General features: G+C 41.1%; 1 protein-coding gene and 1 long non-coding RNA gene across 19 annotated transcripts; both read right to left on the bottom strand.

The window, feature by feature from the left end:
- Positions 1-25,341: 25,341 nt before the first annotated feature.
- Positions 25,342-47,144, bottom strand: LOC144998027 (uncharacterized). Of its 18 annotated transcripts, none has more exons than XR_013660076.1 (14): positions 46,503-47,144; positions 45,939-46,436; positions 45,740-45,774; positions 45,591-45,650; positions 44,681-45,119; positions 44,541-44,597; positions 43,965-44,037; positions 43,733-43,804; positions 43,280-43,665; positions 43,098-43,188; positions 42,931-42,975; positions 42,377-42,789; positions 42,129-42,280; positions 25,342-25,524 (listed from the first exon to the last, which is right to left on the bottom strand). It is a non-coding gene; the product is annotated as an uncharacterized LOC144998027 (long non-coding RNA). The 18 variants fall into 18 exon arrangements; XR_013660077.1 differs by having other exon boundaries at positions 43,965-43,999; XR_013660063.1 differs by adding an exon at positions 26,150-26,207 and having other exon boundaries at positions 43,733-44,597.
- An 855-nt stretch (positions 47,145-47,999) lies between these two features.
- On the bottom strand, positions 48,000-53,436 carry LOC144998026 (G-type lectin S-receptor-like serine/threonine-protein kinase At4g27290). Its single transcript, XM_078957866.1, has 8 exons — positions 53,060-53,436; positions 50,142-51,671; positions 49,907-50,050; positions 49,624-49,784; positions 49,321-49,531; positions 48,989-49,226; positions 48,763-48,913; positions 48,000-48,433 (listed from the first exon to the last, which is right to left on the bottom strand). Exons 2-8 carry the CDS (start codon positions 51,424-51,426, stop codon positions 48,128-48,130), a joined length of 2,496 nt encoding a protein of 831 aa, XP_078813992.1. The 5' UTR covers positions 51,427-51,671; positions 53,060-53,436; the 3' UTR covers positions 48,000-48,127.
- Between the last annotated feature and the right edge of the window lie 18,653 nt (positions 53,437-72,089).

Genomic DNA, 72,089 nt, shown 5'->3' with positions numbered 1-72,089 from the left:
TCTTCCCATGAACTCGGCGAGTTTCCTCCATGATTATGCTCATTCGACCTTCTGAGGTCAAATATGCTTCTCTAACTAGTAGATTTAACCTTCTAGCACTCAAAAGTCATGTAAAGGTTCAAACTTTACGTTCATGCAACATACATATAGCCATAAATGGAGAAATAACCCATAAAATGATAGCCTAAGCCCCAAACTCATAAAGGACTGCATAAAGCTGGAGAATAGGGACTCTCTGGACTTCTCAAGGTCCAGATATGAAGATATTGACACAATGGGACATCACATACTCTAGATCTCTTACCAAAAGAAGAGAAGAAACCCTAGATTCATGAAATCTATTACACAAACGAAGATGGACATGAATCCTTACCTCTCACAGCAACTCTGAACAAAATGATGGAAGATTTGAGTCCCAAAAGACAGCCTAACTCGAAATCCATCCTTCCCTTTGCTAAAACACACCAAAGGATGATGAATTAGCCCTCCTCTTGCACTATAAGCTTCCTCTCTGCTCTCTAGGGTTTCTCAGGGTGTAATGGCCGCAAATGAAGGCCATAAGGACCTTTAAATAGGTCTCAAACCCGAACAATTAGGGTTTTCCTTAACAGCGCTGACTCGACGAGTCCAGATACCCGACTCATCGAGTCCCTTCATGAAACAGGTCACCAAGTCACGATCCTACTTGACGAGTTGAGGCGTCAACTCATCGAGTTTCTTCATATCCCAAAATAGAATACTCAAATTTCCATGCCTGGATATTCGGATGTTACAATTCTCCCCCACTTGAATTAGATTTCACCCTTGAAATCACTCCTTAGCCACTTATAGATTGAAATTATCAACCCGAAGGGCACTACCGAAATGATCTTCATACTACACCGATATCTTTCTCTATGGACACCCGAAACCACATAGAACTTCCAAAACCAGAGTTTAAACCAACTCTTTCACCGCTAAAATACTCCTTCCCAATACCCGGAAACTCTAGTGGCCTGACCCGCCGTCAGACCGCCTACTCGAGCGATCACCATGATATTCGCTCCTCGAATATCAACCCTGATTACTCATTGGCTCTCTGATTCTTATAAGACCACATCCAACAACCGGCTATCACTCCTCCAAACCGATCATGATAAATCATCTGAATCATGCCCCACGAAATAAAAGGGTTCACACTCCACCAGGGCACATCTACTAAACTGCTATCAGAAACCACCCGAACAAAGAATCCTCAACACTCCGCCCTCGGACACAAAAGAAATAACCATGCTCGCTCGGGAGTGTCCTCAGACATCACCATAACATGATCCAACATGTCACACTAACTTCCTTCTCGTCCCAACTATCTTGGACCAGTGACACACAAGTTACGAAATCCTCTTTACTTCAAACGAACACTACAATCCAACCGAAGATCGACTCCACCCCGACTTTTGATGTCTACTGCGCATAACTTCGCGCATCTCGCAATATCTCTTGCACACGAGTGCTGACCTAAACAGGTTTAAGACATCCAATGATAACAATACCCCTCATCCCAGAATTTACCTCAAAATTCCAGAATTTCATCTTGCTTACCCCCATACCATCAATGCCAAACTCAACTCGAGTGTTTGGTCCGACCCAAAGTCGAAACCTTGCATCCCAATGAAACACTCATCTTATGGCTCAACCTGCGCCCCACACGAATACAACTTTTCCAATTTCCTCATGTTGCGACAAATCACAACTCAAATAAAAAATAATGATTCCTGACAGAGACGGAGACCCCAGTCTCGCCCCTGGTTCTACCACCATGCTCCAAAAACTCAATACTAGGGCTACTCAAGCCTAAATTTTTTCTACATCCCACTCTGATCGGAGAGCACTTCATCATCACACTCTCTTGCCGTCTAGTGAGTACTATGGTTCCCCGTAGCATCACGATGACCTCTCAATGAATAGTGAGTACTACGGCTCCCCGTAACATCACAACACCCTCTGACTAGTGAGTACTACGGCTCCCCGTAGCATCACAACACCCTATCTCATCACCCCATAATTTCATTCTCACTACAACACCACACTACGTCCACTAACTCATGCTACACACACTTGTCCCAAAATGCATCACAGATTCTGGTGGCAACCGCCATAACAAAATACATTTCCCTGCTGAATCCACATTCTTAAATAATCCCTCCTGACGACAATACCCGAAGGCTCCCACTGGAACTGTAGATACTTGATACACCACTTGCCGTCTCAAACTCAAGATTCTAAAACAATTACGAAATCAGGACATTATACCCGGATACCTCGGAACACCATCACAGAACATCCCGATGTCCTGTCTCAACCACTGATCCCTCACTCATGGCATCATACACAAATACCTCAATTCATTCCCTCAGAAACTCATAGCTATCCTTAATTTCACCGAATGCGCAACTTCGAAGTATCCCGACACCCAATTGGAACACGGGGAAAGCACTAATGCTTTAGAACACGCTGATGATCTTCCGAAATTCTTTCCTTTACTGCTCAAAACCCTTGCAAGAATACACATACCGACCCGGGAGTTGGCTTCTTGATCATCTTCTATCTACCCCAAAGGGGCATACCCAATCCATACTTTGACTCAAAAGTTCTCAACTGCCAATGCCATCCTTACGAGCCTTCCACTTGGAACGACCCTGACCACCACCAGGTTCCTGACCATTGGCCACCTGCCTTGGAGACACTCATTCGTTCTCAGACACGTACCACATGCATTATCTCGCTCTATACCTCTCCTCAATCACCAATAACCCTGGTCTCATGAATCCGCACCGCAGGTCTCTAAATCCCACTTCCTAACCACTCTTTTAACAAATCTATGCTCCCTTCAATAAGATACCCGGTTCTTCCCTACTTGGGGTCCGAACCATCATCAATTGGCGCATAAACCATCTATCACACAGACTGTTTCCACTAGCAACAACGCACCTGCTCATGGAAGGTGCCACACAATGCCCGATGATCTCCATTAAAGAGATCAAGCAACCTCAAAATACTCTAAATCTCCGATGAACTCCTCAGGAACTTCTCATCACGACTGCCTCTAGTCGTTCAAGTCTCTTACCATCCAAATACCAAACATCTCAACTGTCCAGTAATATCAGTGACTCTTAGATTGGAACAATAAATCATCATACTACTCAACCTCTACTTCCCAACCAACGTTCCAACACATGATTCATCACAAGAACAGGGACTCCATTCTTATACTCCATACCCATCATAGACAAAAGAACCACCGTCCTGATATACTCGTCTGGATTACCCGCTAATACCGATACCATACGCCTTACTATACTAAAATAGGGTGCAACATGGTCATTGGCCATCTCAGTCCCATCCAACTACATGCTCATGATATATCCTTACCTCGTGGCCGACATGCTACCAAATACTCTGGCGGAAGGTTGTCATCAATGTCAACCCACAGGGTTTACTCCTAAACCCAAAACTGAAATCTCACGCCTCTCATGTTTCCCACAAGAAACATAAATAGCACTACTCAGGTCTCAAAAGGTGACATCTCCTGTATCGGCTGATTGCTCAACTTAGACCACAATCCCCCCATAAGCCATCTCTACTTATCCTCGAGTCTTACGACTACATCTGACATCTCACAAAAAATACTTTGAAATTCTCTCGACCTCCCACACAAGGGATGCCTCTTCGGAGTCAATCATGGCCCTCAGGCCTAAAACCCCATCGTATCCAATCTCCACCTAATCAATCATGACCGGATAATCAGAGAACCACGAGCATCATTTGCTACGAACCATGGTACTCAGCCCATGACGTCACTTCTCAATCCGCCACGATGCATGGTATTCGAACCATGACTTCAATCCTCAATCTGCTACGATGTATTGTACCCGAACCATGACATCACTCCTCAATCTGCTACGATGTATGGTACCTGAACCATGACATCACTCCTCAATCTGCTACGATGTATGGTACTCGAACCATAACATCACTCCTCAATCTGCCACGATGCATGGTACTCGAACCATAACATCACTCCTCAATCTGCTACGATGCATGGTACTCGAACCATAACATTACTCCTCAATCTGCTACGATGTATGGTACTCAGACCATAACATCACTCCTCAATCTGCTACGATGTATGGTACTCGAACCATAATATCACTCCTCAATCTGCTACGATGTATGGTACTCGAACCATAACATCACTCCTCAATCTACTACTTAGAACCTTCAGAATACTCCCTATATCGAGTATGGGTCCTCTTCTTTCGGTAGTACAGGCCCATACTACCTGCCACATCTACCCATACTTTCCACACAGACCATCCCAAAGCTCCTAAGTAGCTGCTTAACCTTCTCGTTCACCAATCCCGCCACGCGTGCTCGCTCCTCGGCGAAATGCTCTACTCTGCCAGCGTACTCATCTGACTAAGGTTACTCCCTAGGCTCTTCCTAGGTTCTCACACTTCTCCGCCATCAGTTGCTGAAGAACTCCTAATGATGCCAACCATCAACCTCCTGAATATCGTCATACTCACTTAGTAGCTGATTCCCATCGCCGGGAGTTCCACAAAGCACAAAGCAATCAACATTCGGGCATCGAAGCATCTCCTTCAGCACGTAAAACCTCCTTAGGTTATTATCCACTCACCTTCCATATACTCGAATGATATCACCGACTCTAACAACTCCACCCCACGTGGGCATCTGGCTACCCTCTCGGCAGGCTCCTCATATGCTCATATAGATACCTCTTCTAGATTACTCCTCTACTCGAATCCCTTAAAAGGATTCCTGCTGAACACTCTTACTCAGCACATACTCGAAAGCACATCAAATATAACAGCAACCCTAGGCTAAGGAATCACAAATCAGGCCACTCTAGTCCTAAAATATGAAATACCTAGTCTGTCTCTAGCATGCATAATATCTCATACAATGTCTCATAAATATCTCATAACAAAAAAAGTAAGGTATTTTGGGAAATCATCATTCGGGCTCTAGCTGATTGTACACATTGCTCTTTCTCACTTTCTCTTTGAAACTCTTATTCGCGTTAGAAAAATAATTTCTTTTAAAAATTTTCTCAAATCCTCAGTTTGAGTCCAGATTTACCCGAATGTGCATTTGAATCCCTCAAACCAAGGCTCTGATACCAACTTGTAACACCGAAATTTTCAAACTAAAATTTACATTTAAAATCGCTTAATTCTTAAAACACTTTTCGTAAAAATCTCATTTTGTTTAAATTCCAAAACATAACTCCATATTCAACTAAATAATAATCCAGGATCCTCAAAAACATAACTCTTCCTCTAGTATGTACAATCCTGAGAAAACCTGAAACACATAACACAGAGCACGGTAAGCACGAAACTTAGTGAGTTCCCACAAATAAAACATATAACACATATTAGCCACTTGAGGCTATAACTCTGTGGGCCCTAACTCTGTGGACCCTCTGGTCCTAACTCTATGGACCTTCCGGTCCTAGCTCTGTAAACTCTGATATACACACATCATAAATCAAATAGAAATAATGAAGTGCACCACATCACATACATAGCATACAAGATACTCTGTCACATAACACTAGTTACCACACAGTAAAGTATAGTGAGAAGACTCACCTGGCAAGCAGAAAGCAATGATCCTTACACTTGAATCTCGAACTCGCCACCGCCTAACACATAAGGCAAATATATCTAATTAACACTCGAAATCTCAACTCTAATTAAACTGGCAATTACTCTTTCCCTCTCTAATCGGGTAGTAGGTAAAAGACCATTTTACCTCTCCATGGTCTTTACTACTTATGTTGACCAATACCCCAAAGTCAACAGAAGTCAACTCAAGCCAACGATCAACTCTGACCAGACTCGTCGAGTGCTCAAGAGTGACTCGGCGAGTCCATGCGTGTCTTCTGACTCCTCCAAGGCCTCACTCGACAGGTTTCCACTGGATTCGAATCGTGGGGCAACCCGAATCGACTCGTCAAGTCTTCCCACGGACTCGGCGAGTTTCCTTCATGATTATGCTCATTCGACCTTCTGAGGTCAGATCTGCTTCTCTAACTAGTAGATCTAACCTTCTAGCACTCAAAAGTCACGCAAAGGTTCAAACTTTACGTTCATGCAACACATATATAGCCATAAATGGAGAAATAAACCATAAAATGATAGCCTAAGCCCCAAACTCATAAAGGACTGCATAACACTGGAGAATAGGGACTCTCTGGACCTCTCAAGGTCCTGATCTGAAAATATTGACACAAATCTCTTACCAAAAGAAGAGAAGAAACCCTAGATTCATGAAATCTATTACACAAGCGAAGATGGACCTGATTCCTTACCTCTCACAGCAGCTCTGAACGAAATGATGGAAGATTTGAGTCCCAAAAGACAGCCTAACTCGAAATCCATCCTTCCCTTTGCTAAATGTAACAACGTAAAATTTAAAACATTTTTCATTTAATTTTTAATAAAACATTTCATTATTTAACCATCTAAAAGTCAAGTATCCAATGTTTCCACAAAATACATAACATAATCCATAACCCAAGATCTCCAAAAAACATGACATCCGCAAGTGTGTACTGATCAAGTTGGCGCCTTCCCGCGATCCTGGCTAGTACCTGAAACACATAACACATAACACTGTAAGCACGAATGCTTAGTGAGTTCCCCAAAATACTAGATACTGCACATACGCCTTTCCAGGCCCTAGGATCTTCCAATCTAAGTGTCTCAGGGGATTTCCATCCCAGAACTCTGTTGACCTTCCGGTCCATATCATCTTGACCTTCCGGTCCACATCATCTTGACCTTCCGGTCCACATCATCATACTTATATCAAAACATATCACATATAGCATACATCACATATACATTTTACAGATAAGACCCTCCGGTCACACATAATTAGCCAATCGGGTAAGGCATAGTGAGAAGACTCACCTTGCTGATGTCGGATAATCACTCATGCCCAATATCCCAACCTATCGTCCTCCTATATCATAAGTACAACTCTTATTAATACTTTCCTGACTTTGTGTGACTAACACTATCAAGTCAACACTAGTCAACCCTGGTCAACGGTCAACCTTTGACCCGACTCGTCGAGTGCCTTCGGGCAACTCGGTGAGTTCACCCGTGTCCACCTGTACCCGTCTAGTCCCGCTTACACGTCGAGTCTTTCCCTTGCTCGACGTGTGACACCTGGCTTGAATCGCGGGGCCACCTCGACTCAACTCGCCGAGTCCAATTATGAACTCGACGAGTTCCATCGCGTACTCACGTCCTCTAGATCACTTCTGACTCATTGAGTCATTCCCCAACCCGGCGAGTTACCAACTATGATTTACAGGGAAAACCTAACCCTACTCGTCGAGTCTGTTCTTAGACTCGGCGAGTCCATGCCATGCACAAACCCAAACGACCTCCTAAGGTCAAATATATTCCATTAATCCATAGATCCGACCTTCCCAAGCATGATAATCACGTAAAGTCTATATCTTGATGCACAAGCAACTTCTATTTGATCCTATATGATGTTTTAGCCCCAATCATCATAACCCATGCTCAAAACCCCCATTGATCTTCATAAAGCTTGATGAGTAAGGCTCTCTGGACCTCTATGGATCCACATTTAAAGCCTCAACACAAATAGGGACTAATTGGACATCAAATCTAACCAATAAAGGGTCCAAGAAACCCTAAATCCATATGATTATCATAACAACAGAAGGGGAGCCGAATTACTACCTCAAATGTGATGTTGTGAGCTCCAAATCCACAGAATGGTATCCTCCTTTGCTTCCTCTTGGCTAGAACCTCCTTCTTCTTGTTAAACAATACTTAAAGGTCAACAATGGCTTCCTCTCTCTCTCTCTCTCAAAATGCTCAAGCACTCTAGGGTTTCTCTCAAGGGACTGATAGCCGGAAATGACAGCCCTAAGGGACTTTAAATAGGTCCCAAACCCGAGAGATAAGGGTTTCATTAAACAGCTCGGACTCTCCGAGTCCACCCATGAACTCATCGAGTGCGGTCATTAGTCCGGATAAGAATTCGCGACCCTACTCGGCGAGTCTAAGCACCAACTCGCCGAGTCCCTCCACAACCTCCAAAATAAATGAATAAAATAATATACCTAGGAATCCGAATGTTATAATTCTCCCCCACTAGAATCAGACTTCATCCTCGAAGTCTTACTCTGCAAACAACTCTGGATGATGCTCACGCATCTCACACTCCGGCTCCCAAGTCAACTCTGACCCCTTCCGATGCTGCCACTGGACCTGCACCAGAGGCACTTCCTTGTTCCTTAGAACCTTGATCTTCTGATCCCTAATAGCCACCGGTCTCTCAACATAGTTCAGGCTCGCATCCACCTGAATATCCTCTAATGGTACCTGATGTGTGTAAAACTCACTTAGTTTTAATCCTACTTTAATTATCAAATAACACACAAAAGGCAGTGAACCTATCAATTGTGGTATAGCTAAATAAGCAGGGTATCGAACACAGGGAACGGCAAATTAAATTAAAAACTAATTCTATCTAAATTACTTTAGCAAATAAGGGTTTTTCTCTAGTTTTATAAGACTAGAAACTTATTAAACAAAACTAATGCAAGGCTAGAAAAGAACAAATTAACTAGATTCAATAATGGGAAAGAAACTTCTGTTTAGTTCAACTCGGTTAACTTTATGGTTGCTTTTAAGGTAATAGTGCAATGGATTAATTCTTTCGTTGGTTACCGATTCAAGTGATTAAGTTGTGTTCACTACCCTAATCCTTAGCAAATAAACTAATTCAAACAGTGGCCAATTGCTTAACTTAATTATATTTACTAGATTAATTATTCGGGTTAAGTTAGACTTGCAATAGCTAATTAAATTGTTATTTTTAATTAACCTCTTGTTCAATAGTCATCTTACAAGCTTGCACATGAATTTACTCAATTTACTTATTAATCCTAGTTTCATATTCATTAATCCTAGACATATGATTTAGTGGTCACTTATCATATGAGGTTGATAATTAATAGATGTTCATGCTAATTAACTATCTTCCTATTAACAGGAAATAAATTATCATTCATACACAAGGTTCTTTAGCAAGCTAAAATAACAATTAATCACCAACTTAGAATTAATCCTACCAATCAATCAAACCATATTGTCAACTTTGTGTCCCCAAACAGAAGTATAAAGAAATTAGTTCATAACTAAGGTGAATAACAGCAAACAAATAAGTTCAAGTTGCTTAATCATATTGACAAAACAAAAGAATTAAGTAGAATGATGAAATTACGCCTTAATTACTCCCGGAATTGGATTCTAGCTTCTTTGGTCGACTTCTAGGGTTCTTCTGGCTTCTTATTCGCAGCTTAACACCTCTGAAACTTCCCAGAATTTTTTTTTTCGCATTAAAGAGTTATCTTTATATATGCATACCGACTCGTCGAGTCATATGGCGACTCGTCGAGTCCCTCTCACATTAGTCGTAACCTGATAACTGTCTTGACTTCCGAATGCTTATCTTTCTGAATCCGCGACCGGACTCGTCGAGTCAAGAGATAACTCGACGAGTAGAAGCCTTATTTTGGTTGTTTTCTTTCTTCTTTCCACTCTTGAGCTCTTAACCGCTTCTCTTGCTTCCTTTCGCTTCCGAGCTTCATCTTTGGACTGAAAAACACAATTTAACACTTTTAAGTACCTTTTGTCCATAATATGCAACAATTTAGCTAATATATGAATAAATACTACACTTAATACACACTAAATATGCACATATCAAAATACCCCACACTTGTCTTTTGCTTGCCCTCAAGCAAAACTGAATTTTAACACATTAGAATCACATATAATAACTCCAATCCAACCCAGCCATTATGCCAAGACCGCAACGCATGCATTTGTGTCTAAAATTCCTAAAAACCCCCCATACTTCAAATACTCACAATCCTCATAAACATTCGCCCACTCACCCCGAACTATGCTCATTTTATGCAACCCTCCGAATCCATCCTCAGAAAACCTCTTTAACCTCAAGGTATTTTTGGTTGAGCAACCCAAGCATACATAATCTAGAATTACAACTTTTCGATACCACTTTGAAGCTCTTTGGAATTCTTCACTTGCTTGATAATTTGATCTTGGATATCTTTGAATTCACCACCTTTGTTTGATTTCCTTGGTATCTTCAACTTTTTGGATTTCTTCAGAATTTTCAATCTTCAAATCTTTACTTTAACTTTGATGCTCCAAAAATTCTTCAAACTTTTTTTTTGTAATTCTCTCTTTCTTTTTTAACATGTAACTTACTTTTTTTTTTCACTCAAAACCCTACATGCTTAAGCAGGGGCGCTCAACTTCAACCTTTATTGGCTAATGATAAAAATCTTCCTGGATACATTTCAGGTTTAGGCTGCTAAACATATTGCATCCCTCAGGCTGAGCAAGGTCGTGTTTTTGTCTCATGATTTCACTGAAATAAGGAAGCCACAAATGCACTAGAACGTATATAGGCTCAACTAAACATTTGGGTTTTCATGCAATTATTAACACAATTCTAACATGAAATCCTATTCTTTTACCAAAATTTCCTAAATTAGAACCTAAATAATCCTTTTGGTATGCAAATTTTTTTTGAAAATTGACTATTATGTAACCAACCCCCTACCCCACACTTATGTGATGCAATGCCCTCATTGCATACTATGCATAGAAACATAAAAATAAAGAGGGAATCGGAACAAACTCCCCTGGGATAGCAGTGGATAGGTTGATCACTCTCATTTAAGCTCCATCTTCAATAAACTTCATACATGGGAACAATCTCATCCATGTATCGTGTGGGTCGCTCTAAACATGCGAAAATCGGCATAAGATCTTCAAGAATGGATATGGAAGTGGAAGGATGCAAGTGGTATAAGTAGTAGCACCAAATCAGCAGTCATTCGGCTAAAAAAAAATGATCGACTCGTCGAGTCTGTGGATGGACTCGCCGAGTAGCAGCGCGCATTCTGAAAATATCTGGAAATACAAAGCGACTCGTCGAGTCAGCTTAGTGCACTCGACGAGTTGGCACCTGAATGAAAAATCTAGGTATGTGGCAACTGTTTGAGTCCATAACAACTTCATTAACGCTTCCTCACATGCAGACTCAATCGCTCACACTCCTAAGACCGGACTTGACACTTTGACGTTAAAAACTCGCTTCCTTGACTCGCTCTCACACGTAAAAACAACCATGCTTTACCTCATCCTAAGCAATCAAAATGCAATCCTGAAAATACTTAAAGCAAACAACTATTAAGCAAAATAATATCTTAAAGCATACACACCAAAAATAAAACAAAATAAAAATGCAAATTTTTTAAACACAAAAACACAAAAAAAATTAATCCTCATCCTCCTCATCATCGTCGTTGGCTCCACTTCCTCCCGCTCCGCTATGGCGTGCACTAATCCTCTCGTCCCACGATGGAATATATGGATAATTCCCACCATCAATATGTGGAATATTGAAGTGGTCAAAAAGTCGTATGTGGGATTGATTGCTAAAATTTAGCCCCCGCGCCATTTGATCTTGCATCCGCCTCATCTCTATGTTGTACCAATCCATTGGTACATCTTCATTCTCTACCGGAATCACCGGCGGCTCATCCTCCATATCCCTTTCCCTTCGCGATCGCACCCTCCTTCCCGGTGCTTCAGGACCTACAACCGGGTCATCATTTGGGATGGCATAATGGCCACCACCATAGTCTTCAATAATTCGGGCCCTGCGGAAAAGAATAGGATTAAATGGGGGTGTCGGGATCAAAGTCATGAGGTTCCAGGCACCACGGTTCATCAACCCGAATGAATTAGCCAAACGGGTGACAAACATGCCTCCATTGATGCGCGACGTTTTGCGATCTTTGACCGCACCCGCTGAGAGGTATGAAGCAATGCACCACGGGATGTTGCAAAAGACGCCTGGTGTGATAATGCTCCAAAGGTAGAAAACATCAAGGTTGGAAACCTTGTCATCGTCCTTCCTCTGGTTGATGGTGGAGGAAATAAGGCGGTGAATGAGGCGGTGGGTCGGGGATCGGATGCTCCCTTCTTGCGCGGACTTCGGGATATAAACTTTATTTCCAATAGTGTGCCACCAACCCGTGCTAGTAACCCCATCGGGAAACACCATGTGAGTGGTTGCCAAAAAGGCCCGAAAGAGGTTCGTAGAAACCAACGGTTGATCATAGATCCCTAGCCGGCAAGCAAGATCCACCACCGAGCATTGATGATACTCGCCCCCCAAGACAAAATGTAAAACTTGTCGGATGATACAAATCCACCCCACCGGTAAAAGATACCGTGGAAAAGAACTCCAAGCAAAGCTCCAAATACACCGGCTCTTGCATGTGGAAGACCCGGCTCCATCCATCACATATCATTGACTCTCCGCCATGTTGAAACTCCCTTAAAAGGTATGGAGCTAATTCCTCTTCATATCGCACCGTTTGCAACCATTCCCAATCTATTCTGTTCGGGACATAAACCTCCTTCTTTTTAATATCGGCAAGCTTCTTTTTCCACTTCCGCATTGTTGAGGCGGACTCGATTTGCGGGAAGTTTAACCATGGAAATTCCTCTTGGCTACCCCTTGAAGATTGTCCTCTTCTAAACATGATTCCTGCAAAACATATAAACCATACCCAGAAAACACAGAATGTTAACAAGCCAAACTGTTTCTGCATCTCGACTGGACTCGTCGAGTCCATGCCCTACTCGGCGAGTCGCGGGACCTGTACGAGTCAGTCGACGGGTTTCACCAAATTGAACCATGTAATCCCTAAATTCTTGCAAGGGTTTTGTTCAGGGACTTCCTACTAAGTACCAAGGCCATAATAAACATTCAAAACAACAAGATCCATGATAAAATCAAAAACCTAGAATTGAGTCACTATTTCAAAAACGAGTTTTTTTTCATGAAATTGCAAGTGTAGATGGCCTTAATATCACTTTCTATCTAAAAAACAAGAAGAAAGTTGTTACCTTTTTAGTTTAATTCTTGAAGATTTGGAAGAGAGGTTGGAGAAGTCTTGAATGCTTGAGAGAGAAGTGTACCCGGCGAGTGTAATGTGAAAATTGAACTTTTAGGGTTAAAACCCTATTAGATGTAAAAGTAATTTCGAAAATGTTTATTTTTTTTTTCTGTAAATAAGCTCGACTCGTCGAGTCAGGGTCAGACTCGGCGAGTCCCAGCGAGCAGTTAAAACTTTTTCTGAGATCAGTATGTACTCGTCGAGTCAGGGTCAGACTCGGCGAGTCGTTTATAAAACATTTCTAATTTTTGAAATTTTGTTATTTATTGAAAATATTCTCACCCCACTCTTAAGCTAGGTGCTCCCTTAAGCAGACAAGTTCGATGATTTGGAAGATTAACATTAAAACACAAAACAAAAACAATAAATGAAAAAAACTAAAGAGTAAAAGAAAGCAAACTCTAACGACGGGTTGCCTCCCGCCAAGCGCTTCTTTTTGAGGAGTCATTAGCTAGACTCCTTCCCATTTACGTTTTGTCGCCTTCAAGCATCGGGAATGTGCGCCGTACTTTTTGCGGTTTATACTTAGTCTTGTAGGCGTGAATCTTTTTCTTATAAGCCCTTTTCAATTCGTCTCTTCTCTTTTTCGCTGTATCATCCTCAGCTGGTTGGGCCTCTCTTTTCCTCTTCTTCTTTTTCAACCCATGCTTTTTCACCAATTTTTGAACCTCCTTTTCTTTAAATTTGATAACTTCATACTTCATATTGGTCCGTGCTCTAGGTTTAGTGGTGAATTGGGGATCAGCTTCCGCTCCGCTTCCATTTATGGCTTCATTCTCTTTTGTGCTCGACTCTTTTCCAAATGGGATCGTATCAAGGCATGCCACGTTGGCGTGTTGGACCTCCATTCCTTTTACTTTTTCTGCAGATCGTTCTTCCAAAGAATCACTAACAGTAACTGAATCCAGGGTATGTGAAGAACTGTCAACAAATAAATCAACATGAGTTAACTTTTTCTCCAAATCGACTGGACTCGTCGAGTCCATTATGTCGACTCGGCGAGTCGGGTCGGGTTTCATCAATTCTGGATCGTTGTCTGAGTTGGCTCCTTCCAGCAGCTTCTCTAGCTCCTCCAAGTCTTTGTCAGCATCTGTAACTTCTTCTGAGTGTAGCGTGAACTTACTTAGGTCTTCTTTTAATAAAATATCAAGCTCTTTTTGCAATACCTCATCATCTAATTGGATAAATGAGATTTCTTCACGCTTTTCTTCTTCTTGCTTGATCTCTGGATTAGCTTTAAACATCACCGACTCATCACCCACTCTTAATGTCAAAGTAGACTCGGATATGTCAATTAGGGCACATGCGGTGTTTAAGAATGTTCTGCCCAAAATAATTGGTATTTCGGGGTCTTCTTTCATCTCCACCACCACGAAGTCTACTGGGAAGATAAACTTGTCTACTTTGATAAGGAGATTTTCACATATGCCTTGTGGATGAATAATTGTTTTATTTGCCAAATGGATTCTCATATTTACCGGCTTTGGTGCTGGTAAATTTAGCTTCTTAAAGAATGAATAGGGCATCAAATTAATGCTTGCCCCCGAATCAGCCAAAGCTCGTGTAGAAACATTATTGCCAAATTGGCACGGAATTACTATATTACCCGGGTCACCCTTCTTCTCAGGTAGCTCAATCATTAATATCTCCGCGACTTCAGCAAGATCTTTCCTGGCAGCAAACAAACCCTTAAGCAAGTTAAAGTATTTGGGAGTTTGGAGCATTGTGTCCACGAATGGCATATTGACTTGTAAGGCTTTAACATGCTCCATGAAGGTTCTATAGGCTTGAACTTTTTCTGAAGGAATGGCTCTGGATGGGTATGGCAAAGGAGGGTTGTATGTCTTCAGAAAACTTGCTTTTTTATCCTTCCCGACTGGACTCGTCGAGTCCATTTTGGTGACTCGGCGAGTCGGATCGAGTTCTTCTCGTTCTGGTTCTTCTTCCTTTTCTGCCTTCCCTTTGGAAACCCTTAGTGTTTCTGCCAATTCTTCTTCACCGCTGGCGGTTATAACGCTCACGTTCTCGTTCCTTGGATTGGGTTGGGTGTCGCTCGGAAGTTGGCCCGGTTTTCTTTCGTTTACTTGATGTGCAAGTTGGCCCAGCTGTTTCTCTATGTTGAGAATAGAAGCTTGCTGATTCTTCAACATGTTTCTGGTTTCCTGCATTGCCACATCATGATCATTATGCCTTTTCTCGGACGCGCTTATGAATTTTGTAAGTATGTCTTCTAAGTTCGTCTTCTTGTCCGTCACCGGTTCTTCCTTTTGATAATAACCCCTCTCCCTCTGCTTATATTTTTCTTCCTTCGCCTTCCTGTACTCTTCGTATGGGAGCCACTCCTTCTTCGGTTTCCTCCAGTCTTCATCATATCTATCGCCGCTGGAGTAGCATACTTGAGCCTTTTTATTACCATTCTCGTCTCGATCACATTCCTTAGTAAGGTGAGGACCGCCACAATGTTCACATCCAACTCTAATAGCATGGATCGTTTGATCCATTTTCGTCATTCTTCGGTCTAGGCTATCGAGTTTCGCTATCACCGCCGCCATACCATCGTTTACCGAATTTACTGCTCCGCGACTCACTTCATTCCTCGGGTTGTGGTATTCTCTAGAGTGCCTAGAGAATTCTTCAATTAACTCCTTTATTTCTCGAGGTGTCTTTCGAGTGAGTGGGCCTTGTGAATCGAGTAGTTGCCTCGTGGTGACATTCACTCCATCATAAAAGATAGAGACCTCTTGTTGGCTATTGAGATCGTGGTGGGGGCAATTTCGAAGTAGGCTCTTGTATCTTTCCCAAGCTTCATATAGGGATTCGCCGGGTTGTTGCTCGAAGTTAGCAATGGCTTTCTTTAGCTTGGCTATCTTGGAAGGTGGGCAGAAGTGGTCTATGAACTCTTCTTTCATTTTGGCCCATGTAGTAACTGATCCGGGAGGGAGTGACTTCAACCAATCCTTTGCAGCTCCTTTGAACGTGACAGGAAGCATGCGTAGTAGCTGGACCTCGCGGGGCACATTAGGTACATTGAAGTAATCTGCCACGTCATTTACTTCATCTAAGTGCTTATAGGCGTCTTCATGATCTCTCCCGTGAAATGGTATCTCCTTGAGTTGAGCGAGAATATGGCCCTTTAGTTCGAACGTAGCGGTAGCGGGGATTGCGGGTTGCACAAGTCCCGGGCCGGTGTCATCACGCATCCTTTTCTTCCACTCCCCCATGGGGATCTCGTCAATATTAGCCATTGCGGTGGCTAAGTCCTCTTCAATATCGGATGTGTGCTCGCTTTCTTCTTCGGTCTCGTATTCGGTGTCTTTCGGGATCGGATCTTCGGTTGACAACGACGCACTGGATGCTCCTGCTTTGCTGCTCCTCTTCTTGCCAAACACGGATTTGAAGTTTTTGAGTGGTGAGTTCTTTGAAGAGGTGGTTTCTCCAACTGTTTTGCCCTTGTTTCTTCTTAATGCGGTTTCCGGATCTTCAAGAGGAGGAATTAGAGGTGTAGAAGATCCTCGGGTCATGAACTAACTGCAACTAAACACAAAACAGAACGCGTAAAAAGAACAAAAATTTGATCTGATTCAGCGTCAGACTCGCCGAGTCGGGGCGAATGCACTCGGCGAGTTCACGTGAAAATCAATTTTTTTTTTTTTTTTTTTTTTTTTTTTTTTTTTTTTTTTTTTTACTTAAACAAAAATTGAACAGAAATTAACTTTGCGTAAGATGAATCTTACACAAAGGGTCGATTGAATTAGAATTTAATGCTAATTTTAGAACCGTTCCCCGGCAATGGCGCCAAAAACTTGATGTGTGTAAAACTCACTTAGTTTTAATCCTACTTTAATTATCAAATAACACACAAAAGGCAGTGAACCTATCAATTGTGGTATAGCTAAATAAGCAGGGTATCGAACACAGGGAACGGCAAATTAAATTAAAAACTAATTCTATCTAAATTACTTTAGCAAATAAGGGTTTTTCTCTAGTTTTATAAGACTAGAAACTTATTAAACAAAACTAATGCAAGGCTAGAAAAGAACAAATTAACTAGATTCAATAATGGGAAAGAAACTTCTGTTTAGTTCAACTCGGTTAACTTTATGGTTGCTTTTAAGGTAATAGTGCAATGGATTAATTCTTTCGTTGGTTACCGATTCAAGTGATTAAGTTGTGTTCACTACCCTAATCCTTAGCAAATAAACTAATTCAAACAGTGGCCAATTGCTTAACTTAATTATATTTACTAGATTAATTATTCGGGTTAAGTTAGACTTGCAATAGCTAATTAAATTGTTATTTTTAATTAACCTCTTGTTCAATAGTCATCTTACAAGCTTGCACATGAATTTACTCAATTTACTTATTAATCCTAGTTTCATATTCATTAATCCTAGACATATGATTTAGTGGTCACTTATCATATGAGGTTGATAATTAATAGATGTTCATGCTAATTAACTATCTTCCTATTAACAGGAAATAAATTATCATTCATACACAAGGTTCTTTAGCAAGCTAAAATAACAATTAATCACCAACTTAGAATTAATCCTACCAATCAATCAAACCATATTGTCAACTTTGTGTCCCCAAACAGAAGTATAAAGAAATTAGTTCATAACTAAGGTGAATAACAGCAAACAAATAAGTTCAAGTTGCTTAATCATATTGACAAAACAAAAGAATTAAGTAGAATGATGAAATTACGCCTTAATTACTCCCGGAATTGGATTCTAGCTTCTTTGGTCGACTTCTAGGGTTCTTCTGGCTTCTTATTCGCAGCTTAACACCTCTGAAACTTCCCAGAATTTTTTTTTTCGCATTAAAGAGTTATCTTTATATATGCATACCGACTCGTCGAGTCATATGGCGACTCGTCGAGTCCCTCTCACATTAGTCGTAACCTGATAACTGTCTTGACTTCCGAATGCTTATCTTTCTGAATCCGCGACCGGACTCGTCGAGTCAAGAGATAACTCGACGAGTAGAAGCCTTATTTTGGTTGTTTTCTTTCTTCTTTCCACTCTTGAGCTCTTAACCGCTTCTCTTGCTTCCTTTCGCTTCCGAGCTTCATCTTTGGACTGAAAAACACAATTTAACACTTTTAAGTACCTTTTGTCCATAATATGCAACAATTTAGCTAATATATGAATAAATACTACACTTAATACACACTAAATATGCACATATCAGTACCACTGCCGACTTGTCGGCTATACACTTTCTCAGCTGAGAGACGTGGAAGGTGTCATGAATCTGGCCTAACTCTGCAGGTAGTTCCAACCGGTAGGCTACCCTGCCTACCCTCGCGATCACCTTGAAAGGACCAATATATCGGGGCCCCAACTTTCCCATCTTCCCGAATCGGATCACTCCTTTACAAGGAAAGACCTTCAGGAGTACAAAGTCGCCGACCTGAAATTCAAGCTCGGACCGACGCCTGTCCGCATAACTCTTCTGGCGACTCTAAGCGGTCAGCAACCTCTGTCTGACCTACTGTATCTGCTCCGTCGTCTGAAGCACAATCTCTATACTACCCATCACACGTTTCCCTACCTCTCCCCAGCAGATGGGGGTCCGACACCTCCTCCCATACGACAGCTCAAAGGGTGGCATACCAATGCTCAAATGATGGCTGTTGTTGTAGGAAAACTCTGCCAAGGGCAAATACGTGTCCCAACTCCTTCTGAAATCCAACACACATGCTCGGAGCATGTCCTCAAGCTTCTGAATCGTCCGCTCACTCTGCCCGTCAGTCTGTGGGTGGTATGCGGTACTAAAATGAAGCCTCGTACCCAATTCCTCATGAAATTTCTTCCAGAATCTGGAAGTGAAACGCACATCTCGATCTGTGACAATCGAGATCGGCACTCCATGCCGCGATACCACCTCCCTCACGTACATATCTGCCAACCTCTCAGCAGAAGAGCTCTCAATGATAGCAAGGAAATGAGTGCTCTTCGTCAACCTATCTACAATCACCCAAATTGCATCGATGCCCCTCGCAGTCTTCGACAATTTGGTGATAAAATCCATAGTAATCTATTCCCACTTCCACTCGGGAACCTCTAATGGCTGCAACTAACCATGCGGTCTCTGGTGCTTGGCCTTAACCCTACGACAGGTTAGGCACCTCTCAACGAACCACGCGATGTACCTCTTCATACAGGGCCACCAATACTCCCTCTTCAGGTCTAAATACATCTTATTGACCCCGGGATGGATCGAGAACCTCGATCTATGCGCCTCCTCCATCAAGATGGTACGCGTTCCGCCCACAAACGACACCCAATTCCGACCCTGAAAAGTCATAAGCCCTCGGCTATCGTTAACGAACTCTGACACCTACCCGATAACCCTCTCTCTCTTACGGTTCTCCAGTCTCACTGCCTTAGCCTGGGCCCCTCGAATGGTGTCCAACATCGGAGTCATCACAGTCAATCTCATACAAATGTCTCGTATCGGGGCACTCTCTGCCCTACGACTCAGGGTGTCGGCTACCACATTAGCCTTGCCCGGGTGGTACAGGATCTCACAATCATAATCCTTTACCACATCCAACCACCTCCTCTGCCACATGTTCAAGTTGGGCTGATCCATCAAGTACTTCAAACTCTTGTAGTCCATGTATATGGTACACCGAACCCCATACAGATAGTGACGCCAAATCTTGAGGGCGAACACTATTTCCCCCAACTCCAGATCGTGAGTGGAATACCTCACCTCATGAGGCTTCAGATGCCTCGATGCATACGCTATCACATGCCCCCTCTGCATGAGCACTGAACCTAACCTGGATATAGATGCGTCACAGTAAACCACGAAATCATCAACTCCCTCTGGGAGGGATATCACCGGGGCTTCACACAACTTCTGGCGAAGAGTCTCAAACGAGGTCTGCTGCTCTGGACCCCATGAGAAAGCAACACCCTTCTGGGTCAAACTAGTGAGTGGCACTGCAATCTTGGAGAAATCCTGAATGAATCTCCGATAATAACCGGCCAACCCCAGAAAACTCCTGATCTCGGCGGCAGACTTCAGTACCTCCCAGCTCATCACCGCCTCAATCTTGGCCGGATCGACCAAAATTCCATTCTGGTTTACGAGATGTCCCAGGAACTGGAACTCCCGTAACCAGAAATCACACTTGGAGAATTTGGCATAGAGCCTCTCCGATCTCAAAACCCCGAGGATCTCCCTCAAATGCTCCTCATGCTGTTCTCCAGACCTCGAATACACCAATATATCGTCGATGAACACGATCACCGAGCGATCCAACGTTGGCCTGCACACTCTGTTCATGAGACCCATGAACACTGCTGGTGCATTGGTGAGCTTGAAAGGCATCACCACGAACTCATAGTGCCCGTATCGTGTCCTGAACGTTGTCTTCTGAATATCCTCATCACGCACCGTCATCTGGTGATATCCAGACCTCAAATCAATCTTGGAGAACCAAGATGCCCCTGAATCTGATCAAATAAGTCATCAATCCTCGGCAACGGATAACGGTTCTTAACCGTTAACTTGTTTAACTCCCTGTAATCTATACACATCCGGTGTGAACCATCCTTCTTCTTGACGAAGAGAATCGGCGCTCCCCAAGGTGAGCTGCTCGGACGAATGAACCCCTTCCTCAACAGCTCCTACAACTGTGAGGATAACTCCTGCATCTATGGCGGTGCTAGGTGATATGGCGCCTTAGCGATAGGCGCAGCCTCGGGAATCAAATCGATGCAAAACTCCACCTGCCTCTCGAGAGGCACACCCGACAACTCCTCGGGAAATACGTCCGAGAACTCACCCACTATCGGAATATCACCAACTGAACTCGGCCTCCCAGCGGCCTCATGCGTATCCATCACATAGGCTACGAACCCCTTGCAGCCCTACTGCAAACTCTACCTCGCTCTGGCAGCCGAATAGAATGCTGAATCACTACGAGTCCCCTCACCATAAACTGTCAGCACTCCCCCATTAGGATCTCGGATCGTCACCAGCTTTTGCTCGCAGTCTGTTACCGCCCCAACATGGCTCAACCAATCCATGCCCACGATAACACATACGCCCCCCATCGCAATCGGGACCAGATCTATCGGAAACCCAACACCGAAGATCTCAAGTACACATCCCCGAATCACATCTGTGGCATACATTGCCCGCTCGTCAGCTATGAAAACACGCAAAGGTCGACTCATCACCTCTCGCTGAATACCGATGTGCCTACTGAAAGCTAATGATACAAAGGACCGACTCGCACCCGAGTCAAATAACACCAAAGCAGGTACAGAATTCACAAGGAAAATACGTACACATATCATGATATAAGCACAATATCTTAACATAAAAATAAATACATGAAAGAATACATACCAGCCACGACGTCAGGTGCTGCACGGACCTCCTACGATGTCAGTTGGAATGCCCTCCCTCGCGCCTTCGGCGCCTCGGTCTTCACCGAACGAACTCACTAGCTCTCGCAATAGCAGGGGCAGATCCCTAAGATGCTCCCTGTGTCATCCCTCGCAACTGTGGACACTCCGCCTTCCGGTGCCCGATCTGGTTGCAATGAAAGCAGACCATGAATCCCTTGGGGCAATCCTTGGCGATATGCCCCTCCGTTCCACACTTGTAGCAACCACCAGACCTATAAACACCATCATGACCCTTGCCTCACTTTCCGCAAGTGCGACCCTTCTGACCCCAAGACCTCGAATCGGTGGGCTTGGCCTGCTTGGCTGCCGGTTGAGACCGTGCCGGCCGCCGATCCATCCTCTAAGACTCGGCCTCCTCCCTGGCATGCGTCTCCAACTCAATCTCCCTCTTTCGGGCATTTGCCTGAAGCTCAGCAAATGTTTGGTCTGATGAGTTTGCCACAAACTCACGAATGTATCTCCTCAGAATGCTCAGATATCGGCTCATACGTGCCTGCTCGTCGACATGTGCTCACGGTAGAACATCGCCCTCTCGTGAAACATCCGGGTAATCACAGTAACTGACTCAGTACCCTGCTTGAGGGTCAAGAACTCCAGATCCAAACGCTCCCGTTCCACCGGGGGAACATACTCATCACGAAACATAGCGGTGAACCTCTCCCAGGTCATCGCAGCAAGCTCTGCTGAAGAATAGTGCATTGTCACAAACTTCCACCAGTCCTTCGCCCCCAATCAAAGTTGGTTCAACGCGAACCGAACACTCAGATGCTCCGGACATGAAGATGTGTAGAAGCACCCCTCTATGTCAGAGATCCACCTCATCGCGACCATTGGATCCTGAGTCCCGTCAAACTATGGTGGCTTCGTGTTGCTAAACTCCCGGTACAACAACGAATCACCCCCTGCGGTCTGGTAGTAGCAATGGCCGCAGTGGCTGCTGCAACAACAGCATCAGAAAGAGCGACATACCGCTCTTCAAAAGTCTCAATCAAGGTGGTCTTAATAGACCCGAACATCTCTGGAATCTCAGCCCTGATGGCCGCAACCACCTCCTCGTGGATGATCCTACGGATCTACTCATCACTCGTCCCACTGATCTCTGGTGTGTGGCATTTCCTAACCATGATCTACCTCTGAAATACAACATAAAAAAATATCAGGGACTCGCTTGAGTATACATACACTTGATAAACCCACCATACTTGTTCCTTGGTACCCTAAGGATTCTTACTTGGACTGTGCACTGATCCGGTGTCTTTAGTAATACGGGCCCAATACTACCGTCCACACCGCATCAACATCCACTCCAAGTCCTCCTCCGAGGATCCCAAGTCACAAGTACTCTATCTCTTTTCACACATAAACTACCCTTCAGTAGACTCTCATAACACCTCATTACTACCTACTTACTCTAAAGCATCTCATGGCAGCATAAATCTTCTTAGGCTAAGGCATCACAAATTAGGCCACTCTAGTCCTAATATGAATACCTAGCCTACTCTAGCATGCTTAGCACATTTCAATATATCTCATAACACAAAATGTAAGGGTATTTTGGGAAATCACCGTTCGGTCACTGGCTGATTGTACACACTGCTCACTTGCGTATCTTTTCAATTCTTTTACTTTTCAGAAAAATTGTTTATCCTATGAAAAATTTCTCAAATCCTCAGTTTGAGTTCAAATACACCCGAAGGTGAATCCGAATCCCTCAAACCAAGGCTCTGATACCAATTTGTAACAACGTAAAATTTAAAACAATTTTTCATTTAATTTTTAATAAAACATTTCATTATTTAACCATCCAAAAGTCAAGTATCCAATGTTTCCACAAAATACATAACATAATCCATAACCCAAGATCTCCAAAGACATGACATCCGCAAGTGTGTACTAATCAAACTGGCACCTTCCCGCGATCCTCGCTAGTACCTGAAACACATAACACATAACACTGTAAGCACGAATGCTTAGTGAGTTCCCCAAAATACCACATACTGCACATACGCCTTTACAGGCCCTAGGATCTTTCGATCCAAGTGTCTCAGGGGATTTCCATCCCAGAACTCTGTTGACCGTCCGGTCCATATCATCTTGACCTTCCGGTCCACATCATCTTGACCTTCCGGTCCACATCTTCATACTCATATCACAACATATCACATATAGCATATGTCACATATACATCATACACACAAGACCTTCCGGTCACACATAATTACCCCATCAGGTAAGGCATAGTGAGAAGACTCACCTCGCTGATGTCAGATAATCACTCGTGCCCAATCTCCCGATCTATCGTCCTCCTATATCATAAGTACAACTCTCATTAATACTTTCCTGACTTTGTGTGACTAACACTATCAAGTCAACACTAGTCAACCCTGGTCAACAGTCAACCTTTGACTCGACTCGTCGAGTGCCTTCGAGCAACTCGGTGAGTTCACCCGTGTCCACCTGTACCCGTCTAGTCCTGCTTAACACGTCGAGTCTTTCGTGAGAGAGAATTTATAAGCCAAGGAGAGTCCAATTATGAACTCGGCGAGTTCCATCGCGTACTCACGTCCTCTAGATCCCTTCTGACTCACCGAGTCATTCCCAAACCCGGCGAGTAACCAACTGTGTGATTTACAGGGAAACCCTAACCCTACTCGTCGAGTCTGTTCTTGGACTCGGCGAGTCCATGCCATGCACAAACCCAAACGACCTCCTGAGGTCAAATCTGTTCCATTAATCCATAGATCCGACCTTCCCAAGCATGATAATCACGTAAAGTCTATATCGTGATGCACAAGCAACTTCTATTTGATCCTATATGATGTTTTAGCCCCAATCATCATAACCCATGGTCAAAACCCCCATTGATCTTCATAAAGCTTGATGAGTAAGGCTCTCTGGACCTCTATGGATCAAATAGGGACTAATTGGACATTAAATCTAAGCAATAAAGGGTCCAAGAAACCCTAAATCCATATGATCATCATAAAACAGAAGGGGAGCCGAATTACTACCTCAAATCTGATGCTCTGAGCTCCAAATCCACAGAATGGCAACCTCCTTTGCTTCCTCTCGGCTAGAACCTCCTTCTTCTTGTTAAAAAAATACTTCAAAGGTCAACAATGGCTTCCTCTCACTCCCTCTCTCAAAACGCTCAAGCACTCTAGGGTTTCTCTTAAGGGACTGATAGCCGCAAATGACGACCCTAAGGGCCTTTAAATATGTCCCAAACCCAAGAGATTAGGGTTTCATTAAACAACGCGGACTTACCGAGTCCACCCATGAACTCGCCGAGTCCGATCATTAAACCGGATAAGAATTCGCGACCCTACTCGGCGAGTCTAAGCACCAACTCGCCGAGTCCCTCCACAACCTCCAAAATAAATGAATAAAATAATATACCTGGGAATCCGGATGTTACACTAAAACACACCAAAGGATGATGAATTAGCCATCCTCTTGCACTATGAGCTTCCTCTTTGCTCTCTAGGGTTTCTCAGGGTGTAATGGTCGCAAACGAAGGACATAAGGACCTTTAAATAGGTCTGAAACCCGAACAATTAGGGTTTTCCTTAACAGTGATGACTCGGCGAGTCTAGATACCCGACTCATCGAGTCCCTTCATTAAACAGGTTACCAAGTCATGATCCTACTCGACGAGTTGAGGTGTTAACTCGCTGAGTTTCTTCATATCCTAAAATAGAATACTCAAATTTCCATGCCTGGATGTTCGGATGTTACATTTTATGTCGGAGATCCAAACGGTGTAACAACCCAAAAATCAGGGGTAAAATTTTCATTTTTAATATAGCTAAAACATTGATACCATTTATTTCAAACATTTCAAATCATCATTCAGTAAAATAAAATATTTATCAGAGTATCCCAAAATCATTCATTGCGGAAATCATAGGTGTGTGCACTGCGATCAATCCGAGCCCTTCTTTTCCAAATCGATGATACCTGAAACCATAAGCAAAACTGTAAGCACACGAAGCTTAGTGAGTTCCCCAAAGCATACCCCACACACAATCCACATATCATATTAGCTATAAAAGTTATCTCTAATTCTCTACCACGTAACACATATCACATTAGTTGTAAAGCTATCTCTACCACATAACACATATCACATTAGTTGTAAAAGCTATCTCTACCACATGCCACATATATTGTTAGCTGTAAAAGCTATCTCTACCATATAACATTGACTGTAAAAGCTATGTCTACCACATATCACATATCAGATTAGCTATAAAAGCTATCTCTACCACATATCCCTGCACAAGGATGCCATGGGCGCCCCCATGGTCTTACACCCATGTGTCATGGGCCCACCCCATGGTCTTTTCCCTGCCAGAAGGCCATGGGCACCCCCATGGTCTTACATTCATGTGTCATTGGCCCACCCCATGGTATTTCCCTACGCATAATAATTATAGCTAGAAATATACAAAGTATTGCTAACTATCGTACCACAGATCTCTACACATATCTCTACTACATGGCTCTACTAACACATATACCATAGTCACATAATGGGCCGACCTTGGTGCCTTAGACCCATTGGTGTGGTGAGGAGACTCACCTGGCACTGCTGAAGTCCCGCGGATGAAACTCCAGCTGCTGGTTGATAGATTCCCGAACTGCCAACATCAAACACTACCCAATTAATAATTGGGTTCCAAGCCCAAGGTCCAACTCACACTCCAAAGGCCTAATATTCAAGTAATGGGCCAAAGCCTAACATATGGCCCAATTTTCCAAATTGGGCCCAAACCTCTACATGGACTTATTTTAAGGCACAACCAATTATCTAGTCCAAACATGTGGCATCTTGATGGCCCAATAGCTAATAGTCCTCAAGGCCCAATTATGACCCAGTTTTCCAAATTGGGCCTAAGCCTCTCTAATGGGTCTTATCCTAAGGCCCAATAATTTCCTTAGTCCATAAGTGGACCAATAAGAACCCAAACCCAATTAGGGTTTTTCACATAAAATGTCGTTTAGGGTTAAGTGTTCCTACTTAACCCATTAAGGTCTTAATCCTTTAAGAACTTATTCATTAAGTCCAAACATACAATGAAATTGGGCTTGACTCATTACTTCACTCCAATGGTCCCAAATGCGGGTCCCGATAAGTCCAAACCAATAATCCTAAAATTAGGGTTTTCCAACCCAATCATAGCCCATTAGGCCCAATAGCTAGGTCTTTTGATCAATTAGGGTTTATTAGGACCATTAGGGTTTCGCTAGTCGGGCACCACCCACTACCACCTCGGGTAGTGGTGGTCAATGGTGGCTCACAGAGGCGGCCACCACCTCACGGTGGTGGTTAGAGTTTCTTTTCATTATTCTTTTTTCTAATTACACTTATAATGCTTTACAACAAAAATAAACACATACACAAACACACACTAACTAACATAAACACACACACAACCACCCTTGTGGTGGTAGACTGTGGTAGAACCGAAATAGAGACGACAACCACCATGGTTGGCAGCCATGGTGGTTTTCTTGAGGTTTTCTGGCCAACCGAAAACACACACATGCCAACCGAAAACACACATGGCGGTGTAGCAGCGCATCACACACACATGGTTTCCGCATGGAGTTTTCTGGGATTGTACTATGATTCATTTTACTTTTGACAATATGATTTTCAGACATGTCGTTATTGTTTTTATAAAATGATATGACATTGGAAATTTTTTAGTAAACTATGTTGTGAATTACTTAATTAAAAATGAATTTTTTGGGCTCGAAAATTGGGATGTTACACGCAGGTTGGAATGGAAGGGGATTTTACATGGGTTAGGAACTAAGCAACACAAAAATTGAAACCTATAGATTTACTTCATAAAAAATCTAAATTACATAAATGATCCTTATGCTTGGCAAAACGTACAATGCTTGGTCTTTATGTAAAATTTCTTACATAGATGGTCCTTAAATAAACACAACTCCAAATAATTACCAAAATGAAAACTAATTGGATCTTAGTTTTCAAGGAGGAAACAAAGTAGAATTCAACAGTGCACCTGTAAATTATATTTTATATATACATTTACTAGCATAATTTTCTTTGCTTATATATATATATATATATATATATATATATATATATATATATATATATATATATATATATATATAGTGTCAACTCCCATATACTAGTGTAATGGTCATTGCAGTAGTTGAAGATGGTGCATGGGTGCTAAATGACATGTCATCTTGAGGGGCATGCTCCGTGTAGAAGAAACCACACTGCTTGGGTTGTGGCAGTTGACTTTCATTACTGAGCATCACAACTACTGAAGACATGGTAGGCCTATCTTCAAGGTTTCTTTGAACTCACAACAAAACCACTTCAATTGATCTCAACACTTCATATAAACGATGCGACTCACTTAAATTCTCATCAATTAGCTCCATCGACCCGCCCTCTGGATAAAGTATCCATACTTGCAAAAAAAAATGATATTTTAACCCACTTAAGCCAAATGTGTTGTGGATGAATTAGTAACGATGTCTGTCAAGATTCAGATACAGTGTTGTATACATAAAGAATGTTTCATTTTTGGATCGAATTGACTTACTGAATCTGATGATAATGAATGACTATTGACAGATCAGTAGACTTCATTTTTCAAAATTAGTTAGGGTTAATGTCATAAAATGACAATCAATATAACGCCCTGATCCTCATGTATTAATATTAATATTTTGGTTTGTCTTTTTAGAACCTACTCGGCGAGTTGGCCTCCCTACTCGTCGAGTAGTAGCGGGTTTGCCCGTAAACTTTAATGATCTACTCACTGAGTTCGCTATGGGACTCGACGAGTAGATGCTGGCAGATAAAACCCTAAACTTCGAGGCCTTGCACCCTATTTAAAGGCTCATAAGCCTCCCCTAGCCTCCCCTTTACAGTTCCTTTCCTCCCAAAAACCCTGATTCGAGTGTGAGTGTGTTTCTTGGTGGTTTCAGCTTGAAGGAGAGATTTGGTGAAGGAAGCACTTGAGGAAACAAGTTAGAAGAAGCAAAGGACTCGTGGGGATTCAAGATTTACCTCTGTGGAGCACTTTCTGAAGGTATTAAGCTGTTCCTTGACTCATTCCTTCCAAAACCCTTTTGTGCATGGATTCTAGGAAAGGGCTTTTGTGTTTAAGCCAAGATCTGAAGTTGTAACTTCAGATATGGACTCCTTTTGACCTCGAGATGCATAAAGTTATCCAGTTAGCCTAGCATGAGCCTCCCCTCAAGTGTATGACTCAATTCCAAGCTTAGATTTGCTATTTTGGGGCCTTAAAGCCTTGCATACACGTAAAGTTTGCAACTTTATGTGAAAAGCATGCCCTAGGAGCCTAGATCTGTAATTTGGAAGCATTGCATGGATCCAAGGAGTCTGTATGGCTCGAGATCGGCGAGTCTCAGGGGACACTCGGCGAGTCATATGAAGATAGGCATGGACTCGACGAGTTTGATGAACAACTCGGCAAGCCTGATGAATATCGCTATGAACTTAACGAGTTGGATGAACAACTCGGCGAGCCGGATGAAGATTGCCTAGAACTTGACGAGTTGAAGGAACAACTCGACGAGTCAATTAAGATTCCCCCAATTGATTCGATGGTCATAAACCTGTCGAGTGGAAAGCAAGGAAACTCGACGAGTGGACCTTAGATTATCTGTCAAGACCATATGAACTCGGCGAGTCATCTCGATGACTCGGTGAGTAGATGTTATCCCGAAAAACTCGGCGAGTTAGGGTCAACATAGACTGTTGACTTGATCCTAACTGAAGTGGACCAGGGCGGACTTTAAGGTTAATGACTGGGTATTATATGTCACTTTTAGGTAGTGAGTTGGAGCAGTTCGTGGGGAATATCCAGTCGAAAAAGTATTAGTTCAGCATTCGTATCAAGTGAGTCTTCTCACCATACCTATAGGTTTAAGGCACCAAGGCCAGCCCAATATGTGATTATGGTAGATGTGCTAGATACTCTGTGTTTGCTTTGTTATGACATTGCATGTTGTATGAAGACCCCAGGGGGAGCCCGTGGCATTGGATGTAAGACTATGTGGGGTAGCCCATCGCAGTCCTAGGTGAAGACCATGTGGGGTAGCCCATGACACTGGATGTAAGACCATATGGGGTAGCCTATGGCAGTCCTAGGTAAAGACCATGTGGGGGTAGCCCATGGCACTATTACAGATTTTATGTATGCATGGTTTATGTGTTATGTGTGTAGATTTATGGCTATCAGGATATGTGATTGTGTGTGGTATGCTCTGGGAAACTCACTAAGCATTTTGCTTACATGTTGTTGATTGTTGCAGGTACTTCGGAGCCTAAGGGCAAAGGCAAGGCGTGATGACGTGGCGTGTACTTTACCTCTCTTTTGGAAGTTTTGGGTACTCTCTGATGATTTCATAAAAACACAACGTTGATGTAATGAATGTGAATTGGAAACAAATGTTTTGAAAACTTATGGAATATGTAATCGGTTGATTAACTAAAATGAAAAATTTTCTTTGCAAAAATTTGGGATGTTACAAATTGGTATCAGAGCCTTGGTTTGAGAGATTCAGACACATCTGTAACGCCCGCGTTTCCAGACTAGGCATTTTCATTGATGTAATAGTCTAGGTTAACCCTTGTAACTCTTTTTGAAGTATTAATGATGAAATATTTGAGTATTATGTGAATTATGTGTTTATTTTCTTAATTATTATAATTTAATGAATTAAGAATAAAATAAGCGTCAAAATTAAAGTATGAGATAATCCCAATATCTTTGCATAAAGATGTAGTGGTCGAAACAAGGATTCCGAAGATATAAAGAATGTCGAAACCCGAGTTATAACGAAGAAGTTATGACCTGTCGAAGTTTCGCGACAGAACCGACAACGCTGAATGACGTAGAAAGTGAAATTTGCGTTAGAGCGATATTTAGCCTTAGTGATCTAAACGAAAGTCGTAGAGTTCTATAAACCGAGAGCGTGCATAAAAAGAACGCCAAAAAATTACTTCGTATGAGGAAGTTATGATTTATTGAAGTTTCGACTTAGCGGTATGCAGCCCGAAATACTCGATTTGAGATCGAGGGGTTTTTAGCCGAAGCAATCCAAACGAGAATCGAAGATCTCATTGTTGGTATCGAAGCGATGAAAAGTTAGGCGAGAACGGACATCAAACGAAGAAGTTATGAATTTATAACGAAGTTTTCCTGTCCGGGCCTACTAAAAATAAATAATGAAAATAAAGTCAAAATTAGCCGATGAAGTCTAAACGAAAGCTGTAGAGAGTAGTCTCACCTACGTGTGGATATAAAGAACATCGAAAACGGAGTTCGTATGAAGAAGATATGAATTTCCGAAGTTTATTAAATAATTAATATTTAAATTTAATCTTTAATTCGGATGTATATCCGAAGGAATCATCGATCTGATCCGAAGTACGCCCAACGTACTAGCGTACGCCCAGCGTACCGCGAAGCATGACGCACCTCGCACTCGAGTTCTTCGGATGACGCATGCAGTGACGATTTCGGAGGCTTGCGCCCCGCGTAAGGCTGTACGCCCAGCGTACGGCGAGGCCTCAGCCTCCTATAAATAGGATGCGAGGGTTCCGGGTATTTTTGCTCATTTCTTCTCCTTTTTGTGCTGAAGCTATGCGCGTAAACCCCCGAAGCCATCCCGACACCCCGGATCTCATATCCAAGCCGAAGCTCGATTCCCGAGCTGAAGCTCTGCCCGCGAGAAGTTCGATTTTTGTAGAGATCTTCCAGATCTGCTGAGGATTACTACTTCTACAAGCCGTAGTGCTGTCCGATCATCTTCTGATCAAGTGAGTGTGTAGTTATTTTCTTCCAACACAATATTATGAAGTATTTTATATAAAATACGTGTTATGTGTATATATTTTGTCGTTATATGTGTGAATGTATATTCACTCTCTTCTATCTCATAGATCTGATTTATTCTCTATGAAATACGTGTTATGTGTGTGTGCCTCATCTGTTATGTGGAATATTATTGATTAAAGCATGCTATACAGGTTTTTAAACTATGTATAAAAATGTATATTTTTATCTACTAATATGTTGGGTAGAACATGGATAGATAGTTGGTGTGTAATAAACAGATGAGAGGCCTCGTTGTTGTTTTGATTCAGTCATCTAGCAGAGTTTAGATGACGATCACGGACTTTTCTAGATAGTCTTGTGGAACACTAGCAGGCTCGCCACCTGTAGGTGTTAATGAACTTGGGTGTTCATTCGTTGTACTCCATCCCCCTCATGGTTGCCGTATTTGACATATATTGCCGGGAAACCCCCGAATGCATGTGTTGTCGCCCCGATGAAATATTCTAAGACTAGGTCCCTTGTGTTAGTTGTTTTAGGAACGTAAAGTGAGAATAACGGGAATGGGTAATTGGGTTATTGTTGATTGGTGGAACTAAATATAATTATTTATTGTGGGTTGAAAACCCTATATGCACACCAGGCTCCCAAGCCTGACCCACTCAGTTTTATTTGTATTACAGGAAGTGGCGCAAGGGCATAAGATGGATGAACCATCAAGTTGTTTTGTTTGCAAGTCTGTATATGTATATATTTGTTGAATGACTTGTAATGTTATCGTTTATGCTTTAAGGTCTGTATCGGAACATGACATCCCGAGTTTTGATTATATAATGAAAATACATTTCTTTTATGAAATGCTTGGGTAAACATTGTTTTATCACGTTTTGTTTTTGCGAACAAATTCCGCAACTCTTTTAAACCAAAAGGATTTACTCTGAAATTATTTTAAAAGCATAAATGAAAATCGGTCTTTTCTGGCCGAGATTTTGGGGATGTCACAACATCCTCGGATGTGTCAGAACTCAAACTGAGGAAGTGGTAAACGTTTTCAAAAGTAACTTAAAAAAGATTTTAAGCCCAAAAGAAGAGAGTACAACGCGCGTGATCAGCCGAGCCAAGTAAGTAGTTTCCCAATTCGAATAGCCATGTTATACTGAAAATGAGCTCTGTTGATTATGTGAAATTGCTAAGTGTATGTTAAAAAAAAATTATATATGGTTAGGAGTTACATCCTCAGAATGAGTGATTTAGCCTTATTTCCTTTTCCTTGTTTCGATGTGGTTTTAGGGTAGAATCTCTTATTCAAAATTCTGTTTGATCCTTTTTTGTGTATAATTTGCATGCCTAGTAGCAACCTGCATTGATTGGTATGATTGTTTAGAGTAGGACAATAATAGGGTATTCAGGGATTGATTCATGCGAGGGCTGTGAATCATAGTTTTTCGGTTATGATAGATTTGGAGGTACTGGGTAAAGCAGGGGAAAAGTACAGGTAGATGTGGAAGGTAGTACTGGGCCTATACTATTGGAAGCACAGGACCCGTACCCGAACCCATGTTCTATCTGGGAATTCCAAAGAAGCTTGGTATAGATACAATCTCAATATGGGAATCCTGATCTTTATGTTTGTGTTATGACAGTTCAGCATGGTGGTTACGCGATTTGGAGCAGGGGGATCAGGATCATGATCGAGATGCGGGGCTGGGTCAGGCGGCCTTACCGATGGTATTGACAAGAGGCTGCGCGAGCTGATCGCAGCCGAGGTTATGAGGGGCATCCTTGACGCTACCCCAGTCATCTTTGGGACGGTCAAGGAGGGCATGATGGAGATCATGGAAGAGAGACTTAGACAATTCAGTGCCGATATTTCTGCGAGCCAGGGTGGAGCTCGAACTTCCTCGTTTAGGGAGTTCAAGGCATGTGGAGCTCCGGAGTTTTCAGGGGGCTGGGATCCCATTGTGAGTAGACGCTGGGTGGCAGACATTAAAAATGCTCAGCGTACGAGTTCTTGCCCGGAGGAGGCAAAGGTCGGATTTGCTTCCTGTATGCTGAGGGACAGGGCCTGAGATTGGTGGGGCGAGGTTACTAGTCAGATGGGGACAGCCGGTGTGGCTAGCATGACGTGGACTGAGTTTGTTCAACGTTTTGATTAGGAGTTTGCACCGCCTATTGAGGTGCAACGGATGGTGAGGGAGTTTCATGATCTACAGCAGACTACTGAGACTGTGGCGGAAATCACCGCCAAGTTTCGAGAGCGAGCTTTGCTGATTCCTCAGTATTCGACCGATGAGGACATGAGGAGGACCCGACATCACTCTATGTTGACGGAGGACATTCGGGAGTTTGTGAGTTTCACAGGGTGCAAAACCCTGAATGAGATGGTTGAGAAGGCCTGTGAAAGGGAGATGGAGTTGGAGTCCCGCACAAAGCTGAAGACTGAGCAGGTACAGGTAGCGGGGACTCAGGCTAAAAAGCCTAAGATTTCTAATTCTTCGAGTAAGGGCAAACAGGGCTAGGGCCGGTGTGCCAAGTGTGTGAGATTTCATAGTGGGGCTTGTCGTACAGCCGGGATGTCAGGATGCTACTCCTGTGGCCAATAGGGCCACTTGAGTAAGGATTGCCCCAAGAAGGGTTTGATATGTTTTCACTGCAACCAGACAGGTCATAAAAAGGACGATTGTCCGAGGTTGCAGGGTGGAGGGGGAGGATCTGTGGCGGCGCCCGCACCCGCCACTATGAGGATTACTAACGGCCGCCCCAAGGCGGAAGCTCCAGCGGTGAAGAGCCACGCATTCCAGCTGACTACCGAGGAGGCTCAGGCCGCGCCAGACGTTGTGGCTGGTATGTTTTCATTATCCTCTGTTCCTTTAGTGTTAAGTGTTCGCATGTATGCTTATTATGCTTTGTATAGGGGCCTTCCTGTTCAATAGTATGACGGCCCATGTCTTATTCGATTCGGGGGTTACCCGATCTTTTGTGTCTCTTGCACTTAGCAAGAAATTCCGGGACGCACCTGGGACTTTGGATGCCCCGCTCGAGGTGGAGATTGCAGATGATCGCACCGTGAGTGCTGCGAAGGTATATCGGGACTGTGTCCTAAATGTGCACGTCGAAAGGTTTCGCGTTGATTTGGTTCCCATACCCTTGCGAGGATTGAAAGTGATTATTGGGATGGACTGGCTGGGGGCCAATGGGTCCATGACCGATTGTGAGCGGCAGTTAGTCCGGGTTCGTAACCCAAGGGGATGAGAACTGGTTATTCACGGTGAGAGGACCACGCAGGGCCTGGCCCTTTATTCATCTGCAAGGGTGAGGAGGTTTCTGCAGCAGGGCTGCATGGGATTTTAGGCCTATGTTTCAGATACGCGAATGGAGGAAGTGGCGGATATCGATAATGTACCAGTGGTGCGGGATTTTCAGGACGTTTTTCCCGAAGAATTATTACCCGGAGTGCCTCCGAAGAGGCAGGTCGAGTTTCGTATTGACCTAGTGCCAGGCGCCGCCCCGATAGCAAAGGCACCATATCGGTTGACGCCACCCGAGATGTAGGAATTATCTGCCCAGATCCAAGAGCTACTAGACCGCGGTTCATCCGTCCAAATAGTTCTCCGTGGGGAGCTCCAATCCTTTTCGTTAAAAAGAAGGACGGGTCGCACAGGATGTACATCGATTATAGGGAGCTGAATAAGCTGACGGTGAAGAACCGTTACCCCTTGCCTAGAATTGACGATTTATTTGACCAGCTCCAGGGAGCATCGTGGTTTTCCAAGATTGATCTTCGGTCAGGGTATCATCAGATGAGGATTCGGGATGAGGACATACCGAAGACATCTTTCAGGACTCGTTATGGGCATTATGAGTTCATAGTGATGCCATTTGGGCTCACTAATGCTCCGGCCGCGTTCATGGACCTCATGAACCGGGTGTGCATGCCGATGTTGGATCGGTCGGTGATTGTTTTTATTGACGACATCCTGGTCTATTCTAAGACCAGGGAACAGCACGAGTAGCAATTGAGAGAGGTACTGGAGACCTTGAGGATGGAGAATGTAGCACCTGGTTCTTGGTACGTATTCTGTTATTAAATCTTCATTTATTTTTGCATTTTTGGCCTTGGACTCGGCGAGTTGAAGGGCTGACTCGCCAAGTAGAAGCGGGATGAGGCGCGGGGTTTAAGCTGCGGACTCGGCGAGTCGAGTCCCAGACTCGGCAAGTAGCCGCTGTTTGGATAAAACCCTAATCCAGGGGTTTGCACCTTATTTAAACGACCTTATGCACCCTCCTTTCCCCCTTTATGCTCCCAAACACTCCTCATTGCAAACCCTAGTCGTTTTTTGTGAGGAACTAAGGCTTTTTGAGTGATTCTTGTGAGTTTTGATCTCAAGGAAGAAGGAAGAGCATAGAAGGATCAAGAGGGGACTGAAGGATTCGAGTTTGGTTCATCATTTGCAGTCTTTGGAAGGTATAAAGTCTGAACCTTGCTCATTCATTTGTTAGATCCCTCTTTGAGGTGATTTAGGGCTTTTATAAGCTATTTTTGGTGGCCAACCATGTTTGCAAACATGGTTGGGGGTCTGGGCTTCTGCATCATGTCATTCTATGAGCCACAAGTCAGATCTAGGTTGCTTTTTGAACCAAGGAAGGCCCCATGCAACAAAAGAACCATTTTAGAGCCTTTTAAGCTCTAATGTCCCATGCATGCACGTAAAGTTTGTAACTTTACATGCTAGATCGAGTTTAGGGGCCTCGATCTATCATTTGGTTAAGTGTTGTACATTAGAAATCGAAGTTCTTAGTAAGGAATGTGATAGACTCGGCGAGTCCAAGCGTTTTGGTCCCATGTCAGTGTGGGTCATAAGGACCAGTTGGGTGTGGAAAGGTTTTAGGAGTCCCGGGAGTGACCCAACGTTCTGGACTAAGCAAAGTGTTCTGGGAATTCATGGTACTCGGCGAGTGCATGAACGAACTCGGAAAGTCCAAGACAATCTTCATGGTACTCGGCGAGTCGAGGACAGAACGTGTTCATAGGATGAAGAGTAACTTGATGAGTTGTTCATACAACTCGGCGAGTCAAGACAGGACATGAGTATCAGTTGAAGATGAACTCGACGAGTTGTTCATACAACTCGGCGAGTTGGATGTGGATTCAGTCGGTGTTCTTTTAGAAGGAAAAACTCGTTGAGTCATCGCCTAGCTCGACGAGTAGAGACGGGCATGAGGTCTGATGGAAGGATAGGGACTCGGCGAGTTGCGAGCCAACTCGGCGAGTCAGGTCAACTGGAAGTTGACTTTGACTTTGACTTGGTCAAGGGGTAACATGGTTATTTTACCCTAAGGGTAGATGTCAGTTTCTGACTAAGTGTTTTGTGGTAATTATAGCCGGAGGAGCAGCAGTGGCAGCAGTCAGAGGATTCCCGCACAGTTCAGTAGCTACGAGGTGAGTTACCTTCCAGTAGGGGTGGGTCTAAGGCCACAATGTTGGCCCACCATTGAGGAGTATTTAGAAGATAATTGTCTTTGTGATAATTTATCTTGGTATGGTATGCGTTTGGTTATGAGTTATATCTGTATGATATGTTACATGATAGGGATAGTTTCCCTGATAGTGGTCCTTAGGACCAAGGGGTAGGTCAGTACCCGGATATGTCTGAATGTGTGCTTATATCTTGCTATTGTATGCTAGTGGTAGGGGGTGGAATAGTCCCTAGTTACTGGTTGAAAGATACCGATGACGTTTACCGGTTGAAAGATATTGATGATGATTATCGGTTGAAAGATACCGATGAAGATTACCGGTTGGAAGATACCGATGGTATTGTATGGTATCTGGTATGATGGGGGAACTCACTAAGCTTTTAGCTTACGGTTTCAGTTTTTGGTTTCAGGTACCTCTTCATCCAAGGGGAAGGAGCCGGCGGCATAGCATGGCATCACACACACTCACATATGATTTCTTCACGGTGTTTTCTGGGATTGTACTCTGATATGACATTTGTTCATGGTTGTGGGTTTCAAATATGATACTTGGTTTTGAGATGACGTGTTTATACAATATTTTCTAATGAATGTTTTATGAATTAATTAATCAAAAATGAAATTTTTGGGCTTGAATTTTGGGATGTTACAGAGAAGCTGTATGTAAAGTTCTCCAAATGGAATTCTGGTTGAAGGAAGTGCAGTTTCTGGGTCATGTCATCAATCAGGAGGGTATTTCGGTTGACCCAACAAAGGTGGAGGTGGTGATGCGATGGGAAGTACCGGGGAATGCCTCTAAGATTCGTAGCTTTTTGGGCTTAACGGGTTATTATCGAAGATTTATCCAGGATTTCTCCAAGACTGCCGTGCCATTGACCCGCTTAACTAGGAAGAATGTGACTTTCCAATGGGGTGAAGACCAACAGAGGGCTTTTGAGATCCTGAGACGGAGATTATGTGAGGCTCCGATTCTAGTTCTACCTGAGGGATTGGATGACTTAGTAGTGTATTGTGATGCATCTATTTCAGGATTGGGTGCAGTACTGATGCAGAGGGGGCACGTGATCGCTTATGCCTCGAGACAGTTGAAGCCTCACGAGGCTAATTACCCCACTCATGATCTGGAATTGGGGGCAGTGGTGTTTGCCCTCAAAATTTGGAGGCACTACTTGTATAGGGTGAAATTCATTGTGTATACCGATCACAAGAGTTTAAAATATTTGATGGACCAGCAGAACCTAAATATGTGACAGAGGAGATGGTTAGACGTGCTAAAGGACTACGACTGCGAGATACTATATCATCCAGGGAAGGCCAATGTGGTGGCCGATGCATTGAGTTGCAAGGCGACAGGGTCGCTAATCAGGAACATTTGTATGAGGGTGACGGTAAGTCCCCCTTGATAGACATAATTCAAGGGGCTCATGTCTAAGGGGTGAAGAAAGAGAAATGGAAAATGGAAAGGATTCGGGGGCAGTATCCTTTGTTTGTTAAGGATGGTTGCGACTTATTGACATAGTGTGGCCGAGTGTGGGTACCGATGTCAGGGGGAGTGAGGCAGAGACTGTTGGAGGAGGCGCATAAGTCTAGGTTTTCTATACACCCAAGTGCAACAAAAATGTATAGGGATTTGAGGCGGGGATATTGGTGGCCCTGCATGAAGCGAGAAATCGTCGGGTATGTGGAGCGGTGTCTGACCTGCAGGAAGGTCAAGGCCGAGCACCAACGACCTCATGGCAAGGTTCAGCCATTACCCGTTCCCATGTGGAAGTGGGAAGAGATCACTATGGATTTCGTCACGAAGCTACCACGAACAACGAGGGGAGTAGATGTCATATGGGTAATCGTAGATAGACTGACGAAGAGTGCCCACTTCATCCCAATCTTCGAGAGTATATCTGCGAAAACGTTGGCAGACATTTATGTTCGAGAGGTGGTGGCTAGGCACGGAGTGTCAGTATCAATGGTTTCAGATAGGGATGTTCGGTTTACATCTAGGTTTTGGAAGAAGTTCCATGAGGAACTGGGTACCCAGCTGCATTTTAGTATGACATATCACCCCCAGACCAACGGCCAGAGTGAGAGGACGATCCAGACACTGGAAGACATGCTGCGGGCATGCGTAGTGGATTTCGGAGGAAGTTGGGATGCGTATCTTCCACTGGCAGAGTTTTCGTATAATAACTATCACGCCAGTATTGACCGAGCACCATTTGAGATGTTATATGGGCGGAGGTGCAGGACCCCAGTGTGCTGGGACGAGGTTGGGCATCGGGTTTTAGGGAGCACAGAGGTGGTACTCGAGACCACCAGATTGATTCAGCAGGTACGTGACCGGTTGCGGGTCGCACAAAGCCATCAGAAGAGTTATGCGGATCGACGACGATCAGACCTCGAATTTTAGGAAGGGGACTTTGTTTTATTAAAGGTGTCGCCCTAGAAAGGGATTATTCGGTTCCGCAAGAAGGGCAAATTGGGCCCCCGGTTCATAGGAACGTTCAGGATCATAGCCCGGGTGGGCAAGGTGGCATATCGATTAGAGCTTCCAGAGGAGCTTAGTCGGATTCACAAAACCTTCCATGTATCTCAGCTTCGGAAGTGTGTCGCCGACGAATCCTCAGTCATACCCTTGGATGACATTCAGTTGGATGGGAGCCTGAATTACGTCGAAAGACCAGTTGCGATTTTGGAAAAGAAGACAAAGAAGCTCCGGAATAAAGAAGTGAAGTTGTTTAAGGTGCAATGGCAGCACCGAAGGGGTTCCGAATGGACTTGGGAATCAGAAGATGAAATGCGAGGTTTCTACCCGGAGTTATTTGAACCAGCAGGCTTCGAGGACGAAGCCTAATTCAAGTGGGGGAGAGTTGTAACGCCCTGATCCTCGGGTATTAATATTAATATTTTCGTTTGTCTTTTTAGAACCTACCCAACGAGTTGGCCTCCCTACTCGTCGAGTAGTAGTGGGTTTGCCCGTGAAGTTTAATGATCTACTCGCCGAGTTCGCTATGGGACTCGACGAGTAGATGCTGGTAGATGAAACCCTAAACTTCGGGGCCTTGCACCCTATTTAAAGGGTCATAAGCCTCCCCTAGCCTCCCCTTTACAGTTCCTTTCCTCCTAAAAACCCTTATTCGATTGTGAGTGTGTTTCTTGGTGGTTTAAGCTTGAAGGAGAGATTTGGTGAAGGAAGCACTTGAGGAAACAAGTTAGAAGAAGCAAAGGACTCGTGGGGATTCAAGATTTACCTCTGTGGAGCACTTTCTGAAGGTATTAAGCTGTTCCTTGACTCATTCTTTTGTGCATGGATTCTAGGAAAGGGCTTTTGTGTTTAAGCCCAGATCTGAAGTTGTAACTTCAGATCTGGACTCCTTTGACCTTGAGATGCATAAAGTTATCCGTTTAGCCTAACATGAGCCTCCCCTCAAGTGTATGACTCAATTCCAAGCTTAGATTTGCTATTTTGGGGCCTTAAAGCCTTGCATGCACGTAAAGCTTGCAACTTTACGTGAAAAGCATGCCCCAAGAGCCTAGATCTGTAATCCTAGATCTGTAATTTGGAAGCATTGCATGGATCCAAGGAGTCTGTATGGCTCGAGATCGGCGGGTCTCAGGGGATACTCGGCAAGTCATATGAAGACAGGCATGGAGTCGGCGAGTTTGATGAACAACTCGGCGAGCCCGATAAATACTGCTATGAACTCAACGAGATAGATGAACAACTCGGCGAGCCGAATGAAGATTGCCTAGAACTCGATGAGTTGAAGGAACAACTCGGTGAGTCAAGTAAGATTCCCCCAATTGATTCGATGGTCATCAACGTGTCGAGTGGCAAGCAAGGAAACTCGACGAGTGGACCTTAGATTATCTGTCAAGACCTTATGAACTCGGCGAGTCATCTCGATGACTCGGCGAGTAGATGTTATCCCGGGAAACTCGGCGAGTCACTTGTTGTACTCGGCGAGTTAGGGTCAACATAGACTGTTGACTTGATCCTAACTGAAGTGGACCAGGGCAGACTTTAAGGTTAATGACTGGGTATTATATGTCACTTTTAGGTAGTGAGTTGGAGCAGTTCGTGGGGAATATCCAATCGAAAAAGTATTAGTTCAACATTCGTATCAGGTGAGTCTTCTCACCATACCTATGGGTCTAAGGCACCAAGGTCGGCCCATTATGTGATTGTGGTAGATGTGTTAGATACTTTGTGTTTCTTTGCTATGAGATTGCATGTTGTATGAAGACCCTGGGGGGAGCCCGTGGCATTGGATGTAAGACCGTGTGGGGTAGCCCATGGCAGTCCTAGGTGAAGACCAGGTGGGGTAGCCCATGACACTGGATGTAAGACCATGTGGGGTAGCCCATGACAGTCCTAGGTAAAGACCATGTGGGGTAGCCCATGGTACTATTACAGATTTTAGGTATGCATGGTTTATGTGTTATGTATGTAGCTTTATGGCTATCAGGATATGTGATTGTGTGTGGTATACTCTGGGAAACTCACTAAGCATTTCGCTTACAGGTTGTTGATTGTTGCAGGTACTTCGGAGCCTAAGGGCAAAGGCAAGGCGTGATGATGTGGCGTGTACTCTACCTCTCTTTTGGAAGTTTTGGAGACTCTCTGATGATTTCATAAAAACACAACGTTGATGTAATGAATGTGAATTGGAAACAAATGTTTTGAAAACTTATAGAATATGTAATCGGTTGATAATTAAAACGAAAATTTTTCTTTGCAAAAATTTGGGCTGTTACAGATACACAATTTGTTTTTTTGGTCCCTTATCTTTTAATTGTATTCAATAGGTCACTAAAGTTTTTTTTTTTTTGGATTCTTATTACTCCATTGAGATAGATTTCAACTGACTAAACTGATACATAATCCTGTGTTGCGTCCACCGTGGCATTCAGTATGACAAAATTAGTTCATTTAGGTCTACACTACGTTGAGATTGCATCCATTGTGACATCCGGTACGACAAAATTACCAAATTAAACTAAACTTTAATCGTGTAATGGGAACTCGGAAAAACTTTAAAAGCCTATTGAGTAAAATTAAAAGATAAGTGGCTTAAAGAGCAAATTTTGTGTTATTGGTTGTTATTTTATGACATTAACCCAATTAATTAGGGACAATATTTCTTTATTTGTTGTGTTGTAACTTGTCTATTTCAAATATTCAACCATTCAGCCCATAAAGTTAAGAAAGAAAGAGCCCCTTACATGTGCGAGAAGGTTATGATGGTAGTCATGGTGAAAGAATCCTCTGTTTTTCTTTTGGGTAACAATCTCCAACACCAAAACAATGAAGCTAAGTACGTCTGATTTTACCGAGAAAAGTCCATCCACTGCATATTCTCTGGGATATGTAACCACTACAAAATAAAAATAAAACTATAATAAATAACAAAATGATAAAAAACATAATAATAACATATTTGAAAATGAAATAAAAGATTGGAGATGCGTACTAAGTTCCAAGTTCCAACCACTTCTATTGTATTTGCTTGTCTCTTTTCCTAGAAAGCTTCTTAAATAAGTGGACTTAAGGGAGTGTTTTGTCGTCTTATTAACTTTTCAAAAGGTAAATAAGTTTAATAAAGTAACTAGCTGTGAAACCCCGCTCCGCGGGGTTCGGTTAAGACCAGTAAAGTATGTTGCTATTGTCTTCAATTTGGTCATTTACAAATACATAATAGTCAAATATGTTGTAGTATGACACCAGTTGTACAAAGTATGTTGTTGAATTGTTAAAAGTACAATATGTTAACATTCTCTTAGATCAAAAGAACAACATACTTTAACTGGACCAGACCACTACTCAACTGATCTGTTAAATGTTCTTCCTGGATGTTTACATTGATAAAAAAAAAAACCCTTCAGCCTGCAAGTGGGAAACAAATGTGTTAATGCAATAGATAGCAACATGCTTCCATTTCTTCCTATTGGAGCATTGTACTTTGGAAAATATCTACAAATATATGTTTTCTTCAACAAAAAAAGGTCATTAAAACCCAAAATTTACCTGGGCAATTTATATTCTCCAACAGCACCAGCATCATCATCACAACTGAAACCCAGTATAATTTTTGAATAATTGTACAAGCATACAGAGAAATTACATAATTCATGAAAAATCCAAATAAAATATAATCAAGTATTGAATGAGGTAAACTAAAGTGGAATGAGTACCTTAATTGGCTCAGGCATTTCAGCGAACGCGTTGTGGGCGTGCATGTCATAGGGTTTAATTTTATAATCAGTTTCGATCCAGAACCTGTAACTTTGAGCAACAAAACCAACTTCCAAATAAAAACAGACAGGCGTTCTTAAACTATGTCAAATACTCAGAAAACAATGTAAGAAAATCATACCTACAATTGATTAATTCAGTTCGCTTGCTTTGGAAGCTAGGATTGGGACCATGCTTGGCATGGGTCGGAAGGAACTTTTTTTTTTTTTTTTTTTTTTTTTTTTTTTTTGGGTTTTTGGCAAGTTACACCTTTCCACTTTCCACTGTGATGCCAAAAAACTCCTTTGTTTTATATTTTGCACCAGATATAATTTATATTTTGCACCAGATACAGATATTTCACCAATTATTTACAATAAGGTTAGTCAACCACGAAAATAGTGTATAGGATCAAATCCCTTGCAAGCAGATAAACTAACATTTCACCATCTATCACAAATCTCAAGGTCTGCAATGGCCTTCTTGTGGGGGAGTAATAGGGCATACACCTTTATAATCAGGATTACCCTGTAATAAGGTTATCTTTTTAATATCTATTATAAAAAATCTTTAGAAAAAAGAGAGAACTATATACCTTAAAATTAGTACGAAATACTTTATCTTTATGTTTTCGTTGTTCAAGAATCCAATTATGAGATCAACATTTCTGTTAGCAGTTTCATCAATTGTGAATATATAGTGGTTTGGCCAGATGCTCAAGCATCTAAATTTATTTATATAAACACTAATAATAAAAAGAAAGAATTAGATCATCTAATCCAAAAGTTAGAAAAAAGTAAAATGTATAAACATGTGTAGATATGTACCTTTCCATTGTTGGCAAATTCTTTCTTTAAGAATCCTATAGCACCGGGGCCACAAACAACATGCGTAAAATCTCTAAAATAATATAATGTTTTATTATATCTGTTGGCTTTCTATTGGGAACCCTTTTGGATCTTTTCATTTGTTTCTCAAATAAAAGCCAAATACACAAAAGACAACTTTTTGGGGCTAATACTGAAAAATTCAGCTATATTCGGAACCGAAAATGTAATTTACTCTTGAATTTAACTACTCAGCTTTTAATTTTTTTAAAATGGACCATTATTATTTATCATCCCCTTGGACCAAAACTGGGAAAAAACAGTAAACCACAGCAACCAATAATGCAAATATCTCTTAATTTTACTATCAATCTATTTTCTAAATTATAACTTATTCTTTTTTACTTGTCTTGAAAAGTATAACTTTTTAAGCTATTTCACATGCAAAATGACCATTTTGTCATTGGCCATGCACTTTTAGTTCCTTTTTAAAAATTTTTGGTAGATACTAATGTTCTTCATACGAATTTATTATGAGTATAAATTTATAAGTTGCCTAAGAACATGTTGTATTACCTTTACACATAAGAACTCTTCAAAATGAGAACTTTTCAGAAAGCATGATGTCAGAATCTGAACAAAAGAGACATTACAATAAGTAAAAATTGAAACAAATCAAAAAGTACGTTTACTATTAAAGATAAAATAAAACCAACCAAAAGAGCTTGATTTTGAGCATCCACATTTTCCAGAAATACCCTTCCATGCAATCTTTGCTTGGGAGATTAGTCAAAGTAGAAGTTTGTTAGGATGATTTTATGAAAAAAGTCATCGCCATCGAAGCACAAGACCTGAACAAAACGCCCATTTGTAATTACATCGACCTTATTTATACTCGTAATAGTTAAATAACTTCATTTCATTAATGAACTTTAATTTTATTTTTTCAAAATAACGGAAGGAATAAGAGTAGAATTCTACAATGAACAAATGAATATGCAGTCCTTTTAAAAAGGATATGAATAAGCATATATAGGATGGGTCATCATATGATTTGATTCTTTGCCTATATGTTTACAGCTACTTAACTTTCAATAACTTTACAGGGAAATACCCAGGAAGCTTGCTACTCTTCCACAAATTCTTCATCTTCGTCTGCAAGATAAACCCTCAAAATTAAGAAAAATGATTTTTTTTTATTTGGGTATTCGGTTTAGTCAGGCATTTAGACAAACAGGTGGTGGGCATGGATAGAAAGACAAATCACATCCTCGTCATTCGTGTTGGATTGATTCCAAATTACGAAAAAAGGATTTAAGGACAATATACATTCCAGTAACTAAAATTTAGATTCCAAGAAAAGGCATATTTTACAAAATACATATTCCAATAGCTTAAATTTGTAATATAATCACTTCATCCTGCAAAATATACATTCCAGTAGCCTAAATCTGCAACCTTTTTGATTGAAACTCCAAAATATTCTGAATTTAGGAAGATAGTACCAACAAATGTTTAAGAAAGTACGAAAGAAACTTAACTGTGCTACCAAAGAAAGTCAAAATGTTGAAAGATTTGGATGTGAATCTGTGATAAATTAGCATAGTGGAGAATAAAGATACATGCCTGATCAAAAGCAGGAAAAATGTAATCTGCAAATTGAATTTCTGCTATAGCTCGATTCCCCTGTTACAAAATTATTATTATATATAATAAGTAACTGTATGAAAAGATGCAGAAAAGGATTTTGGAGTACAAAATTTTAAGGAACTTACCATTGCTGGTAGACAATACCAAATCCAACAATCCCCTGTTGTAAAAGAACGAATCTTAAATCAGAAACACCATTTTTTTAAATTGTAGTGATTGACATATCATAAGATTCCTAATTATTTCAAGAAATGAAAGAGTTCATGACGATTTTTGTTGGTTTAAAAAGTCAAACTGTGAGAGATTTTTTATCGATAAAGTTACCTGTTCGCATCGAGGGGTCTTAAAAACCCTATGTTTACCAAATTGATCAGCCAATCCAGTTGTGCAACGGAAGACGCCACCAAAACCCACATCTTCCCCAAATATCTAAGAACTGTGATTCCAAATGTGAAGTTTTGGTTCCCAATTTAGTTTAATTTGTTATGATATGGTAATAGAAATGAAAAATCAGTTAAGAATCCATGCTAATTTTACAATTCCATTCGGAAGAGGGGATTCTATTAAACCTACATGGCCCACATGTGAAGAATCAGATATAAGAATCGAGTAATTAGACAAAAATGATCATTCAACAAAATCAGAAAAAGGAAGGAATAATATATCAGGATTCAGACATAATAGAGTATTATAATTATAATTAAAGAAGGTAGCAAAAGTGAAAAGGTACCGAGGATCAAAATCTAAAGCTATTTGAAGTGCTTGATTGACTGCAGTGCAAAAGTTTATAGATTTCCCCGTTCTAGTTCCTGGTTGTTACACCTGACCATCAACAGAACTAAAATTAACATGTGTATGTTTAAATTAACATGTAATCAGAACACATACTGAAATCAGATATTCACGGCGACATCAGAGAGAAATCGGAAATTCGAAATCCACAACAGCCAGTCTGAATCGGTTAAGCGATGGTGGTGGTGAAAGTCGGTTGAGCGATGGTGGTGGTGAAATCCTGTAACTTACGCTGAAATACAACAAAGCCAACCCTATGGTAAGTGGTTTTTGTTGGGTAGAAAGGTTGTGGGGTATAGGGGTAGGAAGGTTCGATGGAGAGAGATGGTGAGTGTGTGTGTTGTGTGAGCATTTAACATCTACAGATATGTGGTATAGCGTAAGGCGTAAGGCCATGGATCAGGGTTTCTTCAGATAGAAGGATCGAGAAATGAGATTTGGTTCCCTAAAAGCATATTATCGACGTTGTTGGCAAATTCCTTCGTGGGAATACATAAATACATAGACGAAGATCTTGCTTTCTTTCAGTACTTTCTGCGATGGACTGCAACATGGACTAGCCGAGCTCGTTTTTAGAGGGAGATGGAGGGGAAGACAGTAAGAAACCCTAAGTTTCTTTGTCTGAAACCTTGGTAGGTCTGTTTGAAACCTTGGTAGGTGGTGGAAGTATCGTGAAGGAAACAAAACGAAAACAGGTAAACTCCACGTAAAGGCCAGGGAAAAAAACACGTATAAAACAGGAAGATGTGTCAATGACCAGAAAAAGAAACACATACAAATTAATTAAATAGAAGGGGATCAGTGAAAGAAAACATATGCAAAATATAAGGGCAAAACGTGACAAAAATTAGGCAAGTATACTGTAGCTAAGGATTGATAATTTTAATATATATATATATATATATATATATATATATATATATATATATATATATATATAATTGGTAAATAAAAATTTGCTTTTGAAAACAGTTTTTTACTATCCTTAAAAATGTGTATTTAAAAAATTACAACACAACTTTTGAAAAGTCTTTATAACTTTTTCATCTAAAATAACTATAAGGTTATCCAAACATACTTTTTTAGAAATGATTTATCAACTTGTAACTTTCTACTTTTATCACCACATAAACTAATAAACATTTTTATAAAAATAATTTATTGAGTTAAATAAGCAAAATCCCAAACATCCCCAAACCCACCTTTTATTCACGATTGGTCGTCGTCGGCTCCTTCTTCCTCGTAGAAGCCCTTCCACCACCTCTATGAATGTGGCTTCCATCTAAATATCAATTGAATCAACAAAAGATATTATCTCGTACTAACACATCGACCGCATCGTCACAGCCTGTCTCATATGTCATTGAGGACCAACAAGACGTTGCCGCTGCTATAGGTAGGCTTAACATCGATGGATGTAGGGAGTTTTTTCGTAGTCAACAGAGTGAGGGTCAACATCACAAAAGGGAAAATAGAGAGAGAAGGACAGTGATGAGGGATGAAGCAGGTGTCAGTTTATCTGGATTTTGATTTCATTTGTAAGTAGTTTTTGATTTCCTCCACAAATCTTTCATAGACCCAATCCAAAGAAAATAGCATAAAAGAGGGACCACTTCTATAGCTTACTCTATAATTTTACGTACATTTACTAACATAAAGATCATTCCATTACATATTAATAAACAACATATATGATATATTCAACCAACTTTTACATTCATCTACCGACCATCCACTAACGTAATGGTCATTGCAGTGGTTGAAGATGGTACATGGGTGCTAGATGACGTGTCATCTTTAGGGTCATGCTCCGTGTAGAAGAAACCAGGTTGCTTCGGTTGTGGCAATTCACTTTCACTACTGAGCATCACCACAACCGAAGACATGCTCGGTCTATCTTCCGGATTTCTTTGAACGCACAACAAAGCAACTTCAATTAATCTCAACGCTTCATATAAATGGCACGAGTCACTTAAATTCGCATCAATGAGCTCCACACACCTCCCTTCTTGATAAAGTATCCATGCCTACAACCAAAAAAGAAAAAGGTCTTAATCTTTTAACCAGGTTATGTCAATATGGGCTCATATAGATATAACCTAAAAAGTTGACCTGTTTGACCCTTTACCCTAAAAAGATGCAAGCTGAATCGGTAATGACTTGTGTCTTAAGATATAGTGTTTTATAGATAAGGTATGTTTCTATTAAAGGGTTGGGGTTTGAACACATTAAGCCAGGTTTTTTTTGGCATAATGCATGAAGTCTTTCTGTCAAAGTTAGTCATATATAGCTATCCAAATTAGGTACTTAACCCATTCAGCCCATTAATTGAAGAAAGCTAGAAGAGTCCCCTTACATGGCCAAGAAGGTTATGATGGTGGTCATGGTGAAAGAATCCTCTGTTTTTCTTTCCGGTAACAATCTCCAACACCAAAACACCGAAGCTAAATACGTCTGATTTTACCGAGAAAACTCCATCCACTGCATATTCCGGAGACATGTAACCGCTACAAGATGAAAATAAAAATATATAATAAATAAATAAAATAAATAAATAAGAAAATTAAGAGAGAGATGCGTACTAAGTTCCAACCACTTTCATGGTATTTGCTTGTGTCTCGTTTCCTATAAAGCTTCTTGCCATCCCAAAATCAGATATTTTTGGAATCATATGAAAATCAAGCAAAATATTGCTTGCTTTCAGATCTCTATGAATAATTCTTAATCTTGAATCTTCGTGAAGATACTGCAACCCTCGAGCTATTCCATTCATAATGTTGAACCGCTCCGGCCAATCAAGTAACTTTCTTCGACTTTCATCTATATTTAATTAATATAATAATATACCATTTAATCATTTAATCCATATTAAAAGTTGATTGCAGTATTATATATACAAGGAAAAGAAACAAACCGAATATGAAGTAATCGAGGCTTTTATTAGGCATGTATTCATAGATCAACATCTTTTCGTCTCCTTGAATGCAACATCCAAGAAGCCTCACAAGATTTCTATGTTGAAGTTTGGATATGCAAATAACTTCATTTTTGAATTCATCAAGCCCTTGATTTGATGTCTTTGAGAGTCGCTTCACAGCCACTTCTTTTCCATCTGGCAGAACACCCTAAATCAAAATATATAGATGTTCAACTTATTATGCAGGGTGCAATAAAGTGAAATTATATCTGAAAAACTAAAAGGTATGCTAATTCTAACCTTGTAAACCGGCCCATAGCCACCTTCTCCAAGCTTATTCTTAAACGAAAAATTATGTGTCGCTTTTGCTATTTCTGATAAATTAAACAATGGCAGCTCAAGATCATCCTTTTGACTTTCATTGGTGTAAAGTTGATCAGTATCATTTCCGACATCTTCATCTACAACATTAAAATGACTAAATGAGAACCACAATAATATATAAAATAGTTGGTTTTGGACTTTGGTTGCTAAATTATGACATAAACCCTTCTCTTGCAGTATGAAGTGTTGAATTGCTTACCTTCTCCCTTGGGCACCGACTTCTTCCTAATCCATTTTCTCCAAATAAAGAACACCAGACCCAAGCTTATGAACACCCCACCAACTAATGCTATGATCAATGGAATTATTTTCTTCTTCTTCTTCTTTAGAGAACTTGAAACACCTGTCAATAGATTAAAAAATAATTGTAAATACTAAAGTAATATAATTAGTTAAAAACACTTGGAAAAAAATTGTAAGCAAAATCATCTTACCTAATTCAGAAAAAGCTACCCTGATATATATCTCGGAAGTATAAGATGGAGCTGCTTGAATATCAACCAAATCACCCGTCCAAAGCAAACACCCAAATCCTTTTTTCAAAATATTCGCATACGCCATACACGAACAATTTTTCACACATAACTTCTCACATTCCACAAGTGTCATATTCCCATAAAACAACGAATTTTGTGGATCTGGCAATTTAAGATTTGTATATTTGATAAATCCATCAGTCTTACAATCCAACGCCTTCCTTCTCACACATCCCTTTGACCAATTTGCCCCATTCCATTCGTTTTGATACTTTGGCACAAACTTATCCAAACACCCACATTTCGGGAAGCTGTTAGTGCTACAACTACCATAAGCACCACATACCAAATCACAACCATCGGGTGTAGGGATAGAAAAGTAAACAACCCAATCGTTGACTTGGTCAGCCCACACCCAACGTTGTGCAACACCGGTTCGATTCATGGTCAACCTCGATATCATGGAAGAGTTTATCATTCTGTAACTATAAAACACTTGTTTTTGATTAAAAACCATATCAAATTTGTAAATAGCATTCTGTGGGAGGACGGAAATCCCACCGAAATCAATTCCATTCCAGGGTTCACTTCGGTATTGGATTACCGACCCTTTTTTAATAATTTGATGTGGGTACCCACGAAGATCACATCCGAATGTGTAATCTCCTTTAGAAGGATCATCATCGCTTTTCCATGATGTGATATAATTCTCATGCCCAGTCACTAAGTCTTTCCCAATCTTCATTCCTGGTAGAAGGGTATCACCGGGATAATCAAAACTTTGCCAGATGACATCATTTTTATCTTTCACAACAAGATTCCCGGAGTCTAAAAGCTGTGCGATTGGATTGTTTGTGGGTCTTGAGGTATTTGAAGACCAGATGATCGTGTTCTTGTCGTTTACAATGGTGAGAATCCCGGGATTTGTTAACTTTAAAACACCGGATTTGTTAGGAACAGGGGTGTCTCTATTCGCGACCCAAACAACGGTTTTTGTTGGTATATTTTTGTACCATATGCCAATGTACCTGTTCATTGAAATCCCGGGACTGAAGAATCCCATTTCAAAGAGTCCGCTAGAGGAAACTATGGTGTTTCCGTCTTTCATTGGAATAGCTGAAGTGATTGTGTCACTCCAAGCATACACGATTGGAATGGAAAGGGAAACGGAAAGGACGATTGGAATGGAAAGGGAAAGGTGTAAGATGAACAAAAAGAACCCTTTTGTATCTAGTGAGTCCATCTTTAGGAACTATGGAATCAAGTCGGTCTTTCCCAGTTTGTGGGTCCAAACACTTTTTTGCATAAAAAGCTAATCAATAAGCAAAAAAAGTTTTGTTTTTGTAACAAGTGAGTTTTTAAACTTGGAGAATAACATCTATCATGAAAAACAGCGGAAGCATTGTATAACTTTCTTGTACCTGCCTAGATGATGAGAGATTAATGCTGATTGTACACAACATGATTTCTGCTTCAGTATCTTCATTGCTGAAAGTAATCAGATATGAAATGAGGGTAGCATATTATGTTGAATCAACATCTTATATAGATAAGCATCAAACTGATCATAAAAGACAGATAAAGGAAGGAAAGGAAGTGTTTTGTTGTAAGGCAATGTGAAGTCGGGTGCAGAGAGAGTACATATAATAAGGGGTTTCAGTCAAACAATCTTTGTTCTTGACTTTTGGAGAACTTATGTCCCCTCAGCCCCACAAAGATTGCAGACGAAAGCTAGCTTGATGAAAGTAATTAATGATATAGAAGATATGAGGAATCTTGATCATAATATTTTGGTTTTCGGGTCATGGATTGCATTCACATCCACACCCACCTGGACCCATTTTTATGGGTCAAGTAATTGCTTTTATGTTAGTGTTTGTGTATTTCTGTTGGTTTACTGTCAACTCTTCATCTAAAGATTGTAAATATAAATGTGTCTCCTTGCAAATATTTTGTGACACGAAATGGAAGTAAGCAACATGAAAAGTGCTTAGTCAAATTTTCAAAATTTAAATGTTTAATCAATCACATCATTTTGAAGGAAAGTCATGTGATTTTAGACATTTTACAATTAAATTGGTAATTTAAAACGTGAAATAACATGGCCCTCTTTCTCCCTCTTTGGTCCGTGTCCCATTTATCCATAAACGCTTTGTTAAGTCCTCAATACGCTATGCATCATGTTGGAAAAGAATGAAATATGACTACGTTGCTGTAGAAAGAAGTGCACTTATGTCTTGATGTCTAAAATATATTTAAGAGTTTGACAACTCTCAATAAGGAAAATGGATGGAAAAAATAAATTAAGTCAAATTTGTAAACAGTTATGGAAGTCGTTTGGAAGTCTTTGTTAAGTAAAAAAGAGTTATCTAAAGTTTGTTATGTTACATGAGTTTCTTCATGTTGAGGCAAGTCCTTTTGTGTCTCAAATGTCAAGAGTATTTTGAAGGTTTGCACAAATTGTTAGTGATTCAAACGAAGGAGGGGGTGTGAATCTTCCTTGGTTGATGTCAAAAAGGTGATCCTTGATTAAAGAATATATCAAGGATTATGTGGAATGTTCATGGATGAAGATTGTTCATCTTTTAATGTATGGATTTTGTTACATTCATAAAAGGAAGCATAGCCTAATTGGATAAGGATTGGGATTTAAGTTACAATGAATGGACAAGGATGACTTTCAGGAGGAAGCAAAAGGCGTTCAAGTTTCTTCATTTAAAATAATCAAATATATACAATCAATCTCGAACTATAAAGTTTTCAATTTTCAAAATTCGTAATGAACTGTAGCGTCTCTTATAGTTCGAACTACGTTTCAGTTCCAGAAGCTTTATGGACGTTGAAATTGCTAAACATCAAGCGGCTGTTGAGCGTACCTAAGAACATGAGTATGAGTTTGTAATCGAGGAAAGATATGAAGAGAATCAGTCTCGATGCAATGCTTCCTCCATGGAATTGGGAATTCCATCTTCATGTACTTTGATCTGAAATTGGGATTCCCGTTCATCATGTCCCATGCAAAACCCTTGAATCAATGCTTCAATTATGTATGAAATAGATCAGAAGTTTCGGGATCTTGCAGGCATTTGCATCGATTCTGATGTGCATATGAAATCCCATCGTACTAAAGAACAAATTGAAAGAACTTTGAAGTTTGAGCATAAAAGGGAAGATCATCGTTCTAGTTCTTTGTGTTTGTCGAGATTAAAGCAGAATTACAAAATCAATTTTCATCACGATTACAAAATCAAGATTTTCACTTGTGGAGGTGGTCCTTCTTTCTATGCTATTCTTATTTATCACACTAGTTGCTAGTGTGAGACCCGTATAATAATATACGGGTTGATTAAAACAAAATGTTAAGTACGAACGATTAAATAGAAATTTTATTTGAATTTGAAATTGAAATAAGTGAAAATTATGAGAAAAAAATATGCAAAGAATAAATTAATTAAAATTATGAGTTTAGTGTGTACTAAACGGGTTAATTATAACAAAAATTAAAACATAAAGGTTTAAACTGTAAATTTATTTGGAATTGAATTTGAAATTTAAAATTTGATAGTCGTTTAATTTATGGAAAGTAAATCAATGATATATTGAAAGTGAAAATTAAAGTAATGACAAGTGGAAAATAAATATATTTCAAATTATGACAAAATGACATTTGGCTAATCTTATGAGAGAAGGACATGTGGCAAAGTCATTTTCATTTATTAGAGTAGATTGCATCCCTCGCATACTCGGTCACCACATATCTCTTCATTTTAAAATGTTTTAAAATGGATTAAAAAACACAAAGCTTAATCTTTTTAAAACCATCTTCCAAATCTTCCAAATAATGTTCTTGTATAAAAATTACCAACAAACTAGATATTTTTTCAAAAGTCATCATGTGGTAAATCATAATTACATAAAAATTAATTAAGAGAAAAAACAAAGGAAAATAACTTAGGAGAATAACTATGTTTTAAATCGTTTAAAAAACATCATCCAAGTTTGATATGTTAAAAAAAATATTTATCTAAGTAAAGTTTTTGTAAAAAAAACACCAAGAAACTATACATTTTATTCAAATATTACCTAATAGTTACCGACTCTTGCAGGCTAAAGGACGACTTCACCTAATTATTATGACATGACATAAAATTTAGTTATATGCCATTAATTGAAATATTCATCTTTTATAAATCAATTTAGGGTTTCTTCATAAACATGACTTATTCTTCTACTAAATCGTTGATCTCAAACTCAGGCTTACACATTTCAAAGATACATAAGCGATTTGATGATACAAACCCTTATGGATGTGGGCATCCTTCTCGAATTTTGACATCAACTATGAAACTACGTAACGTCCCAAAAATTTAAAAGTAAAATTTTCATTTTTAATTCAATCAAAACACTAGTTATCTTTCCAAAAACATTCAAAGTAGTTCATAATAAAACAGTTATCAAAGTACAATCCCAAAATCATCGTATTGCAAAATCATGGGTGGATGCGCTGTGATCAAGTCAAACACTTCCCTCTCGTATTGAAAATACCTGAAACAAAAACGGAAAACCGTAAGCACAGAGCTTAGTGAGTTCCCCAAAGTACCACATACCATACATAAGTAAGTTAGTGATATGTGCCAAATTATAGTCTTACAAATAATTTCCTACCAATGGTCAAATTTGTGACAACCCGAAATTTTCGTTCGGTCAAACCCTAAAATCAATCACTTCAAATTATAAGTCAAGTTTATTTTTATTTGTTTTTAGCAAATTTAAAGTTCGTTTGATTATTTTTATAATTATTCTTCAAACGAACGGGTGAAAGGAAGTGCCGTCTCGAGTCTTGAAATTCCAAGTACCACGTAGTTTGGAAATTCACGGCCAAACTTTTATGTTTGGGCCGTAAATCCTTCCAAAACCGTAAACTCATGCCTTAAGCATGAGTTTACTCCCCAAAACACCTCACTTCTTACTTGCAATCTCAAGAGCAAACTCCAAACACTCTCAACTACCATCTCGTCTTTCACCCGATTTCCTGAAAACATAAGTACTTCTTGGCTTGATTTGTTGTTATATCATAACAACTAGTGATTATACATCATTTCATCCATTTAATTGTTGATTTTCATTAGATCTTCAAAACACCAAGAACACCAAGAACACGCACTAGTGTTCTTGGACCTTAAACACCCAATCGAGCTCCGATCTTGTAAGTGCACTTGCTATAGTTTCTTGTATGCTTAGTATGACCCTTATAACACTTGAAAATCATCAAGAAACCATAGAACAAAGGAGTTTACGGCCAAGGATGATCTTGGGCCGTAAACCCCTTTCAAGGTGGTAAATTGGACCTTAGCTCCTTCCTATGCCTTGGATGCCAACCTTGAACCTTCCTAGAAGTGTTTAAGACCTTAAACAACAATCAAAACATGTCCCTAAGAGAGTTTACAAACGTGAACACATAAGAATATGGTCATTTGGCTGTAAACTCCACAAGGTGGTCTTATTATGCCCCTAATGCTTTCCTAAGGCTTGGACTTGATCATTTGATGCCCAATCATGACTTGTAAGACATTAAAACACAATTTGTAAAATTTTACCATGAGTTTACGGCCCTAATCTCATGGGGAAATGGTCATGGGCCGCAAACTCCATAAAAGGGTGGTTCATGGGCCATAAACTCCAATGCCATGTCATACAACCCTTAGGTGCAACCCTTTCGTACTTGTAGCACTTGAATCAAAGTGTTTCTATGATCTAGGGTGTCTTAGCTTGATTAATTAGTTATTAATTAACTAATTAGATACATATATGTTTGATTATATGTTAACTAGGACCATTGTGTGTGTTCAAGTCCTCACTTGACAGCTAGCACCTTGTCCGACACTTCCATCTGATCCGCTCACTACAGGTGAGTTCATACCCCTTAATTAACCTTTTTAAATGTTATTAAATGTTTTTAAATGATTTATGGGGGGGGGGGGAGGATACAATTTGAAACATGCTAGTTATTGAATCAATCACATGTGATTAATAACTACCATGCAAATAGATTTACTACACTTTTAGCGGTTTTACCAAACATATTACTTTAAATGACTTTCCAAAACATTTTTACTAGTTTAAAACTCTTTATCAAACTGTCTTACATACTAAATGTTTCTTTTCAATACTCTGTTACAATCGTGTTTCCAAAACAAAGGATTCATTATACTTTAAACTGTTCTTATTAAATAAGCTGTTTTCAAACTGTTTTACAAACTGACATCAAGTTACCTTTTCTTAGGTCTTAAACTCTTCAAAGGTTTTACAAAACTTCTTTTATAATTTTATATTGTCAATTGCATGCGTAGATATGTATAGTTATATAAGTAATGTTTGAAGGACTTAGGAAGGCTAACCCACCTTATTTCCTTTTCCCCGTTGGGATGTGGTCTGGTAGGGTATCGGGTATCCGTCCGAAGGTCGTTTAACTATTAGTTATATATCATGTGTACATATATAGTCATAAAGGTTCTTCCAGTCAATTCAATACCCTTGGGTAGCAAGGGTATACTTCCATGTTCATATGTACAAGTTATATCGCTAGTAAACTACAATAAGCGTAGTTTAGGGTTTTACTAATACTAATACTAGAACAATGAATCATACAAAGAGTCAGTTCATACATGAGTCATAACTTATAGTGATGAGAAACAAACATAATACATAGTGATGAGAAACAAACATAATACATAGTAATGAGAAACAAACATAATACATAGTGATGAGAAACAAACATAATACATAGTGAAGAGAGACAAACATAATCCATAGTGATGAGAAACAAACATAATACATAGTGATGAGAAACAAACATAATACATAGTGATGAGAAACAAACATAATACATAGTAATGAGAAACAAACATACATGCTAGATAGAGGAAGAACACACAATACAACTAGCACATACATTACATATACATTACATTCAGTTATGTGAGCCATTAAACGGGTCATGGCACTACCTGCCATGACTGTTTTTGTATCCAAAATCTCCTTAATTGGGGAGCATATGAGTTTACGTATAGATCTATATTGGATTGACTATCCTACACCTTGTTGCTCGCTACAGTGGGACTTGAAAGTCTACAGGTGCCAAATGTCATTTCTTACGGCGTCTTACATCGTCGTTTTACTATTGAGTCGGTAGCAGGATACAAGCCGACCACATGTTACTTTAAATTTCATTTGGTTTAAGGTAGTTAGTACAACAGTAGTCACTTATTATAAATACTACAGTACATTATTATTTCCCCATTACATTCACTTCGTGAACATTCACACGATGCACGGTAATGTAAATACTATATTTATGGTTAATGATAATTAGATTTGGGAAAATACACACTCTTACAAAAGACACAGTCAGATACCAGATGCCTTAGTAGAAGGCTACTTTTAGTAGGAAGCATAGGGTTTTCTAGGTTATTCAAAACTTTTCCATACTCATACTTACAAATACATTCTTACAAATACATTATTACAAATACAGACACTAAAATACTTATGATCTCACCAGCTTTAAAGCTGATACTCTCTTTCAAAATAACTTGTATCCTTAGGTCAGCAGTAGGCAGGTACCGATGCAAGGTTTAGAGAAGATGGAGCTCGTTCAAGACTCATCTTTCATTTTGATTCATACACTAGTGTCTATTAAACATGTCAGAACACTTGTATTAAAATTATATTATTAATGCAATGGATGATGTTATTGCTTGTTTACTACTATTCATTGTTGTGATACTGTACATGACGTCCTCCGCCCTAGAACGTTTCTACCATTCCTGGTTTTGGGGTGTGACAGATTGGTATCAGAGCATTGTTTATAATGAATTAAGTATATCAACCCATAAAAGATATACTAACTATAAATACAATGGGATTAAAAATACTCTGACCAAGAGTTTATACTTTTAAATAATAAAATATTTAACAAAGTATAAATGCCTGCATTCATACTAAAATCAATGTCACTAGGACAGTACAAAAGAATTACGATTGTTGGACAACACAAGTGGACTTAGAGACATATAGTCAAAACTGGGAAGATATAGCCTGATCAACTATATTATCCGAGGGTTGACTAGAATGGGCCTAAGTGTAGTTGTGAGGTTGCAACAAGTCTAAAATCTTACCAACAATACCACAATGAGAACAATAGAACATAAACCTACAATACTATAGGGGTATTTGGTGTTACTATAAGTACTTTATACTTGAGAAATAAAAAGGATCTTCATTACTAAGTTGATAGTTGCTAAGTGGATACACTAAGGCTATATGTAACTAGGACATTATAGACTTAGAATCTGTGAAAATTTTGCTTTACCCCTATTCTTTGTGAATTTGGAGTTAAGGTCACTTATTCGAAGGCCTATCCTGTCTCGATTACATATAACTGGTATGCACTTCACAAATAGTGATGTAACTAATGAAGATTTTCTAAATAATTATGTAGATAGTTCGTCTAATAATTATTTTCTTACCCTAATTCTCGCGTAGATAACATGGCTGGACTCCATCCCCACGGAAACCCGTACCTTCCAAACGAAGTCCTTGCTGGATGGTTTGGAGAAGAACCAGAGAATGATCATCCGATCCCTTTGAATGATCACCATGATGAAGACCTCTCGGATGGTGATAACTCCGAACCCGAAGTTGAGAACCTACCCCCGGTAGCTCCCATTCCAAATCCTGAGCCTCGTCTGACTTTTCATGGCCCGACGCCTCCTTGTGTTGAATGTTTGGAAGCATGGAGCGAAGATCAAGATCAAGATCAACCTATGCCGTTTAATGGAGACCGAAGCTTCTACAACGTAAATGAAGGGAGGGCATCAGACAATGTTCTACCAATCCTGATCCGTAGAGTTACCCGAAATGAAATTCATGGCATGAGAGCTCTACGTCGTATCGCGGAAGTTGACACCAATGGAGGGATGCATATCCTTCGCACCAACCACCTTGAACATGCTCGTGAGAGATCTGAGAGAGGCCATGAAACCCTGCTGCAAGCACTAGCTGAAACCCGAGCCAAAGTCATAGAGCTCCGAGTACGTTAGAGGGTATACGAATGATACCTGCTTGATATGGAACATCAACTAGCTGAACTAAGGGTTTACCATAGGGGTGACCATCGCTAGTAGGAGATACTTTACTTCCCTTCTTTGTTTTTAAGAACCATGTTCATATCTATGTTCGGTGTAGCACTTATCTATGTGACTACCTTGTACTGTAAGTACTTTAGTTAGGTCTTTATGCTGTCAAAAACTTTTCTACTCCGGATGTGATGTAAGACCTACTACAAGGTCAATTTTCCCGAATTTATTACATCTTAAACATCGATGATATTGACAGTCGAATAACTCCTGAGTTATTCTCTGTTCAAATACTTTTATCATACCTTCATTTGAGTCTATCTGAAATTTGCTTTAGTCAGGTTTGTGGACTATAGTAATTTAACTCCGGGATCAACTTCAAGCCTCCTTCAAAGGTTGGATCATATTATCCACCAACCATTAATACCTCGTCTTGAATGACAAAACATCTTGAGACCATTCTACGAACTTACTTCTACTCTTTCTAGGACTGCATCATAGAGATGTAGGTCAAACCTACGTGAACATACTTCAATTCCGTACTAGGATTGCATCATAGGGATGTAGGTCAAACTTTCGAGAACATATTCTTACTCTTTACTTAAGCGATCGAAGTACATTTAGGGTCAACCAAAATCGCTCACAAAATCCTTATCTTTCGTGTTACAGAATCATGTCGTCATCCAGAAACAATCAGCCGAACAACGAAACCCCTATCCTCCATATCAACGCCGCTACGTTACAAGCTACTGTAGCAGCTGCTGTGACAACTTTCCTTGAACACATTAACTCCGGCAACACAAACAAGACTGACAAAGGAGTCGAGAGTCTCGATTGTAGTACCAATCCGGGAAGTCAACAAATGACAAAAGTCACGGATTTTCCAAGCTGTAAGACCGAAAAGAGGAGACGATATCGCCAAGCCAAAAGTGAGAGAAAGCGATTCCAAAGACTTGCCATGCAACAGCAGCAAGTGGCAACTCCTGCCCCTTTAGCACTGGCACAAACCATTCCTCCAATCCCTGGCATCGGGACGAACCCTACACACAAAAGTAGTGATAAAGCTGGACTTTTTAAAAGGAAATTTCCGAAGTGGAGTAACGAGGAAGGCACTCGTGTCCACGTAACTATGACTAAACACCTCACTCCCACCACCAATGCGGTGAGATAGGGCACTTCAAGAAGGATTGTCCTATAATAAAGAGCTCCGGTGCAGACGGCAGAACTCTAAGGATCACTGCCGCAGGGGAGACTACTTCGAACCCACGTAAATGTAATTAAGGCGTTTCATTGTAATAGACTTATAAACCGTTTTAAATTAGTGCGACTCGAGTCTTACCTTTTGCGGGATCCCGTTAGTTAAGGGACCCTCGTGCTGCGTATACTTGTCTTTTGTAGTATACCTTGTTCGCAACAATAGTCTTGTAGTAAGTCTAAGGTACTGTAACTCTTTTGAGGGTTGCACGACTATGTTTTGTCTGTAACGCCTTATATTCAAATCTAATGTCTTTAGTTCCCATATGATTCCGACATTATCATACAACTAGATTCAATTCGATCCTCACAATACCAGTTTTGTACGCACATCTCTTTCTCCAAAATCGCCTTTCTAGCAAAGTCGTCATATCAGAACACCGAAGCACTCATGCATGGAGTATATCATGTTTCTTTTCCTTTCTGAAGAAATCCTTGAAGTACCACTCGTACAGTACGTCAAGTTCAATCCAAGGATCCATACGGTTGATCTATCACTGAAGAATGTATACATAGGGGTGGTATATAATCAAGGTTCTACAAGTTTAGAATTGATGACTCCACTTTAACTTCTTTTCCTCATTGGGATGTGAACGTAAAGAAGAATCATTTATTCGACTATCTTTTCAATCTTAATTATATACGACTCGTATACACGAGATTGTGATCGTTGAACCATGTATGAATTTTAATATGAACTTCAGGACAGAGACTGCCCAAGACTACGAGTAATCGCATCGTCATGTGAACAAACTTAGAACCCAGTACGACTCCTATAACCAGATCACCCTACAGTCTAATCACCCACTGAAATACAAGAACGATCCGGACAACTTAGCGAACTACCCACCAGTAGAATTGGAAGACCAGACTTCTCACCCTGGAGGGCTCCGGTCGTATTCTTCCAGAGGTAGACGGATTGTATCTTATGTACCTAGACTATCGGGGACTCGTCAAGATTTTAATTGGAAATCATTATCTTTGCCTTACATGAATGTGTGGGCTAAGCAAACACAAGGAACTATTTACCTTTCAGAAATGGACCGAGATCCAAATATCAGCAGTTTCGAGTGTTAGGGAAGGATGTCCCGAAGACTACCTTCCAAACTCGATGCGGACACTTCGAGTCCGTAGTGATACCCCTCGGATAGGACCAATACGCCCATAGCATTCATGAGCTTAATGGGTAGGGTACGCCATTCTTACTTGGATCAGTTTGTCATTCTCTTTGTAAATGACTTACTTATCTACCCTCGTAGTAAGAAGGAAATCATAAAGAGCACCTACAACAAACCATGGAACCAATACGATCAGAGGAGCGTTACGTAAAATTTTCTTTATTCACGACCCAAGAACAGTTAGTAATGTGTTCACGGTCTGAGTTTACGGTCATAATGTGTTTACGACTTGAGATTTACGGTCCAAGAACAGTTAGTTTCCGATTTATGAATACTCTTTATTCACGGCCCAAGAACATACTTTATGGTACACGAACTGTGAAGAGCTTGCGGCCGTAAACTGAGATTGTGGTTGTAAGCTAAGGCTGTAAGATTTGAAAAATTGCAGATTTGATGAAATCTAAAACCTTTTTCCAGCAATTACGAACTTAAGTCGCAAACAGATGAGAACCCGGTCCAAATCGATTATAGAGTACCTTTGACGTTGGTTTTGCTCTGATACCAATTGTAAGGTCCTAAAACGGATCTTACCAATGATCAAATAGCAAACACAATCAGTAAATCAATTAAGAACGAGCAGAATAAAGAATAAACAAGCTTGCACACGCTTTTCTCTTAGAATCACATCTGGTACAACTTGCGGTTATAGGAGCTGAGAATACAGAGGCATCAACAACTACAAAAGACCTAGCAAACCCTATTTATACAATATTGGGCCGACCCTAGGTTTATGGCCATAAACAGCTTACGATCGTAAAATCCCTATAAACAACCATAAACTCCAAGAAAACTATAATAAGCTATCAAATAACCAAAAGGACCTATTACATAGAAAGCCTAGACCAAACCACTAATTAGACTCTTCATCGACGAGTCACTCCGATGACTCGGCGAGTTGGAATGTACTTCAGGGAACTCGACGAGTAGCCGAGGGTACACGGCGAGTCGAGGTCAACATGGACAGTTAACCTTGACTGAGGACTTTGACCTTGACCAGGGGTTGACTAGTGGGTTATGGGGTACTTTATAAGGTTAAGGACTTATGAGTATATTGTACTATGATCTTAGGTGGTGGAGCCGGTGTCAGGTGATCCGAGGGTTGGAGTGTATCTTCCAAGTCGACATTTGCAAGGTGAGTTATCCTCACTATATCGATAGGGTCTATGGCACCAAGACCGGCCCTTTAGTTGTTATTATTATGGTATGCTACACGTGGTTATGATCTGTTAGATCGAAATTAGGGTAGACAGTATATTATGCTCTTATGATCCGTAGGGATTGGTATGTTAGTGACCTGCTAGGTCGATACTCTAGTTACAGGAGAATTCTATGATTGATGATCAGTGAGATAGATATGCTTCATGTTTGTATATGTCAGTATATGATAGATATGCGCACATGGTTATTTGCTTGTTGGTTGGGTTGAGGCGGTCCTACTTTGTGCTGAAGGACAACATACCCTATGAGAGGTTCGGGGAGACTGTAGGCCCACGTGGCGGACCAATCATGACGAAGGCTAGGGATAGATCCAGACAGATTGTAGGCCCAGTAGGGCGGTCCAGTCAGGCCGATGGCCCAGTATGCATGTTGATTGATTGAGTATTTCTGATATGGTATTGTCAGTGTGGTATTGGTATTTTCGGGGTAGCTCACTAAGCCCTCAGGCTTACAGTTTTCAGTTTATTGTTTCATGTACTTCAGGAGATCATGGAAAGGCAAAGACGTGACCGTACCGCTCCTCATCCTTATATTATAATTTTTGAGACACTCTAATGGAAAATGATTTGAAAACATTTTGTAAACAATGATATTTGGTTTTTATTTATGATTGAAAAAGTTTAAATTTGGCGTAAAATTTATGGATGTTACAGCTGTAAAGAGAAAACCCTAATTTTAGGCTTTGAACCCTATTTAAAGAACATACTCTGCCTCTTCTGGTCTCCCTTATCACCCTACTAGCCAGCAAAAACCCTAATTCATCCTTGTACCTTTTTGAGTGAGAGTACGAGCTTTTGTTAGAAATTTTGGGGTTTTTGGTGAAGGATTCTAGAGCATGAAGAAGAAGAAGCAAGGAGAGAAGTAGTAGATCCAACATCCACTCTGTATTGGCCATCACATTGAGGTATAAATTCGTCACCTTGATCTCTAGTTGATTAGATCCCCTCTCTTGAAAGTAAATGACCATTTTTGGGGAAAAATGGAGTCAAACTCGAATCTTGACCTATCACAAGGATATGGTTCCAGATCTGGACCCCTCTAGGTCCCCAATGGCATAAACTTGATCACTTTATATAGTTTAGCCCCTTTCCATGCACAAAAACCTTGTAAGAAGCCTAGTTTCGATGTTATGGCCTTGAAGGGCCTTGCATGCGCGTAAAGTTTGCAACATTACGTGGTATCTGCACCAGGAGAGTTTGGATATGGAGTTTGGGACCTTAGATCGCACTGAAAAGGGCTGAACATGAAAGGGACTGAAGGAACTCGTCGAGTTCCTTAGCTGAATCGACGAGTCGAATGGGGTTTTCCTGTTTTAGGGATCCGGGGTGATTTCGGTGAGGGATTAGAGTTTTTGGTCTTCTAGAAATTAAGGAACTCGACGAGTTACATAGGTAACTCGGCGAGTTGAAGATTTACTCAGGTAACTAGACGATTTGTTGGATGCACTCGATGAGTTGAGGTCAACATGGACTGTTAACCTTGACCATTGAACAGGGCTGACCTTGAGGGTATTTATGGTATTCCAGGATTGTGACAAGTTAATTACATGATGAATATAGGAGGTTGATTTGGATCAACGGGTAGGATAAATTGGGACCTAGCTTGTCAGCTCAACATTCGAGAGGTGAATCTTCTCACCATATCAATGGGTCTAAGGCACCAAGGCCAGCCCATTTTATGATACGTGGATTGTCGATTGGTTATGCTTTATGTTAGTATGGCATTGTATGGAAGACCTTGGGGGTTTCCCATGATAGTAGGCTAAGACCATGTGGGGGTTCCCGTGACATTTGTTATAAGACCTTGGAGGGTTTCCATGGCATTCTAGTATATTTGCATGATTAGTTGTATGATATTTGCTTGGTAGGAAGACCATGTGGGGGTTCCCATGGCAGAAAGACCATGTGGGGGTTCCCATGGAAGGAAGACCATGTGGGGGTTACCATGGCAGATAGTAAGACCACGTGGGGGTTCCAGTGACACTAGGTGTAAGAACCTGGAAGGTTTCCATGACTTCCTTATAACTTGTATGCATAGCTTATTTGATGATGTATCTTTTATAGCTAATGTGATATATGTTATGTAGATTGTGTGTAGGGTATGCTCTAGGGAACTCACTAATCATTAGCCTATAGTTTGTGGATTTGTTTCAGGTATATTTGAGCCCAAGGGCAAGGGAAAGGTCTAATGGCGCGACGTGCCCTCTCTCATAGGTGTTTTTATGGGACACTCTGATGATTCATAATTAAATTGTAGTTGATATGAATTTTGAAAAAAAATGTATTTGGGATTTCATGGTGTGTGGAAAGTATTTTGGTTAATCAAAAATGAAAATTTTCTTTTGAAAAATTGGGTCATTACAAGTTGGTATCAAAGCCTTGGTTTGAGGGATTCAGGCACACCCTCGGGTGTGTCGGGACTCAAACTAAGGAAATGGTAAAATTATTTTCAAAAATAAAATGAAAGTTAAAACCAAGACATGTGAGTTGTAGTTTGCAAGTCGATTGCACATTGACATATGTAAACACACCGGTAACTTGGTGTTATAAAACATATTGTTGTGTGTGATTTGATGAGTAAGTACAAGCAAGCATTTGAGTCAAATTTTATCGATTCCTTTTATAAGGTAAGTGGGATAAAAGCAATATCTGTGGGCCCCTAGATGATTTAGTGATGACAACCCTAAGTGCTTGGCCAAGCCTATACTGATTTGATTTGTTCAATTAGTCGGTCGTCAAACAATAGATGGACACAAAGAATGATTATAATCCATGTCTCATGTCCATATGATATCTAGAATGGAGGACTATATGATCCCTTATCTAATGGACACGTCATTGACTAGGTCAGAGCTTGTCAGCGGCTTTTAAGAGCTACGGTTGCTAGTCGGGATTTTGGAGTCGCACTTGCAATAATAGTTATTAGACCTATCCAAGTGGAAGACTGTTGGATTAGGTGTCTAAGCCCATAACTATAATTGGTATGTACTTGACCCGAGAGTAGCATGGTCCATTTCGGGTTGCATATCACCAGGACAATTTGATAGGATGGATTCTTAAGTAGGAGGTTACTTATGATTTATTAATATATTATAAGTTCTAATATATTAATATGAAATCATATTATTTAATTAGTATTGATCAAGAATTAATTTGGAATTAATTATGTGATCAAAAAAGACTAATTAAATATATAGGGATTGATTTGGTAAATCAATGATTCTTATAGTGTTGGCCAATTGTTATTTAGGATGGGCTAAACGAATATAGTAGTCCATGGAGGTTTAACCCATGGAGCCTAAGTAATATGAAAGGTCATGGGCATTAGGGTTTGCATGGATGTAACCCTAGACTTTGCCATATTATAAACGGACTCCCTTAGCACCCAAAATCGGAGACTAGAGTTCTTGGAGTTCATTAGAGTTGATTTTGGAGCTAGAAACATCTCTCTAAAGTTCTCCTTTTTCGTAGGTGTTTTGTGAACTATTTGAGGCATCACACTTGGGGTGCTAAGTTCTTAAAGGCTAAATACAACAAGTTCTACAAGCCACATAAAGAGGTAAACTCCTAGCTAGTATTTTATATTGTTTATGTCAATTGTATGCTAGTTGTAAGCTTAATGCTTTCAAAACAATATTGCATGTATAATTAGAGAAAGCATAGATCTAAAGCATTTAGGGTTGTATGTGCACCATAGGATGTTGTAGTATACTAAAACCCAACAATGGGTAGAACAAATCTTAGGATCACCTAGGATTTGAGATATGCGGTAATATGTGGGATATGATTTTTTTGGGATGAATCGGAGTTATCATGTAGAGCTTTTGGGAAGGTACATGTAGGTGTGGAAGGTAGTATTGGGCCTGTACTACTGAAAGCACAGGACTTGTACCCGAACCAATGTTAGATCTGAAAGCTATGAGGAGGATCAGTGTCGAAAGATCCCTTATTTAGGCTTCCTGACCATTATGGTTTATGGAATTGCAGTTCAGTATGGTGGTGACACAATTGGAGTGGGGGGGGGGGGGGGAATCAGGATCGGGATCTAGATTCGAGGCTGGGTCAGGTGACACTACCGAGGCCATTGACGAGAGGATACTTGAGCTTATTTCAACAGAGGTTACCAGAGCCATCCTTGACGCCACCCCGGTTATATTTGGGACGGTCAAGGAAGGTATGATGGAGATTATGGAGGAGAGGCTTAGGGCATTCAGACTCGAGATTGCCGTGGGCTAGGTTGGGGCTTGAACTCCTTCATTCCGGGAGTTCAAGGTGTATGGATCGCCGGAGTTCTTCGAGGTTAAGGACCCCATTGTTAGCCGAAACTAGGTGGCGGACATAGAGAATGCCCAGCGCACGAGTTCTTTTCCTGGTGCGGAAAATGTGGGCATTGCTTGGTGTATGCTGAGAGACAGAGCCCGAGACTGGTGGGGAGAGGTGACTAGTCAGGTGGGAGCAGCTGATGTTGCTGAGATGACATGGGCCGAGTTTGTTTGGAGATGTGATTTGGAGTTTGCACCATCCATTGAGGTGCAATAGTTGGTGAGGGAGCTTCAGAAGCTCCAGCAGACCACCGAGATTTCGGCGGAGATCACTACCAAGTTCCGGGAACTAGCATTGTTGATCCCACATTATGCTACCGATAAGGACATGAGGAGGACATGGTATCATTCCATGTTGAGGGATGATATCCGGAAGTTTTTGAGCTTTACAAGGTGCAAAACCCTGAATGATATGGTGGAGAAGGCCCGTAAGCGGGAAATGGAGTTGGACTTCCGCACTAAGCAGAAGCCTGAGCAGGCACATACAACAGTAGGTCATGCTAAAAATCCTAAGACATCAAATTCATCTAGTAGGAGCCAGCAGGGTCGTTGTCGGTGTGCCAAGTGTGGGATATTTCATGGTGGAGTTTGCCGGCGGACGGGTTCGACATGTTATACGTGTGGTCAGCAAGGCCACATGAGCAAGGATTACTCCAAGAAAGGCTTGATTTGTTTCCACTGCAACCATACTGGCCATAAAAAATCCGATTGTCCGTGGTTGTAGGGAGGGGGAGGAGCAGTGGCAGCGCTTACCCCCGCCATAATAAGGATTACTAATGGCTGCCCTGCTAAAGCAGATGATCCAGCAGTGAAGAGCCACAAATTTCAGTTGACTACTAAAGAGGCACGGGCAGCACGAGACGTTGTGGCTGGTAGTTATTTTTATCTCCCTTATCTAGATTTATTGCATTGTTTGTGCATACATTGTGCTTATGTATAGTGACCTTCTTGGTCAATGGTATGTCTGCTCATGTTTTGTGCGATTCGGGAGCTACCCGATCGTTTGTGTCTCTTGCACTTAGCAAGATGTTTCGAGATGCACCGGGAAATTTGGATTCTCTGCTTGAGGTAGAGATTGTAGACTACTGTACTGTGAGTGCAACAAGGGTGTATCGGGACTGTGTCCTGAATGTTCTTGAAGAGAGGTTTCGTGTTGATTTAGTCCCGATACAGTTGCAAGGACTGAAGGTGATTGTCGGGATGGACTGGTTGGGGGCCAACGGGGCCATGTTTGATTGTGAGTAACAAATGGTGAGGGTTCGAACCCCAAGTAGGGGAGAACTGGTTATTGATGGAGAGAGGGCATCGCAGGGACTAACCCTCTGCTCAACTGCAAGAGATAGGAGATTTCTGTAGCAAGGTTGCACCAGATTTCTGGCATATATCTCGGATACGAGGGTTAAGACCACGACAAATGTGGGCAGTGTGCTGGTCGTACAGGAGTTTCAAGATGTATTTCCCGAGGAGTTACTAGGAGTGCCTTTGGAGAGGCAAGTGGAGTTTCATATTGACTTGGTGCTAGGTGCCGCTCCGATAGCGAAGGCACCATACCGGCTAGCACTGCCCGAGATGTAGGAGCTATCTATGCAAATTTAGGAGCTGTTATATCTAGGGTTTATCTGTCGGAGTTGTTCCTTGTGGGGAACTCTTATCCTATTCGTGAAAAAGAAGGATGGATCCTATAGGATTTTCATTGATTACAAAGAGCTGAACAAACTAATGATGAAGAGCAATTATCTATTATTGAGGATCAATGATTTGTTCGATCAATTGCAGGGTGCATCTTGGTTTTCCAAGGTTGATCTTCAGTCGGGATACAATTAGATGATGATTTAGGATGAGGACATATCGAAGATAGCTTTTTCAGGACTCGGTACAGGCTTTGCGAGTTCATGGTGATGCCATTTTGTCTCACCAATGTCCCAACAATGTTCATGGATCTCATGAACACAGTGTGCATAATGATGTTGGATCAGTTGGTGATCGTTTTTATTGATGACATCCTGCTCTATTCTAAGACCAAGGAGCAACATTAGCAACATTTGAAAGAGGTATTAGAGACTCTGAGGGTGGAGACGCTTTATGCAAAGTTCTCTAAGTTTATTTTCGGCTGTGAGAGGTACAGATTCTAGGGCACATCATCAATCAGGAGGGCGTTTCGGTTGATCCAGCCAATGTTGAGGCCATGATGCAGTGGGAAGTACCAAAGAACGCATCCGAGATCCATAGTTTTTTGGGTTTAGCGGGGTATTATCGGAGATTCATCCAATATTTCTCGTAGATTGTCGTGCCTTTGACCCGCGTGACCAAGAAGAATGTGACATTCCGATGGGGCATGGATCAACAGTTGGCTTTTAATACCCTACGATGGAGGTTATGCGAGGCTTCGGTTCTAGTGCTACCTGAGGGGTTAGATGATTTGGTGGTTTACTGTGATGCATCGAACTCAGGGTTAGGCATGATACTAATGTAGAGGGGGCATGTGATAGCTTACGCCTCGGGGCAGTTGAAGCCTCATGCGGATAATTACCCCACTCACAATCTGGAATTGGGTGCAGTGGTGTTTGCCCTCAAGATTTGGAGGCACTATCTATATGGGGTACGGTGCACTATTTACACTGATTACAAGAGTTTGAAGTACTTGATGGATCAGCAGAACCTCAATATGCGGCAGAGGAGGTGGTTGGATGTGCTGAAAGATTATGACTGTGAGATCTTGTACCATCCCAGGAAGGCCAACGTGGTGGCTGATGCTTTAAGCCGCAAGGCGGCAGGTTCCCCGATTGGGAACGTTTGTTTGAGGATGACAATGATCTCTCCACTATAGGATATGATCAACGAGGCCAAGGCCGAGGGTGTGAAGAAGGAAAATTGGAAGATTGAGCGGATTCGGGGCTACAAAATAGTTACCACGCCAATATTGACTGAACTCCATTCGAGATGTTATATGGTAGAAGATGTAGGGTCCCGGTTTGTTGGAGCGAGGTTGGACACCGGGTCATGGGGAGCATTGAGGTAGTGCTAGAGACTACTGGGCTGATTTAGCAGGTGCGCGATCGGCTGCAGGTCGCACAGAGCCATCAGAAAAGTTATGCTGACCAGCGGCGATCGAATCTTGAGTTTCAGGTGGGGGACTTTGTGTTACTGAAACTGTTAGCATGGAAGGGGGTCATCAGGATTCGAAAGATGGGTAAGATAGGACCCCAATATATAGGCCCGTTTAGGATTATGACCCGGGTGGGCAAGGTGGCATATCGCTTGGATCTGCCGGATAAGCTTAACCAGATCCACAACACCTTCCATGTGTCACAGCTTCAGAAGTGTGTCACCGACGAGGCTGCAGTCGTTTCGTTGGATGATATTCAGGTGGATGAGAGCCTGATCTATACTGAGAGGCCAGTTGCAATCTTAGATGGGAAGACCAAGGTTCTTCAGAACAAGGAAGTGAAGCTCGTGAAAGTGTAATGGCAGCACCGCAGGGGCTCCGAGTGGACTTGGGAGCCGGAGGATGAAAAACGAGACCACCACCCAGATTTGTTTGGGTTAGCAGGCTTCAAGGACGAAGTCTAGTTCAATTGGGGGAGACTTGTAATACCTGTTCCAAGTATTGATTAAATTATATGATTTTTTAGGGTTTTGTGCACGGACTCGGCGAGTTGGATGCTCAAACTCGTTGAATAGAGACTATTATGATGTGGCAGGATTCAGGATCTACTCGACGATTCGGAAGGCCCCGACTCGACGAGTAGGAGATGTAAAGAGAAAACCCTATTTAAACAACATACTCTGCCTCTTTGAGGCCTCCCTTAATACCCTACTAGCCGGAGAAAACCCTAATAGTGAGAGTAAGAGCTTTTGTTAGCAATTTTGGGTTTTTTGGTGAAGAATTCTAGAGCTTGAGGGGGAAGAAGCAAGGTGAGTAGTAGTAAATCCGACATCCACTCTGTATTGGCCATCTTCTTGAGGTATAAAGTCGTCACCTTGATCTCTAGTTGATTAGATCCCTTCTCTTGAAAGTAAATGACCATTTTTGGGGCAAAATGGAGTCAAGCTCGGATATGGACCTATCACACGGATATGGTTCGAGATCTGGACCCCTCTAGGTCTCCAATGGCATAAACTTGCTCACTTTATATAGTTTAGCCCCTTTCCATGCACGAAAACCTTGTAAGAAGTCTAGTTTCGATGTTATGGCCTTGAAGGGCCTTGCATGCATGTAAAGTTTGCAACTTTATGTGGTATCCGCACTAGGAGAGTTTGGATATGAAGTATGGGATCGTAGATCTCACTAAAAAGGGTTAAACATGAAAGGGACTGAAGGAACTTGTACTCGCCCTGATGTAGCCTTCTCTTTGAGCATGGTCAATAGATATCAAGGGAACCCTGACAAAGCACATTGGACTGTAATAAAAATACGCTTAAGTACCTTCAGATGATCAATGAATGGTTTCTAGTCCTCAGCGGGAGTGATGACTTAAAGGCGTGAGGGTACAGTGACGCGAGTTTTCAAACCGTCAAGGACAACTACTGTTCGTAGTCGGGCTAGATCTTTACCCTTAATGGAGGAGTAATAACATGGAAATGTTTCAAGCGAGAGACCGTATCTGATTCAACGCGTGAATCAGAGTACATTGTAGTGAGTGAAGCATCAAAGGAGGCAATATGGCTAAAGAACTTCATTGGAGAGCTTGGAGTTGTGCCAGCCATATAGGAGCATATGGAATTTTTTTGTAATAATGAAGAAGCGGTTGCCTTGACTAAGGAACCAAGGGATCATGGTAGATCTCGACATATCGAT

Source organism: Lactuca saligna, chromosome 5 (assembly GCF_052625555.1).
Source record: "Lactuca saligna cultivar CGN05327 chromosome 5, ASM5262555v1, whole genome shotgun sequence".
Classification (NCBI taxonomy): Eukaryota; Viridiplantae; Streptophyta; class Magnoliopsida; order Asterales; family Asteraceae; genus Lactuca; species Lactuca saligna.
The sequence above is the reverse complement of the archived record's forward strand: the minus strand, read 5'-3'. Positions and strand labels throughout refer to the sequence as shown.

Bases quoted from the DNA above. Each gene is read 5' to 3' on its own strand.
- LOC144998026 (XM_078957866.1), bottom strand. From the start codon at position 51,426: ATGGACTCACTAGATACAAAAGGGTTCTTTTTGTTCATCTTACACCTT. The intron at 49,785-49,906 runs GTAAGCAATTCA...TTAATGTTGTAG, and splicing joins GTCGGTGCCCAAGGGAGAAG to ATGAAGATGTCGGAAATGAT. The intron at 48,914-48,988 runs GTACGCATCTCT...TTCATCTTGTAG, and splicing joins ATGAAAGTGGTTGGAACTTA to CGGTTACATGTCTCCGGAAT.